At 37.1% G+C, this 72,089-nt stretch overlaps 3 protein-coding genes across 9 annotated transcripts in view; 1 reads left to right on the top strand and 2 right to left on the bottom strand.

The window, feature by feature from the left end:
* Positions 1-13,923: 13,923 nt before the first annotated feature.
* LOC104234371 (uncharacterized) lies at positions 13,924-22,535 on the bottom strand. 2 transcript variants are annotated; one of them, XM_009787928.2, is made up of 7 exons: positions 22,220-22,535; positions 21,114-21,181; positions 20,839-21,014; positions 16,424-16,490; positions 15,360-15,454; positions 14,529-14,637; positions 13,924-14,422 (listed from the first exon to the last, which is right to left on the bottom strand). In XM_009787928.2, the coding sequence occupies exons 1-7, from the start codon at positions 22,470-22,472 to the stop codon at positions 14,120-14,122; spliced, it is 1,071 nt and encodes a 356-aa protein (XP_009786230.1). In that variant the 5' UTR covers positions 22,473-22,535; the 3' UTR covers positions 13,924-14,119. The 2 variants fall into 2 exon arrangements, with proteins under 2 accessions (XP_009786230.1, XP_009786231.1); XM_009787929.2 differs by lacking the exons at positions 15,360-15,454; positions 16,424-16,490 and having other exon boundaries at positions 22,220-22,531.
* Positions 22,536-23,245: 710 nt separating this feature from the next.
* LOC104234372 (serine/threonine-protein kinase 1) lies at positions 23,246-44,441 on the bottom strand. The gene is made up of 18 exons (XM_009787930.2): positions 43,594-44,441; positions 42,150-42,238; positions 41,945-42,052; positions 41,672-41,779; positions 39,406-39,496; positions 38,908-38,960; positions 38,428-38,490; positions 38,242-38,286; positions 37,912-37,947; positions 36,235-36,290; positions 32,769-32,850; positions 32,527-32,661; positions 32,299-32,401; positions 26,202-26,346; positions 25,488-25,686; positions 24,222-24,422; positions 23,895-23,980; positions 23,246-23,654 (listed from the first exon to the last, which is right to left on the bottom strand). Exons 1-18 carry the CDS (start codon positions 44,327-44,329, stop codon positions 23,555-23,557), a joined length of 2,436 nt encoding a protein of 811 aa, XP_009786232.1. The 5' UTR covers positions 44,330-44,441; the 3' UTR covers positions 23,246-23,554.
* An 18,400-nt stretch (positions 44,442-62,841) lies between these two features.
* LOC104245491 (putative late blight resistance protein homolog R1B-16) overlaps positions 62,842-72,089 on the top strand; it is a 12,030-nt gene continuing 2,782 nt past the window's right edge. For 4 of the 6 annotated variants that reach the window (XR_715747.2, XR_011403088.1, XM_009801106.2 and 1 more), the window contains exons 1-3: positions 62,842-63,050; positions 68,250-71,000; positions 71,146-71,249. Coding sequence is in view for 4 of the 6 variants with exons in the window: in XM_009801106.2 (XP_009799408.1) it covers positions 70,010-71,000; positions 71,146-71,249 (1,095 nt within the window). In the remaining 2 variants the exon portion in view is untranslated. Of the gene's footprint in view, positions 63,051-68,249; positions 71,038-71,145 lie in introns of all 6 variants that reach the window. The other 2 variants (XM_009801104.2, XM_009801102.2) reach the window with 2 other exon arrangements.

Below are 72,089 nucleotides of genomic sequence, written 5' to 3'. Positions count from 1 at the left end.
AAGATGCAATGCCATGGAAGTTACCAAAAACCGGGGCAGAAAATTTTCTGCCGATTGTCGAAAATTTTCTCGGAAGAACGGGGAAACAATTGGAATACTTTTAAGTTCTAGGTCGCCCACCAGTATAATGCGGGAATACTTTTAAGTTCTAGGTCGCCCACCAGTATAATGCGGGAATACATTTAAGTTCTAGGTCGCCCACCAGTATAATGCGGGAATACTTTTAAGTTCTAGGTCGCCCACCAGTATAATGCGGGAATACATTTAAGTTCTAGGTCGCCCACCAGTATAATGCGGGAATACTTTTAAGTTCTAGGTCGCCCACCAGTATAATGCGGGAATACTTTTAAGTTCTAGGTCGCCCACCAGTATAATGCGGGAATACATTTAAGTTCTAGGTCGCCCACCAGTATAATGCGGGAATACATTTAAGTTCTAGGTCGCCCACCAGTATAATGCGGGAATACTTTTAAGTTCTAGGTCGCCCACCAGTATAATGCGGGAATACATTTAAGTTCTAGGTCGCCCACCAGTATAATGCGGGAATACTTTTAAGTTCTAGGTCGCCCACCAGTATAATGCGGGAATACTTTTAAGTTCTAGGTCGCCCACCAGTATAATGCGGGAATACATTTAAGTTCTAGGTCGCCCACCAGTATAATGCGGGAATACTTTTAAGTTCTAGGTCGCCCACCAGTATAATGCGGGAATACATTTAAGTTCTAGGTCGCCCACCAGTATAATGCGGGAATACTTTTTCTAGGTCGCCCACCAGTATAATGCGGGAATACATTTAAGTTCTAGGTCGCCCACCAGTATAATGCGGGAATACTTTTAAGTTCTAGGTCGCCCACCAGTATAATGCGGGAATACATTTAAGTTCTAGGTCGCCCACCAGTATAATGCGGGAATACTTTTTCTAGGTCGCCCACCAGTATAACGCGGGAATACATTTAAGTTCTAGGTCGCCCACCAGTATAATGCGGGAATACATTCAGCTCTAGATTTTGGAATCAGTCACCCCACCTGAAGACGGAAGGTTACGACAGAGATCCCCAAACGGGAAACAATAAAATCCTCAGCACCAAGAAGCAGACAACTGCAAAAGCAAGCGCACATTCAAAGGGAAGAAGGAACGCGTCTCAAAAGAGCAGTTTGGGAACGCTATGGCATGCCCAACATAACAATTCTGATGAAAAGCCATACCACTGAGGAAACCATTGAAAGATTTAAAGAAGAAAGTCGTATCCCCAGCGGGTCAAGCAAAGTGACGAAAACTGGCATTCAAACGTCAGCGAAGGATCAGCATCATCTCCAAGTTCACAAAATACAGGCGTCAGAGGAAAGCATTAGCCGACAAGAAAGCAAGACAACAAGAACAAGTGGGAGATAGATGAGACCTCATACTCTAGCTTAACTTCTTGTTTTTCCTTTTAGAGCAATGTAATAGGGAGATCGGTTGAGCAGTAGCATCCTACAGCAGCATGCAACAGCGCACAACAACAGCAAGCAATACAGTCACATGGTAGTCCCAGCTACCAAAATTTCCCGAACTACATTGACCTGATTCCTGTTCAGCCCAGGATATGTAGGAAACCTCCGAAGCAAAGGTTCGGTCAAATCTTTTTCAAAAATGCTTCACACGGAGTATTCGGACGGGCAAAAATCGCTCGCTTTATCTTTGCGCGAAAACCCTTCGTGTCTCCGTGCAAAGAGGGGCAGCTGTAAGCACGTGATTTTTGCTTTACGGACATTCGCTCCAAAAGAAAATAAAAATAGTGACAAATGGCTTCGTTGTACAATTGTTCGAGTTTTCATGTGTTGTTAGTCACTTGTGGATCTGTCCATTCTTTTTTTGCATTTAATCATTAACAAACAAAATACAAAATATATGTATTAGGATGGTTAAACCATAATTCGGTCAGTAAAAGAAAATTCAAAAAATATATATGTGCACCGTTCGCCCTAGGCTCTTAGCTAACCTACGTAAATATTTTTGTGATAATTGTGTTAAAATGTTGCATTGTTGTTTAATTCCGTTACCTTATTATTTGTTATTTTTATTTTGTTTAAAAGAAAAGAAAAAATAATAAGAAAGAAAACAAAAGCAAAAGAGTAGGGAAAATCGGTTTGGGCCAAGAAATGAAACAAAATAGGCCCAAGACCAGGACACAGATCCAGTCCAAACACAGGCTGCCCGGACACGTCCCAAACGACGTCGTATCAGCGCCTCAATCTGAGCCGTTGATTCATGGCAATCAAACGGTCCAATACAGCCCCTGCTAAGTCGAAACGACGTCGTTTCAGGCAAGTTAATCTGGGCCGTTCATTCCCATTGATCCAACGGATCCAGGCCTTCCTCTAAACCCGTCAACATGACCCGATCCAATCCCCTACCCGGTCATAACCCACTATCATCTCCCGAACGACGTCGTCCCTCCTCAATGGTTAGATCCTGGCCCTTGATCTCAATTGATCCAATGGCCAGGATCTAAACCCTCAATACATATATAAACCTAACCCCCTTACCCCACGCCCCAAGCCACACCCCCCCCTCGGCCACTATTCACCATCTTCCCCAGGCTCCCTTTCCTCTCAAACCCTAGCAGCCTAGGTTTCCCACCATAAGCCTGGCAACCACAGTTCCGATGACCACCAAAATAACACCCCCGATGCACCCGACCATCCTGAACACGAATCCACTAACCACAAGCCTCGAATCACTTCCGTTCGTCTCGAATCTTCGTTTGAAGATTTGAGTCGAACCTGGACCTATGCCAAACCACCCCATCTTCATGCTAGACACTCTCCTGACCTTCCTCGTGACCAAACCAAGCTTGGTTTGGTCCGAATCCACCCACAACTCCCAAAAATCCAGATCTGGAAATCCAGACTTCTGAAGCACATGCACCTGGGGAACCCGGCCAGTTTTGACATAGGTTTGAGGTCTAATAGACCTTAACCAAGGTGTTCTCATGTGAGAACACCCTGATTAAGGTTTGTTCGGCCTCAAAGGTTCGAAGTCGAGTTTGATTTGGGTCTGTTGGTTTAAACATTTTGGTAAGTTTTCCGTTCTTTTGTTTTATTTCCAAATAAGTTGTCAGCATATCTCTTTGTGTTGTTTGTTATTTTGTTACTTCTTCCAGATTTCTTTCATCTCTGTTAAAGACCCTTTATTTGGTCGATTGTCTTCTGTTTGTTCTGAATACACTCTGTGATAAACATGATCGTCAGTTAGATTAATCGTCAAAGGAACTAATTCATATAGGCCCAGTAATTTAATAAAAGTTGTCTGATACCCTTTAGGTCCCCGAACGTGTTGTTTATATGAGCGACTGATTATTACCTGCTATAATTAGTATAGTCGACTCGATAAATGTCGTCGATTAGTTTTCTATAACTAATGGATCGAAGGAGCTAGGAGTTTCACATAACTAATTAAACTCGGACACTGGCTGGATGACCTAGTAATGTTTGAAATGGTCTGTTGGCATTATAAAAATGACTAAAAGGGTTCAGTCTAGGCAGTCCTGAGTTCGAGTTTTCATCAGTGCAAAAATGCCCTAATGCTGCAATAGGCAGGGGCAGTAATAATCAAGGTTAACGGGGGTATTCTGGGGTGTTTAAAAAGAACAGAAGTAATTAGTTTAAGTGAGCTGACAAAAAGGGTACTAACTTAGGATTAAACTAATACCAATGGGGGAACAAGACACAAGGGTATGGGGGCTCAAAATGAATAAACAAATGAGCCCATAATTCTGGATTAAACAAAACCAGGCGTGGGGAATAAAGGGAGCTGACACCAAGCATGCTGAGCATGGGCTTAAAAGAGTATGGGCATTCTGCCAATTGGCAGGCAGGGCAGCTCAGCTGTAATGGTGCATTTGGCCTATAAATAGGCCATTTGATAACTAAAACAGGGGCTGAAGTTTTAAGGGTCTTAGGCTGGACATTTTTGAGTCTGGAGAGAAAAAAAAAAAAACAAAAAGAAAATTTCAGAATATTGTAACAAAACACTGTCTGAAAACTGCTTAGGAGTTCAAGTTAGCCAAGCTGTCTTTGCTAATTGTTGTTGGTTATTTGCCGAGCTGTTTGTGATTGTTGAACTGCTGGTGCTGTTATATTGAATACTCTGGTTTTCTGTTGGTTCATCATTCTGTTTCTGGGACTGCTTGTTTGTTGCTCGACCACTTGTGAGCTTCATCATTGTGGCTGGTTGTTGTTGCTGTGTTGTTGGTGTTATCTGCTGTTGCTGTATTCACTGCATATTGCTTAGCTGATCATTCCTTTCTTCTTTGTCCTCCTTACCAGGTACACAATCGATACCACTAATGTAACTGAGAGTTTGAACATAAATGCAAAAGAGAGGACCTGCAGATTGTTTATATACACGTGGACTGTTGTGTTAAATGTCATGTAGTATATAGTAGTTACATTTTTGTTTGGATAATAGAAGTAGCCTACATGCTTAGTGTATCAATGCAGGTTAATGCATGCTAGTCATGTATGTGTGCTGTTAGGTGAAAAAACATTCCCAGTGTAATAAGTTGTACCTTTAGACTTAGTCTGAGGGTGTAATATATTCTCTAATGTAAGCCAAATAGGAAAACTATCCACTTTAGTTAAAATTCTTTCTCCTTTTGCCAGATTGTCCCATATAAATTGATAAACTCATTTCACAGAACAAAGAATCAGTCCTAGGCCTCAATCTCATGAAGGCCGAGCCCAAATCGAAACAAATCAGTTAGGCCCATATCGAAAAAGGGGGCCTAAGTCTGGCCATCTCGCATGAGCTAGGTTTGGGCCCATAATTTTCGGCTAGTTATCCATAATCGCAGTCACATTTTATTATTCTGTAAAAGCATTTTAAATCCTGTTATAAGTAAACTCGCAATCATGTAATTAATTAGGACTGTCTACCGTTTTCAATTGATAGAGACGAACACGACAAGAAACGTAGTTGCTATAGGATATCCTTTTAAAATAAGAACGAGATGAGCCTCGATGAAAATAAACAAAACACGCAGATGCGGGGCCCTTGTTAAATGTAAATCATTGAAGCATTTAGTTTCCCGGACGGGTTGTTTAGCAAATCTCACAACCTTCCTAAAATGACAACACGTTAGTCTCTTTAGGATACGCTTTAATAAACTTTACCTTCTTAAACTCGGGTGCACATTTATGTGACCCAAATCCAAATCTCGACGGATTCGAAATGCCTCTCTAATCACGGGTACATTGACTGTGACGTGGTTCGAGATGCATGTCCATGACGTTGCAAATTCATTAGAAATAAAGAACGAGGTGAGCCTCGCCAAATAAAAATACAAATTGCGGGGCCCTCAATAAATATTGCTTTAAAAATTGTTTAGGCTTCGGGATGGACCGTTTAGTAAAATTCCACGGTCCTACCCAAAATAAATACGCTAGTCGCTTTAGGCGCGCCTTTAATAATTTAATTTCCTTAAACTCGGGTGCACATTGATGTGACCCAAATCCAAATCTCAACGGAGTCAAAGTGTGTCGACGACCACGGGTACATTGATTGTAACGCGGTTCGAGATACATTTTCACAACGTTGCAATTCTTGATAAAAACAGTAAATGATAAAAGCGGTTAAAAGTTAAATTTTGCACATAAGTTCACACTTGTATAAAATCAGATAATCAAGCCGAATATAACAGTTGAGCGACCGTGCTAGAACCACGGAACTCGGGAATGCCTAACACCTTCTCCCGGGTTAACAGAATTCCTTATCCGGATTTCTGGTACGCAGACCATAATATAGAGTCATTCTTTTCCTCGATTCGGGATTAAAATTGGTGACTTGGGACACCCTAAATCTCCCAAGTGGCGACTCTGAATAATTAAACCAATCCCGTTTCGATTGTCCTTTAATTGGAAAAAACTCCCCTGCGCCCCCGCGGGCGCGTAAAAAGGAGGTGTGACAACAGTAGGTACCAATAGAACAAAATCCCAGTGCAAAAGACCAGTAAAGCCAATAGAGGAAGGGTAGAATGAAACAAATTCCCAGTAGTATGGAATAAGAGATCCAGGCAATCCAATTCCAGAAGAAACAAACAATACAAATCCAAACAATAGACTTAGCCAAACTTGAAAGAAGACAGAACTGATTTGGACAGTTTGAACAAAACTGAGAATCGAACAAATAGTAGGAAGAAGACAATTTCTGATCTTTGTGATATCCCTTTCCCTATCTCCTTTCTTCTCAAGTTCGAATGTCAATCCTCAGTTTTGAAATCTATTTGGGTTATCAAAAAGAATTCTTTTCCAGTTTCTGTTTTCGGAATTTGAACTCTCAGGTGTTCCCTCTCAGTGTCTCTCTCTATCTCTGTAGACTCTCTCTGTATGTATTTCAACTCTCCTTCTCTAATCTCTCCACTGTGTGTGTCTATTTTTCTATCAGCTCTCAAGGTCTAGAGTATGTATTTTCTTTCCCCTCTCTTCTCTTCTCTCTCCCAGTCTATCAGATGTCCTCTATCTCCCTCCCTGTGTGTATGTCTATCTCTCCTTTTATAAGCCTAAACCTCAGCCCTTTTAACATCCTGTTTTCAGAATATCACAGTACCCTCCCATGTGCATTCACATTTTCAGATTCCCATTAGTTATTTAAGTATTAACCTCCATCAACATTCCCTGGTAGATTTAACTTTTAAAAGGTTTAATACTTTTTAAACTTAAAGCAAGGTATGGGCAGTAGAATCTATCTGACAGCATATGCTGTCAAACCATTTTTAAAATTGAAAGCCCTTTTATGCAGGAAAAACAGGCTGTGCACAAGGCACATGAGGTGCACCAATGCACATGTTGTGCCAAGTGCACATGCCCTCCATTTCAGAACTTTAAACAAAACAATCCTTTTTACATTACTGATCAATTCAAACAAGCTATAAGTAAGCAAAAACTGGTTCTTAATTGGCTCAAGGCAAATGTTCATCAGAAGCAAATCGGTTTACTTTGTTCAGACAGTTGAAACTAATTGAACGACACATGTCGACTCGACTATATTAGCATTAACATACACAATCGTAGCCAAAAATCAGACATTTAAACAGTGTCGATACATGGTTTGAATTATACTGACTAAACAGAAATACCCTCGAGGAGTCAACTAATCAGTACAAATTTGGAATACAACCAATACATATGTCTTATCAGAATATGAGGGGTTCAAACAAACATAGTGGTTCAGGCAAGGTGGACAAACGGAAGTTGGTAAAAATTCAAAGACACAAATTGAAACAAAACATGAACAGACATTTAATCACTCACATGGACCAAAACAAATAAGGGAAGAAGGCAGACTCACCTCAAATCTTGAAAAATCGGAAACCTTGACTCGGACTTGGACAGACTTTCTTAAGGCTGAACGGACTTTAATCGAAGTGTTTCTCAGATGAGAAACACTTCGATTAAGGTCCCTTGGACCTTAATTTCTTTGGCTCGAACGGGTATGAACTAGTGACGAGGAACTACAAAGTTCCAAAACTCAGATCCGGGATTCATGTTTCCCTGGTTAGATTCGGACCAAACCAAGTATGGTTTGGTCACGAGGAGGGTCCGGGGAGTGTCTGGTATGAAGCTGGGGTTGTTTGGTGTAGATCGAGTTTTGACTCGAATCTTCAAATGAAGATTCGAGGACCTGGGGGTGATTCGAAGTGTGTGGTTGGTAGATTTAGGTTCAGGATGGCATGGGGGTTCTATGGTGTTCAGGTGGAGGTCACCGGCGTTCAGGCCGCCGGGTTTCTGGTGAAGGTGTGCAGGGGCGGCTAGGGTTTGAAGGGGATGGGTTTGGTGAAGACGAAGGCGGGGGTGTTGGCTAGGGGGCAGGGTATGGTGAATGGTTTATATAGTTAGTGGGTGGGTGAACCTCGACCGTTAGATCAATCTAGATCTACGGTCTGGATCTGAAGGCTTAAATGAAACGGTGTCGTTTTGAGGGTTGAGGGTTGGGGTCAGTCCGGGTGAGACGGGTCGGGTTTATTGGTGGGTTATGGGGAATTGATCTTGGCCGTTGATCAATTTGAGATCAACGGCCCAGATCAGGCACGATCCAAACGACGTCGTTTGGACACCCTGGGTACTAAGTGGTCTGGACCGGGCAGGCCTGGGTTTTGGGCATTGTTTGTTTGGGCCAATTTTATTAAATTGGCCCAATCCGGAAGAAGAAGGGGTCATTTCTTTCTTTTCTTTTTTTTATTTTTATTTCTTTTTTTTCTTATTTATTTTAAAACTAAACAAAAATCAAATTAAAACTAAATACACACTTAATACAATTATTTGCACACACACTAAAATATTTCAAAACAAGTAAAATTAAGCAAAATAAAATCACGGACGAAGATGCCTATTCGTGATTTTCTATTTAACGACCGGATTACGGTTCGAATTATGCAGGACACATATATTTTTGAATTTTGTTTTAATAAAGTAAATAAATAAAAATGGGCCGAAGTCACAACTAAATCAACAAGGTGCCGCACAGAAATCCAAAATTGTACAGCAGGGCCAATTATTATTTTTTATTTCATTTTGGAGCGATTGTCGTGCGAAACAAAAATCACGTGCTCACAGTGATACTAATACATTGCAAATTAAATGTGAAAAAGAATTGTGCCATTCATTACAATTGGATATTTCAGTTTTCCCTAAAATTAAATTTATGTGGCGCAAATTTAAATTAATCGAAACCCTTAATGTCAGACCTCAAAAAGGAAAAAAAAGAAGTTATGTCATTTTATTGTCTTTTGTATTCAAGAAATCTTGTCAAACATCAATTTCTTCGGTTCTTCTCAAACCTCCACCTGTCCACCATCACTAAAAAGAGAAAAAAGAAAAAAGGAAAAAAAAGTGAGAGAAATAATGAGCACATTATCAAAGAGATTTTTTGGAATCTACAAGCAATCATTTTTCTCGGGTTTCCCACCCGGTGTCCGGTATCCGTATTGGAGTCCAATAATATCCGGATTCGCGCCGCATATGACCCCATTTGGGGGGAAGCGCTCCCTACCAAAGATTTTTCCATAACTAGGACTCAAACCCGAAACCTCTGGTTAAGGGAGGAACAGTCTCATCCATCACACCACATCCTTGGTGGTTACAAGCAATCATTTTCAAACAACATGGAAGATAGAAGAGTTCAAAGTAATAGATAAATAAAGTTTCTCAACTACTCCCTCTGTGTACTTTAGTTGTACACTTTGAATTTTTTACGCCCTTAAAAAACAATAAATGAAATGTATATTTTACAATTTTACCCATAGTAATAATACTATTTCTAAAAGTCGTGAGAAATAATTCGGGGAATGAGTGATAATAGATAAATCAAGTTTCTCAACTAGTAATTAGAAACTCCACGCTATAATAAATCAACACATCCTACCCAATTTAGTTGCCCTATTTGCAAGTTTTCTACTATGACATCATTGTGAAGAAATTTTTAGGTTCATCTTTAATGTCAACTTTTTGTTCAATTGATTTTGGACCATCAATTACAATGAGTGCAACTGACTTATTTAATTTTACCTTTGAACTTCTGGTTCATATTTAAATCATTAGAACTTTATATCTCACTTGCCATTTATTTAATTAGTTAATGAAAAAAAGCAAAAACACACTACTTCTTCCGGTCCGAAATAAGTGATTTTTAGCCGTTTTCACATAGATTAAGAATTCTACCTTTTAACATTAATTAGCAACGAAATTGACCATATTAACCTTTAATATCTCTTCACATAAACACTCCTAACACATACTCCAACACCAAGGATAATGTAGGAAAAAATAATTAATTTATTTTTGAAATCTGAAAAAATTACTTATTCTGGACCACAAAGAAAAGTCAAAAAATTACTTATGTTGGACCGGAAGGAGTACTACTTCATTTTTAATGGTCATAAAGTCATATTCATTAAATTATGTTGAGATCAATTATGAAAAGGGTGAAAATCATTTCTCCTTTCTGCTTTGTCTGAAAAATAAATTCTTCCTCCAACTTTATATTTTATATATTTTCTTCATTTCTTCCTATTCCAAGAAATGTCAATTTCCCCTCCACTTCGTGCTTAATTAGCTACTTCATCCGTGTCAAATTATACGTCGTATTTTTGTTTTAGACGTCATTTAAGAAAATAATAATTATGAGCTATTTTACCCTTATTTATTTCTTATTGGTATTTGAATAATCATAATATTACTCCATAATTAACGTGTTTGTAGTCTTCAAGAACAATTACTACTAAGAATAAAATAGAAAAAAATAATTAAATTTATCTTGAACTTCTAAAATAAAAAATAATTTGAGACAACTGTTTTTAAAAATTACGATAGATAATTTGATATAGAGGGAGTATTATTAGAGTGGTAGTTAGACATAATGGAATATAGTGCCAAGAGAGTGAATATTGTATTATAAAAGATTACTACATTTAGAAAGAATTAGTGAAATGCCAAATCAAGAAGTTAAAAGACTCCAAAATTATAAAAGATTTCAATCCTAATTGGAAAACCCCACAAAATACCAATTAAAATCCCTGCTATTTTTAGGTTGAACATTTTGCAGAGATAAGTATTAATCAAAGTTTCCTTTTTTGATTTTACAGAGATAAACATTATTTTTCCTTTGTTACAACTAATGAAGAATAAGGTATTGCGTATATTGTTTTTTCACTTGGATTTGGGAACTCAAATCAATTGTAGGGGTCCATAAATGGCCCCTTCTAATAGTTGTTTTTTTCTTTAACTTAGGCAAGCATGCTTCTCCTCTTTTAGATTTTTCCTATCTAATCCATAATTGTCCTTTCATTTCATTTTTTAAATTGTCCGGTATTTAAAATTTACTGGCCCGACTAATTTGAATCCACACTAGATAAGTTGTAGTAGGTAAAACGCTTTCTGCCAAAAGATTTTTCATTCCCAAAGTTCGAATTCAAACCCGAAATCTCTAATTGAAGGCTGGAGGATCCGAATAGTTCCCTAATAAAAGAATTTCTAGGTCTTGTATCAATCAGTGATTTGGCAACTATAATCCTTACATTAAAGATACCTAAATTTGATTTATTTTTCTATTTTTATAATCCTGATATTATTTTTATGGTTTCTATTGTTGTTATGGATTGAATTGTCTTTTTTTTAGCGAAGGGTCTTCCGAAAACAGCCTCTCTATCCCTCCACGATAGAGATAAGGTCTGCGTACACTCTACCCTTTCCAGATCCCACGAATGGGATTCTACTGGGTTATTGTTGTTGTTGTTTCCTATTTTCATCATTAACCTGCGGCTAGAGGCTTATTTATGCTTGAAGAAAAGGGTTATCGAGCCCCATTAACTTCGGTAATAATTCTAAATATATAAGTGTAGATATGTTGAAGACGGTCAAATATTTTGCTTGGAACCATTAAGATCAAAAGTTCGATTGGACTACTGGTTGAGCAGTTCGCTCATGTGCCCGCCCCACCTACCTTGAAATTTTGGGTCCGCCTCTGCCGACAACTAACATAATCGATGAAACTTCACGTTTTATTTCAGTTAGGATTAACAAAAGTCTTTTCGTCCACATATTTTTTTTCATACTATTCACGTTTTTGTTCTTTATGAAAGAAATTGATTGACAAAATAGAAAGATAAGTAAGAAAAGAATTGAATGAGAATGGTAGACAAGTCCAAGAAATGAAAGGTATTGGTGGTTGAGCATTTGTGAGATATTTTTGAATCAAATGCGGCTCAACAATCCAAATTATGTGGTCCTCTTTAGTTTTCGTTCTCTTCATAATCTTCTTTCCTTTTTTTTTTTTTTTAAATCTTTTTTTTTCTTCAATTTTTTGGAAAAGGCATGTGAATAGGGTGAGAAGATTCTTTTCGCGAAATATTAATACTATCGTAAAATAAAATATTAATCAATAAATTGTAACTTAAATCTCCATCAAAAGTGAGTTCGTAATCTAAAAAATAAGGCAAATTACCTACTATTATATTAGGTTAAAGTGTCCGGATAGTATAAAAAAATTTGTACATTGATTGACGTGTATATAACTTAGAACTTTTCTTTAAATTAGAGTGATAGGTTGGGTACCTAATAAAAGAAAGGTCTATTTAATTTGAAAGGATTGAGAATAAATAACTTGTTGGCTTGTGGACCAATATTCTACTGTTTTCTAGCTGCTTAGTCCTTAGCTAATATACCTACTTTCTAAATATGGACATTTCCTCTATCTTTGGTTTTGATTTTGATTTTTTGTTTTATCTGAATATTTTCTTTTTCCCCTTCATATTCCTGTTCTTCCTTTTCTAAATATTTTGGACAACTGACTGAGAGACGTTTGGTCTCCACTTATCATTCATGGGCCAAATTTAGCCTTTAAACCATTTGCCCAATACACTATTTTTAGTAGAGCTAGTACAAGTCGTAAAACTTAGGGCGAAGTACAAATTGGCCGGTCAGTCGAAACTAATTACATTTACTAGTCAAAAAGTGTACAAAAAATATGTATATTATATGTATATAATGCATATATATGCAAAAAAATATATCTTTTCGGCTATTATTTTTAAGAGCGGCTAAACTTATACAGTTCTCTAAAACTTAGTGGTATAAGTTCTACGGGAACTATGGAAAGGAGAATTGAAAAGGTCAAACATTTGAGAGTGTGAAGTTTAATTTTCTCTCTCATAATTTTTCTCGAGATCAATACAAGCATTTATAAAAGTAAGAATAATAAAGCAATAATAAGGAAATAAGAAGGGAAAAAAAGGGAAAAACTACACAGTATAGCCACTGCCAAAAATAATAGCCGGCAAAATGTATTTTTTATATATTAATATATAATATACATATTTTATACATATATTTTGTATATTTGGTTAACGAATATAAGATACGTTTCAAACGTGGATGATTATCATAAAGAGATTCCCAACATATCATATGATTCTTGTTCTTGAAAATCCCCACTTTTTCAAACCCAGAAAACATACAGAATCCTCTGTTTGTAACTCACTAGAGGCCCGAGAAGCAAAGAGAAGATGTGTACGAACGAGATATCCAACAACAAGAAGGAAAAGGACTGAATAGAGGAACTCCCGAGCATTTGGCTATCTCAGATGTGGCGATATCAATGGTGACTCATTATTTCGATGAATCATTTCTTAGGACAGAAGAAGATTATGTAAACACTTACTCGAGATCTCACTTATCAGATTCCATTATGGAAGACACAATTTTTTCTGAAGAATTCGCCATGATATACCTGATCCATGCATAATATCATGAAAAATGGATACAAATTTTTGACTGCTACTTAGTATTGACAATAGGTCTCAAAAAGTATCTAAAAATATCAAATTTAAATATTTGTACCCTATCAAAGTAAGGAACCATGGCATATATGTTTGGAATAAATTCCATTTTGAGAGAGATGAAAAAGCACTATCTTGTTGAAAGGTTCTATACATCTGCCCTTTCTCAACGCATTTCTTTAGACAAAGACTCCGTTTTTCCTCTTTTCGGATGATAAATCTTTCTCAGAACATGAAATGTGAATCAAACCCATGTTTTCTTGATCTCTCTCAATATCTCTCAATTCGAAAATCCAGGATTTGAATTGATGTCCTCTCATTGATTCCTCCTAAACTGCATTGATTTATCCTAAATATTTCATTTCAATTGGAATTTGGTTATTCACCATGTACGAGGATCTAGCATCTATGGCTGAATGGTTAAAGCGCCCAACTCATAATCTGCGAATTCGTAGGTTCAATTCCTAATGGATGCACGCATTTTTGGCTTGGCGTCCAAATATGTAACTTGCCCAAAAAAATAGAGAAGGAAAACAGCCATAGCATAATGTAGACAGACGACTCTATTAAGTAATGTAGAAGGAAAAACTCAAAAAAGAAAAACAAAAACTCCAGCAGAAGTTGAGTTATTCTTCACATTGATCAGATTCTGGGTGGTATCTTAACCCAAAGGAATTGTGATAAGAACTTAGGAGCCTCCTCAGGGACACAGACAATATCATCAAAATTTTATGTCAAAATCTTTAGTGTGTATAAAGCAACAACATATACATCAACATCTTGAGTTCTACGCAATTAGACAGAATTCAATAATCAAGGTACAAAGTTACTCTCTTAACCATTGCATAAGGCAGTTTTAACCTCCAATCTTTCTGTTTACGGCTTAGAGGCCTTCCTTTGGCCGCTGGATCTCTATTCTCCTTCACATCTGCCAACTTCCACATACAGCTTCCTAATTCTGCATCAACAGATTCTAAGAAGAATATTCCGTCCTTTTCAAGGTTTCTCGAGTTCATTTCTTCGATATAGCTAACTCTCATAGGCATGTCCTTGAAGCGGGATAAGTCATCTGGTACTTTTAGTAGCCTCTCAGCACCAGGAGATGATACCTTAGGATCACAGGAAAGAGCTAATGTTTATTTCAAAGATCAATACTCCCATGGCCATTGTCAATTTTTTACAGAAAGAGAAGACAGCTACAGTTTTAACAGTTACCTCAAGGGCGAGATCATCAGGAATTTTCCCTAGTGCACCAGCTTCGTCTAACATTTTCTTGTATTGGCGGCTAAATTCTTCCATCTCATCCATACTCGGACAGCCATATCTGATGCAAAGAGTATGTTACAATCTACACTACCACCAGCAACAGCATATCAAAAGAACTTGCGTAGAATAACCAAGTGAAACTACAAGTATGCACTCAGATTTCAGTTCATTAGAGATTGTTTAACTTGAACAGCACACATCCCCGTTTGGCCATACATTTTGACAACGTTTTTTCAAATCTTTTTTGAAAACATTGTTTGTTCATAGATTAATGATCTATTTTTGAAATTACTTTTCAAGATCCCAAAATCTAGTTTAAGGTAGATTTTGGGTGAAACTTGTTCTCCCACTCACAAAACTTCAAATTTTTTTCAAATAAAATGCATGTCCAAACATAATTTCAACTTCCAAAAATTATTTTTCAAAACTACTTCAAAAATTATTTTTTCAAGTTTCAACTAAATTTATGTCCAAACGCTAGCTTTATTTTGGAACATCCAAAATGTTGGACATGTTTGCACAGATTATAATACAACAATAACAAACCCAGTGTATTCCCATAAATGGGGTCTGGGGAGGGTAGGCAAACCTTACCCATACCTTATAAAGATAGAGAGGTGGTTTCCGATAGACCCTCGGCTCAAGGAACATCGAAGATAAAGCAACAAGTAGCAAATAATAGTAATAACAATATATTATACTCCAGGACCTTACCAAATCTCTCTATATGTTTTAAAATTTTAAAATAAGTCATGAAACTTTTAATAGAACTTCTTGTACCTATTGAAAGCTGCTTCTGTGACATTAATGCTCATTTCGGCCATCTGATTTTCTTCTTTTTTCCTTTTTCTGGTTTTCACCTCTTCAATTCTAACCTGATTTCCATTTCTTAAAGTGTTAACAGAAAATAATAGAATTCCACCTACTCAACTTTAAGATCAATAACCTATGCGTGAATCTACACTAGAGTAATGAAACACACCCCTACATCAATATTTCACAGTATTCGCACTTTTACCAAAAAACAAATTGTTGAAACAATTCAACTTCTAATAACATGGGGAAATTACACGGAAAAATAACAATAATACTGCAATAACATTATTTATAAGCGGATACACGGATTGGCTTGAGTCGTGCTAGGCACTGTCCTAAGAAACTATTTCAGCAATGTGAAATCTCTCTCCAGAATTAAACAAGCCTACCTCTATTTTTGAGGATACAGAAATCAGCAAAATATTAAATTACAAACCCAACTAGTAGGAAAAGGAAATAAGAAAGGAAACAACTAATATTTAATAGTAGATAACAAAGAAAGAAGAGAGGCGTAAAAGTAAATGAAAGAATGGATGTTTATTCTATGTTGGGATTTGCTGAAGGAAGTCCTTTTTATAGGCAACAAGCTAAAAGCTTTTCTTGCCATTTGTCAAGCTTAGTTGTCAAAAATATTGCATACATCTTGCCAGAACATGATATCAAATGTCACTCTTTGTTGTTTGTAGAACACATGGACAAAATAAGTCATTTGTCCATATTAGCTTTGAAATACTGTCACACTTTTGCCTGAACCTAAAAAGAAAAAAAAATAGGTTCTAAAACCATTGATTGTATGCTTATTGGATATGCTGAACATAGTGTTGCATATAGATTTTTTGTTTTAAAAAGTGATGTGTTTGATTGCAATATTATAATTGATACAAAGAATGCTGAGTTTTTTGAATATATTTATCCACTGTCTGATAAAATTACTCATACACCTGTTGAAACAAAAAATATTATTGCAGTATTATTGTTATTTTTCCGTGTTATTTTCCTACAATCTAAGAAACTACGGCAAGTAATACCACTACGGAAATCGTTGATGGTGCTACCAATTTTGGTGTTGTACACGCTGCTACTGTTCCAGTTGACCTGCCATATATCCATGATGTTGCAACTACGTTATTGCATCCACAACTTTGACAGACACTAATGTCAAAATATAGGTATGTAAATAGACGTGGTTACATATCCAATGCTAATATTAAAACCTTCAAGAAAAATGCACCTCAATGCAAGAGAAAAGTTGAGATAAATGACAATCTCGCTAAGTCAAAATTAAATTTGACTAAAGCAGATAATATAGCTGCGGTCATATTCCAAATAAATGATGTGACCAATGTGAGAGATTGGGTGATAGACTCTGGTGCTACTAGGCACATTTGTGCAAGCAAACATGAATTTTTTCTTACATCCAAGTTGAAGAGGAGAAGAAACTATTTATTTTGGTGACTCAAGAACAAACCGCGTTTTTGGGAAAGGAAAAATTAATGTGGTAATATTTTAAAGCCTTTGTTGACAAATGTCATAATCAAAAACATGTGGCATCCCTTCTAGAAGTCACTAGAAAGATGGCAAAATGCCCTTGTAAAGTGGCAAATTCCATCTGCCATGTTTTTGTCGTGCAAAACAAAGCTTCATGCAAATGAGGCTATAAATAGTCATTGTCAACCTCTCCTTTTCATTATTAGCAAGACAAAAGATATACTTTTATTTCTTTCCCTCTTATACATCCTTCTCCTTCTAATATCTAATTCTATATATTTTAATTGGCATAAGATATTAGTTGCTCTTTCTCTTCCAACTAGTTGGGTTTGTAATTTAATATTTTGTTGATTCTTGTATCCTCTAAATAAAATAGAGGCAGGCTTATTTAATCCTGGGAAAACATTTCACACTAATGAAATAGTTTCATAGGACAATGCCCAACACGACTCAAGCCAATTCGTGTATCTGCTTACAAATAATATTATAGCAGTGTTATTGTTATTTTGCCCGTGTTATTTCCATCTCTATTGACAACATGTCGGCCTTAACCCCATCTCTTTTGAGATTAGAAGAATAAATTTTCTTCCCACTGGTTTAGTCAGAGGATTGGCCAAATTTTTCTCTGACTTCACATAGTCAATGGAAATTATTCCATCTCTCAACAATTGTTTTATGACATCGTGTCTCAATTTCATGTGTCTACTTGTACAATTATAAGATTATTCTTTGCAATAGCTATTGCCGCTTGACAACCACAATGCATAGGCACAAGAGGCAATAAAATTGAAATTGATTCTATTATGAAAAATAATACACGAATTTTAACTGATTTACCTCCTGGTGCAAAGCCTATTGGTTGTAAATAGATTTTCAAAAGGAAATTTAATCCTGATGGATTTTTAAATAAATATAAAGCTCTTGTTGACGTACTGCATGTTCCTACTATGAGGGCAAACTTGATCTATGTTGCCTTGTTGGGAAAAGTCGGAGTGAAAGTGTCATTTGAATCTAATAAGATTATAATGACCAAAAATAATGTGTTTGTCGGAAAGGGCTATTGTAACCAGGGACTCTTTGTACTTAATATTTCTGATGTTATCAATAGAAATGCATCTGCTTTTGCTTATATAGTTGAGTCTATTTCTTTATGGCATGCTAGATTAGGACATGTTAATATCGCATATATAAGAAAAATGCAATCATTAGGTTTAATATATAGTTTAGACTCAAACCATATACACAAGTGTGAAATATGTGTTGAAGCTAAAAGTACTAAAAAGACTTGTTTTTCTATAAATAGAGAAACTGAATTATTATTCTTGATTCACACTGATTTAGGCGATTTAAAGCAGACTATGACTAGAGGTGGTAAAAAATATTATGTGACTTTTATTGATGATCATTCTAGATTTACTAAGTTGTAGTTGCTTAGAAATAAAGATGATGCATTTAATGCTCTAGGTTATTTCCCTACAATCTAAGAAACTATTTCAACAATGTGAAATGTTTCCCCAGGATTAAACAAGCTTACCTCTATTTTATTTAGAGGATACAGAAATCAGCAAAATATTAAAATTACAAACTCAGCTAGTTGGAAGAGAAAGAGCAACTAATATCTTATGCCAATTAAAATATATAGAAGAAGATATTAGAAGGGGAAGGATGTATAAGAGGGAAAGAAGATAGAAGAATTTTTTTTGTCTTGCTAATTGCTAATAACGAAAAGGAAATGTTGACAGTGGCTATTTATAGCCTCATTTGCATGAAGCTTTGTTTTGCATGGCAAAAACGTGGCAGATGAAATTTGCCACTTTACCAAGGCATTTTGCCATTTTTCTAATGGCTTCTCGAAGAGATGTCACATGGTTTTGATTATGACATTTGTCAACAAAAGCTTTAAATTATTACCATAGAAACATCCATTCTTTCATTTACTTCTACGCCTCTCTTCTTTCTTTGTTGTTTACTATTGAATATTAGTTGTTTCCATTCTTATTTCCTTTTCCTACTAGCTGGGTTTGTAATTTAATATTTTACTGATTTCTGTATCCTCAAAAATAGAGGTAGGCTTGTTTAATCCTGGGGAGACATTTCACACTGCTGAAATAGTTTCTTATGACAGTGCAGCACGACTCAAACCAATCCGTGTATCCGCTTACAAATAATATTATTTCAGTATTATTGTTATTTTCCCGTGTTATTTCCCTACAATCGAATTGCTGGTGAAATATAATATTTCTATGAACCAATAATTCTTATTGTAAGCCAGAGATTTTATCAATCACATTTTGACCCTCGCAATTTTGCTGTTCAACGCGATTTTGCGCCATTAGGCCATGCGCGTGCCTGGTTATTTATGAGAGGTCTAGAGACTAGGCCAAAATCTCAAAGGAGCGGCCCCACTTCACTCTCATATAGGTGAATTCATCAAGTGTATACTGCTTTTAAATACATCATCCATAAGGAATATGAATTCATTAAGAGTTATAACTCAATCTCTCAATTATTAGCAGTCAAGCACTCTATTTTAGTGCTTCAGTGTCAATATCGACTTGTTATTACCCATATGAACCTACTTCATGGGATCTCCAATCACATAGGTTGGGTTACCATCTCTATTGACAACGTGTCGGCCTTAACCCATCTCTTTTGAGGTTTGAAGAATAAATTTTCTTCCCACTGGTTTAGTCAGAGGATCAGCCAAATTTATCTCTGACTTCACAAAGTCAATGGAAATTATTCCATCTCTCAATAGTTGTTTTATGACATCATGTCTCAATTTCATGTGTCTACTTTTACAGTTATAAGATTTATTCTTTGCAATAGCTATTGCCACTTGACAATCACAATGCATAGACACATGATGCAATACGTCCTTTATTAAAAGAATATTAGCTAAGAAGTTCCATAGCCACTCAGCCTCAGAACCAACTAACTCTAGAGCCACAAACTCTTCTTTCTTTGTTGTCTACTATTAAATATTAGTTGTTTCCTTTCTTATTTCATTTTCCTACTAGTTGGGTTTGTAATTTAATATTTTGCTAATTCTTGTATCCTCAAAAATAGAGGTAAGCTTGTTTAATCTTGAGGAGACATTTCACACTGCTGAAATAGTTTCTTAGTACAGTGCTTAGCACGACTCAAGCGAATTCGTGTATCCGCTTACAAATAATATTATTGCAGTATTATTGTTATTTTCCCGTGTTATTTCCCTACAATTTTGGCCCCAACCTTTTGTTATAAACTTTTGAAATAGTGGGGAAGTGTGGTAGCATTTCAAAGCTAATATGGACAAATAGCTTATTCTATCCATGTGTCCTATAAACAAAAAAGAGTGGCAATTGATATCATATTCTAGCAAGATGCATGCAACATTTTTGACAACTAAGCTTGACAAATGGCAAGAAAAGCTTTCAGCTTGTTGCCTATAAAAGGTACTTCCTTCAGCACATCTCTAACACAGAAGAAACATTCATTCTACGCCTCTCTTCTTTCTTTGTTGTCTACTATTAAATATTAGTTGTTTCCTTTCTTATTTCTTTTTTTTACTAGCTGGGTTTGTAATTTAATATTTTGCTGATTCCTATATCCTCAAAAATAGTGGTAGGCTTGTTTAATCCTGGGGAGACATTTCATATTGCTGAAATAGTTTCTTAGGACAGTGTCTAGCACGACTCAAGCCAATCCGTGTATACGCTTACAAATAATATTATTGCAGTATTATTATTATTTTTTCGTGTTATTTCCCTACATTATGTACCCATCCAAACTTCATCAAGTGGGACAGAGGGTTGTACTTAATAGTGACATCAATCTGGAGGACAGATTGTATCATTGTTCTTTTTTTAGAATCTGAAGTTTAAAGATCAAACACAAGAAAAACATGCTCTACTTCATTTCTGGAAGAGATACAGATATAGACAAGAAGCCTGTGTTGCAATCAGCAACTTACTCGTTTGGAAGTTTGTCAATTCTCACATAGATGTATCCGCGAGGACTAGTTTTGAATGCATAGAGCTTCATCTCATCACCAAACTGTAGTAGCACATCATGGGCAAGGGATAATGCTTGCTCACCCCAAGGGCAACTTTGCAAGACAATTCCTCCACCATCACCTCCATCACCGATCTAAACATTTGAACTGCTAAAATCAACATAAACATACATGCCAAAAAAGATGAACGAAAAGAATAAAATTGATTTGTATAACTCGAAAAGATCACGTACCTCAGGCTTAGCGTCCTCGTCTTCTTCTTCCCATAAATCTATTGGTTCTACGTCCTCAATCGTTTCATCTTCAAACATAAACACACAAAATGTGACTGTGTGAGAGAACAGAAATTGACGAATTTGATAAAATTTCACTAAATTTAATTGAATGAGAATGTGGAAAAAGTAAAGAGCGAACACCCTTATATTTCTCAAAGTCGATGAACATTTCCAATTCATTTACCTCCCGATAGGGAGGATAAATAATGTTTACAAATTAATTTCCACACAAATCAAACCTCCAATCTACCAATTGGGGATGGAGGTACTCTACCACTTCAGCAGCCTCAATGGAAGAACTAGGTGGAGGGAAGCGGGTTCAATTCTCCCCTTTGTTGAAAAACTATACCACGTAAACAAGGTAAAAACATTTTGTTCCCGATATATTTAAGTTGTTGAATCCCCTTGACCTAAGTAAAAATTCTACTTTAGTATTTAAGGGGGTTAAAATTGCTTTAGGTCACAAGATCAAATCTTAAATGTCACATTCTAGTATTTCCTTGAATCTCCTTGTATAAATTCCTAGCTTCGCCACTTCTCGTCAACATATTCATTTGTTGCTTCACTAAAATAACAATATATGTGGCCTAGGGGTGGGAGGAGAACCACCTTTCCGGTTCAAATCTCAGTGGAGGCAAAAAAATACTAAGTGATTACTTCCCATCTGCCTAGGACTTAGTGGATAGAGTTATCCGGTACCTGTGCCGGTGGGAAGTAGCAAGTACTTGGTGGAATAGTCGAGGTGCGCACAAGCTGGCCAAGACACCACCGTCATAAATAAAAAAAACCATCTTTCTAATCCCTAACAAAAAAGGTATTAACATTCATATGGGTAAGTCATAACTTAGTTTTCTTGAAAACAAAATTCAAGCACAACTAGGGCACGCTTGGCATATATATCCGATATCTTCATCATTGTTTCTACATTGAAATAACAAGCAAGTATCACCACAACATCAAGAATAAGCAACTAGAATTTAAAGCACTACATAAACAAGATATCAAACACCTAAGGAGCAACTAAATAGAGAAACACCAAAAAAAAATGAAACAAGAGAGCATACAGTGAAGTGAGTCGTTTCCATTTCTATCTGGCGTTATTTCTTCTAAAGAATTAGTGCTCAAGTACCGAAGAGCTGAAACCGAGATGTGTTTATTAAAAGGAACACCATTTTGCAAAACATTACAAAGATTGTGAAGGCTTTGTTTTGGTTGCAGTATTGTTGGAAAACGATGGTGATGGTGACGGAGAGGTGTAGAGAATAAAGGGTTTCGCAAGAAATGGCTGATTTTGCTACTCAGTTTACTTCTCACCATCCTTTGAGCAGCCGAAAGTCGCAAACTGAGAGTGGAGCTCTGGTTTTGTTCTGCTGCGGCACTCTTTACATAAGTCGCTTATTGAGAATGCGACTTATAAATTCTTAAATGTCTTTTATCTTTTTTCCCACTAAATGCGACTTATGCAATTTCCCTTAAATTGCATTCTACAAGTTTCCGCCCGCGGCTAAATTCACTTGTTAAACTCTGAAATTGCTTGAAATAGGGAGAAAGAGAATTGGGTAAGGTATTCTCGTTCAAATATGCACAAACTTGTAATTATTTTTTAAATAATGAACCAACACATTCACCATATCGAAATTTTAAAAAGAATTTACATTTATATTTTTGAAATAAATATTCATAGTATAAGTTATGAGTTCAGTTAAACTCAATAATTTTTGCTTTGTCCTTGTACATGTGTAAAAAAATTTACTAAACATTATATAAATATCAAATTTCGAAGTCATGAACTCAAATGAACATTGGGTTCAATGTTATCCCTAACTCGCAAGGTGCAAATTCTGAATCCGCTGGTTTAAATTCCATGACAATGTCATGAAATTTCACACGTAGAATATAAAACTCCACGACACGTCTATGTTTCAATCATAGAGGCTGCAAAGTGGCTATTTGTAAATTTTACCCAATTACTCGGGCCAAAAGGAGGAAGATTGAAATAACAACGTACTTGAACTTTGTCGAAATTCTACAGAATGCTAATCAAGTTGAAGTGAATTATTCAATTTTTAGTTTCATTTCTGGAAGTAAAATAAGAGCTCAAACAGTGGTATGAAATATAAGACAAATTCGCTCATATAAACAAGGTAAGTACAAAACATCATAGGATCCATTTTGTGCTCGCTGCAAAATAATCTGAAAAAGAACACCCCCCCCCCCCCCCACAAGAAAAAGAAGAAGAAAAAACAAAACAGAAATGAAAGGAAAGCAGCATTTATGCATGCTTGGTCTGGAGCTGAAGAGAGAAAACTACCCCAAGATTTAGGAGATAAGAAATGCACATATGACTACATTTACACGGTGAAGAAAATCTTACGGTTTCAACTAAGAACAAGAATTATTTACAATCGTAAAATAGTTCTGAGTGTATCACAGAGGTTCTGAATCGTTTGTTGTTCCTGAGATGCTTGCATTTCCTGAAGAGGCATCTCTTCATAGCACCTACATTCAAAAAATGATATTATCGATTCATTTGGGCATCACCAAGGAGAGAAAATGATGAAACACAACATGTCTTGAGATTTTTTCCTATTAAATTAATAAATTACTAATATTCAAGTTATAATAAAACCAAGGACACAGACATAGTAGTGAGTCAAATGGACTTCATCAAAAAAATAGTGAGTTGCATGAAAAGATAATATTTGAATAAATTACTGTCCAAGGATAATATGATCATACATCTTATGATATGCTAAGGCCTGAGCAAGATTCATTAGTGTAGGACTCGAGGTTAGTCTCTGGTACACACTTGGAGGAAGGGGAACCTGCAATCCATCAACTAATAATAATGAGTATAAAAGGAGAGAAGCTAAAAAGAAAGGAGCCGTGGAAGCAGCCACTAATGCTTGCATTAGGGTAGGTTGTCTACATCACACCCCTAGGTTGCGGCACTTCCCCGAACACTGCGACAACGCGGGATACTTTGTGCACCGGGCTATCCTTTTTTTAGAAGGTAAAAAGAAAGGCCCAGAATAAAGGTCTTTGTAAGGAGGAGGTAAAGAGGACCTCATTTTGTCTGCTTCGGCCCTTCTTGGATTGAGAATCACCGGAGAATAGTTCCTGCATTGCTTCTACAGCAATCTTTCCACTATTATCCCTTTGCCAGTCCCCAAGCACATCGTCAGACAAGAGTGCTATTGGTGATATGTCGGTTGCTCTCAGAAATGGGATTGGCACCGTGTTACCAGCCGAGTATATGGACCAAAGCTGGTATATGCACAAATTAGCAGGAGTCAGAATCATACTTGCACCCGTTGAACAAAGAAAAATAAAGTAATGCAGTGACAGCCAAAAGCAAGATCTTATAACAAGGAAAAGTAGTGGTTAGTGTCGATGGAAAGGCAGTTTCACCTCATGAAAACACTTTGCAAGAGATGCATATAAATAAACACAAAGCTAGAAATATAGCCAGTGGCGGAGCCACATTGAACCAAGGGGTGTCAGCGACACCCCTTTGCCGGAAATTACAATATATCGCTAGATAGATTTTTTTATTTTATGTAGATTTACTGTATGTCGACTCCCCTTGACTTTTCGATGTATCTAATTATTAATATTTTGACACCCCTTGGTGAAAATTTTGGATCCGCCTCTGAATATAGCTATTGGGAGGATGTCTTTCTACATTGAAAGAAAATCTTGAAAACTCACAGTGACTTACAGTACCGACAAGCCTAACCTCAGAAGTAAGCCCAGCATAACAGAGCTATGATTAATTTACTACTTGGACAGAGCTCGAAGAGGTAAAGAATGTGTTTCAGATGCAACATGTTACTTTAAGGAGATATGGCTCAACGAATAATGGAAATGGCCTAATACTACAGTGCAAACTAAAACTTAAAGTGTGAAACCTCAAACTCGTAGCTATAAGTTCATCCTGTGTCTTTCTCTCTGCTTATGTAATTAAGAATCTACAGATGTTAATATTGTTGCCACTTTCAAATAAAAGGAAAAAAAAAAAGAATCTACAGATGTAGGATCACTTGTGATGAAACGTCTGAATATATATGTCGATCAAAATTTTCCGTAGTGCTTTGGGAGAATTAGTCCGATTACTGCCCACTCGTGGGAACTCACTGGTTTGTTGTTGTTGTCCGATTACTGGTGGTTTAGATAGTTTTTCCATGAAATTGAACCACTTCCTGAGTTGACAATTCGGTAACTTAAGGGTATAGCACAGAACACATTCCTCGCATTATGGGATAGGGTAGAAATTGAAAGAGATTTCACACTTTCATCATTGCAGATTTCATGACAGAGCAATTAGAGTACCTTGTCCAATGCTTTCCGACTGACAGTTTCGCTTTTTAAGGTTCCAGTATTATAGCCACCACTACTAACAGTTGCTTGAGATGTAGTACTTCCCTTTAGGCCCGGGTCAGGAGAAGGGAAGGTTCCAGGAGAAGACACTTGCATGTTCTGTAGTTGGGACATTCCAACGGGTGAACTGACATCAACGTCATTGAGCAACCTGACAAGAAGTGTACATTTTTTAAGAAATGGGCTACTCGAATGCATTACCACTAAAAAGATACTCTCTTTTCTCTCTCTGTCTGCAAGTTTACTTTTACTTTACTGTTGATCCGTTGATCGTAGTTTGGAGTTAGGAGTAAGACCATGGAGGCAATCTGGTTTATAAACAGTTGAAACGACATAGCCACCTAGAGACCAAGCTAGTTACTCTAAGAGGTGGGGCTTTATTAGTAGTATAGGTGAAAGAAAGAAGACAGCCATAACCAAGAGAACCAAGATCCACGGTTCAAACTTCAAAGTAATGCCAAGATCAAACTGTACATAAAGTTGATACTTAATAGAACTTATCAGTCTGCTATTTAGTACCAAGATCACCTATGAGAGAAGACATGACCAGCAAAAAAGTTTCTAAGAGTGAATTTAAGTGACAAGGATGAATTACTTTTCCGATTTAATAGGTTTCACCTTCGCAATAAACAAGTCAATAATCAGATTAACAGGGGGAAAAAATACCAGGGAACATTTGATTTGCCAGCAACAGTGGGGATGGAAGGACTTCCAGCACGCTGGAGAGTAGATGATACTTCTGCATTTCTGATGTGACTAGCTGTCTTATCCACATCAGTTCCATCTCGGACTATCATAGTCCCAAAATCACCTGGTAAAACACATCCAACATATTTGTTCAGACTACTTAATCTTCAAATAAACTTTCATCGTTCAGGACGAATTGGCATATTTTAGTTAATATTTTCAGAAATAGAGTTCAATAGTTTCACCAATGTTACATAGCAAGCCCTAAGAAAAAACTACAGGATTTGCCAGTCACCATGTTCAAACTAACTCCCAATTGTCTGAATTAAGATGACTCCCTTGACAAGCATAGAGATATGATACTCCAATAGTGTACTATACTAGAGTTAAGTAGAGATATGTCAGAATTAACGCCTGAAAATACAAAGTAGGTAGTTTGGATTGTTGGAAGGTGTTAGAATAGTTATGTAAATAGGAGTAAATAACCCTAATCTCATATGTATTAGGAGTAGGACATGTTATGTATATATATATATATATATATATATATATATATATATAGGGCTCATTGTATCATGTTTAACATATGAGAATAATATCAATAATATTTTCTCCCGTGCTTTCTCACATGGTATCAGAGCATCGGTGAGAAGAGATCGTTGTGCGTCATTCCAGCGACATTCGGGAAGAAAGAACTCAGTCACCGTGCAATTTTCCGGTGACCTAAGTGACTTGATTGCGTCAAAGTCACTAATTATAAGTATTGTGCAAAATCCGACACTACCAAAAGGTTCCCAAGAGAGATCCGACCAAACTCCTGAAAAATTCACCGGAAAATACTCACCCACGCGCCCCCACGCGCCTGTTGGAGATCTGCTTCCGGCGGCGCGTGTGACCTCTTCCGGTCAGATTTTGAAAAAGTTTCTTCAAGACAGCTTGCTCTCCTCATAATTCCGAGCCTACCCATCTAGTTCAAACCAAATTCTGACCACTTTGAGTTTTTCCGGTGACTACATTGATTTTTTCCGGCAGCTACAGTAATTTTCCGGCAAAAACAATGTCTCTTTCATCTATTTCAGCGAGTTTTCAATTGATTCTTTCTGTTATTTGGTGATAATTTTATAGACCTCACTTCAATCCAACGATGTCTTTGGGAGTCGATGCTTTCAGGTCTAAAAACCCGGGTTCTGGCAGTTCCGGTGTTATGATTACCTCAGAACCTTTAATGGGAAGTTCAAACTACTTAGCTTGGGCTTCGCATGTCGAGTTGTGGTGTAAAGGTCAAGGAGTTCAAGATCATTTAACAAAAAAGGCTAGCGAAGGTGATGAAAAGGCCAAAACACTTTGGGAGAAGGTCGATGCTCAGTTATGTAGTATCCTGTGGCGATCCATTGATTCCAAGTTGATGCCCTTGTTCCGTCCATCCCAAACATGTTATTTAGTTTGGGAAAAGGCTCGTAATTTATACACTAATAACATATCTCGTTTCTATGATGTAATATCACGAATGACAAGCTTGAAGAAACAGGAATTGGATATGTCTACTTACTTGGGACAAGTACAGGCAGTCATGGAAGAATTTGAAACGTTGATGCCAGTTTCTGCTAGTATTGAAAAGCAACAAAGAGCAACGACAGAAGATGTTTCTAGTTCTTACACTCGCTGGACTCCCTAATGATCTTGATTCAGTACGTGACCAGATTTTGGCTAGTCCAACTGTCCCCACGGTTGATGAATTATTCCCTTAATTACTTCGCCTTGCTGCAGCACCAAGTCACCCAGTGAGCTCATCACAGACACTTGACTCATCTGTCCTCGTATCCCAGTCAGTCGACAATCGGGTATCTCAAACTATGGAGAATAGATGAGGAGGTCGTTTTGGAAGATCTAGACCCAAGTGCTCTTATTGTCATAAACTTGGACACACTCTGACGTGTGCTATTCTTTACATGGTCCTCCACCCAAAAATGCTTATGTTGCTCAGACCGAGACTACATGTAACCAGGGTTTTTCTTTATCTGAAGGGGAGTATAATGAGGTCCTTCAGTATCGAGCAAGTAAGCAGACATCTCCACAAGTAGCCTCTGTTACTCAGACTGATACTTCTGTTGCTGGTAATTCTTTTGCTTGTGTTTCCCAGTCTAGTACTCTTGGACAATGGGTTGTGGACTCAGCCGCTTCTGATCATATCTCTGGTAATAAATCACTTTTGTTAAATATTACGTATTCACAGTCTCTTCCCACTGTTACTTTAGCCAATGGATCTCAAACTAAAGCAAAAGGAGTTGGACAAGCGAATCCCCTACCCTCTGTCACTCTAGATTCCGCTCTTTATGTCCCTGGTTGTCCTTTTAATCTTGCATCTGTTAGTCGTTTGACTCGTGCCCTCCATTGTGGTATATATTTTATTGATAATTCTTTTATTATGCAGGACCGCAGTACGGGACAGACGATTGGAACTTGACTTGAATCAGAAGGCCTTTACTACCTTAACTCACTCAATTCCTCCGAGGCATGTCTAGTTACAGATCCTCCGAACCTAATTCACAAATGTTTAGGACATCCAAGTTTATCCAAGCTTCAGAAGATGGTGCCTAGTTTGTCTAGTTTGTCTAGTTTATCTACATTAGAGTGTGAGTCATGTCAGCTCGGGAAACATACCCGAGCCTCTTTTCCTCGTAGTATTGAGAGTCATGCAGAGTCTGTTTTTTCTTTAGTTCATTCTGATATATGGGGTCCTAGCAGAGTCAGTTCAACCTTGGGATTTCGTTATTTTGTTAGTTTCATTGATGATCATTTTAGATGTACTTGGATTTAATGAAAGATCGTTCTGAGTTGTTTTCTATATTCCAGAATTTTTGTGCTGAAATTAAAAATCAATTTGGTGTTTCTATACGCACTTTTCGCAGTGATAATGCCTTAGAATATTTATCCTCTCAATTTCAGTAGTTTATGACTTCTCAAGGAATTATTCATCAGACCTCTTGTCCTTATACCCCTCAGCAAAATGGGGTTGCAGAGAGAAATTGAGACTGCTCGCATACTTCTCATTGAATCTCATGTTCCGTTGCGTTTTTGGGGCGATGCAGTTCTCACAACTTGTTATTTGGTTAATCGGATGCTTTCCTCTCTCATCCAGAATCAGATTCCATATGCAGTATTGTTTCCCAGTCACCCTTATACTATGTTCCCCCTCGTGTGTTTGGGAGCACTTGTTTCGTTCATAACTTAGCCCCTGGGAAAGATAAGTTAGCTCCTCATGCTCTCAAGTGTGTCTTCCTTGGTTATTCTCGTGTTCAAAAGGGATATCGTTGTTACTCACTTGATCTTCGTAGGTACTTTATGTCATCTGACGTCTCATTTTTTTAGTCTAAACCTTTCTTTACCTCTTCTGACCATTCTGACCACCTTGATATATTTGAGGTCTTACCTATACCAACCTTTAAGGAGTTTACTATAGCTCCTCCTTCACCTTCCGCCACAGAAGTCTTACCCATTCCAACCATTGGGGAGTCTAGTGTGGCTCCTTCTAGACTCCCCGCCACAGGAACACCACTCTTAACGTATCATCGTCGTCCGCACCCAGCATCAGGCCCAGCTGATTCACGTCCTGCACCTGACCCTGCTCCTACTGCGGACTTGTCTCTTCCTAGTACATCGATTGCACTACGAAAAAGTATACGGACCACCCTTAATCCTAATCCCAATTATGTCGGTTTAAGTTATCATCGTTTGTCATCACCCTATTATGCTTTTATATCTTCTTTGTCCTCTGTTTCCCTCCCTATGTCTACAGGTGAAGCATTGTCTCATCCAGGATGGCGACAGGCTATGATTGACGAGATGTCGGCTTTACATACGAGTGGTACTTGGGAGCTCGTTCCTCTTCCTTCAGGTAAATTTACTGTTGGTTGTCGCTGGGTATATGCAGTCAAGGTTGGTCCGGATGGCAAGATTGATCGCTTTAAGGCCCCGTCTTGTTGCCAAGGGATATACTCAGATATTTGGGCTCGATTACAGTGATACCTTCTCTCCCGTGGATAAGGTAGCATCAGTCCGCCTTTTTCTATCCATGGTTGTTGTTCGCTATTGGCCTCTCTATCAGCCGGACATTAAGAATGCCTTTTTACACGGTGACCTTGAGGATGAAGTTTATTATGGAGCAACCACCTGAGTTTGTTGCTCAGGGGGAGTCTCGTGGCCTTGTATGTCGCTTGCGCCGGTCACTTTTATGGTCTAAAGCAGTCTCCTCGAGCCTGGTTTGGTAAGTTCAGCACAGTTATCCAGGAGTTTAGCATGACTCGGAGTGAAGCTGATCACTCTGTGTTTTATCGGCACTCTGCTTCGAGTCTCTGTATTTATCTGGTGGTCTATGTTGATGATATTGTTATTACCGGCAATTATCGGGATGGTATTACTAAATTGAAGCAACATCTCTCTCAACACTTTCAGACTAAGGACCTGGGCAAACTAAAGTATTTTTTGGGTATTGAGGTCGCTCAGTCTAACTCAGGTATTGTGATCTCACAACGGAAGTATGCCTTAGATATTCTTGAGAAGACAGGAATGACACGTTGTAGACCTGTTGACACTCCGATGGATCCGAATTCTAAACTTCTGCCAGGACAGGGGGAGCCTCTTAGCGATCCTGCAAGATATAGGCGGTTGGTTGGTAAATTAAATTACCTTACAGTGACAAGACCTGACATTTCCTTTCCTGTGAGTGTTGTGAATCAGTTTATGGATTCTCCGTGTGATAGTCATTGGGATGCAGTTGTTCGCATTCTTCGGTATATAAAATCAGCTCCAGGCAAAGGTTTATTGTTTGAGGATTCAGGCCATGAGCAGATCGTTGGATACTCAGATGCTGATTGGGTAGGATTACCTTCTGATAGACGTTCTACGTCTGGATATTGTGTCTTAGTAGGAGGAAATTTGGTGTCTTGGAAGAGCAAGAAACAGAATGTGGTTGCTCGGTCTAGTGCCGAAACAGAATATCGAGCAATGGCTATGGTGACATGTGAGCTAATTTGGATCAAACAGTTGCTAAGGAGTTGAAATTTGGTGAGATTAGTCAGATGGGACTTGTGTGTGATAATCAAGCTGCTCTTCATATTGCGTCAAATCCAGTGTTCCATGAGAGAACTAAACACATTGAGATTGACTGTCACTTTGTCAGAGAAAAGATACTCTCGGGAGATATTGCTACAAAGTTTGTAAAGTCGAATGATCAGCTTGCAGATATTTTCACCAAGTCCCTCACTGGTCCTCGTATTAACTACATATGTAACAAGCTCAGTACATATGATTTATATGCACCAGCTTGAGGGGGAGCGTTAGAATAGTTATGTAAATAGGAGTAAATAATCCTAATCCCATATGTATTAGGAGTAGGACATGTTATGTATATATATATCGGGCTCATTGTATCATGTTTAACATATGAGAATAATATCAATAATATTTTCTCCCGTGCTTTCTCACAGAAGGAAAGAAAGCTACCATTTAAGAAACTGAGTAAAGTCTTTTAGTACGAGCCAAAAAATAAATCATGTCTTTCGGGATGACGTCAGTAGTAATAATATTGGTTAAATATTCGCGAAAGACCTTCTTCAATTGGGAGAAAGGGGTTAAGTAACTGTGGAGGGTCTCAAAACACAGTGGATGGGGGTAATTTTGAGCTGAGCGTGAAGGTAAGATGGCACTGAGAAAAATGCAACAGCTTTTAGATTCGATTAAACTAGACAACAATCTGTCAGACTTAGTTATAAAATCACATGTTTTATAATGAGTTATCTGATAAAATATCAAAAAATAGTCTTGCATTTTTATGTTTGGCAGACAACAAAATCAGAGATCGAAATAATAGTTTGGCGGTGAGAACCAAAGAATGAGATGTATAATATGTTTGATTTATTCTTCTTCAAATTCTCCATAAAAATAAGATAATTGAACTTCCAGGATATGTTCAGATACAACTCGTTATCAATTGTATCTTGCTTTCTCTCTCGCAACGAACAGAATCTCCTAGAGAACCTCAGTCAAATACACAATGCAAGATGAAACTGTAGGTTACCTTCTCCAACAGGCTCCAAGCTTGTAGAAGGTGCATCATCATTTTTAGGCTTAGAGGGAACAGTATCCCCAAATTCATCATTCACTTTTGGACCTCCCATGGCCTGAAGTTGGAGAAAAAGGCTTTGAGAAACAGAATCTCACTTTCTTGGTGGGGGGTTCACTCCATGCTCAATAAGGAAACACCAAAGGAAGTTCATAAAAAGGGATGTAAATTAATCAGGCGTACCTCGTCTCGTTGTGAAGGAGTCTCTGAAGCAATCTTTTCCGCTTCCAAGGCTATTGATGCCCGAACTTGCTTTGCTTTCTCAATCTTCGGCATCATTACAGAAGCTCCAGCTTTGGATTTTTCGATGAATTTATGCTTTTCAATGTAAATGGAAGAAAAATTAGTATATGGCAAAGACCACAGGGCTCACGAGCTAAACAAACAAAACAATTTGCCAAGTGACAGTACACTTATACAAATACCTTTAGCATCTCTGAGGCAGTTGGACGAAGTCGTGGGTCTTTTGTAAGGCACTTGGCAACAAAATCATGGAATACAAGAGACCTGAAATAATCAACAATCCATTTCCAATTCCTAAATAGATAACTAAATGAGTATGAAGAGGAAGGAACAGAAGGATGGCAACTAGAATCTTGGCCATGATTTTACGATACTGAAAAAGAAATTTCATTCAAGAAGGAGAGGTTACATGGGTGGCAAAATATTCTTCAGCAGGAAAACAAAAAAAAATATGATTTAGCAAACAAAAAGAAAAGAAATTTCATCTATCAGCACCCACAATCTGAGTTGCAGGTCTACAGGAACCATATTCCCAAAAAACCATTAGTTTTTTACCGCAAAGAAGAAAGGAAAACTACAAATGAAACTTAGATTTCTGAAGCAGTAGCCACGAGGGCACATGGACCAGAGGTACAAGGATCTACCGTCCTTTTCCAATCCAGAGGGCATTTCCATGTGGTCATACTTTCCGATGCTTTCCTTAAAATTAAACAACGATAAACTGATTTTCTGAACCTATTATAAGGCACTTTAGAAGAGGATTAAACGGAGACCTGTGCTTCACTTCTTCTATCGAAGTCGAGACATTACAACATATCATGCATGTAAGCTTTAAATGCTCACAGTAAACGAGATACAACATATTATGCATGTAAGCTTTAAATGCTCACAGTAAAGCAGAAAAAGCATAGCATGGATACTCGGTTAAGAGCTCAAAGTTCTATATTCGTCTCCTTTTGACAGAAACTTAAGAGCTTTTTAATTTCCTAATCACTATGCATAATTGAACTCTAATGGAATGAGAAGAGCTACACAGTGACAAGTACAGCCAGTCAAATTTGCTCCCAAGGCCGGTTCAGTCGTAAGAGCAAAGCACTTGACGCATGGTTAGGTGAACGTCACGAGTTCGAACGCTGCCTAAAGCTTAGTCTTCAAGTGGAGAAGGGTAGAGGGGCGCATCCATTATCTATCGATTTAGAATAGTGTGGCATCTGACCCTAGGGAATTTCTCGGTTATCAACAGTAGTATAGCCAGTCAAAGCAATTCCAGAATTTTTACTGATGCAAATAATAAGCCAATACATAGAAGAGCATCTCAGCTGCAAAAGAAACATGAACTTAATAATATGTTTTTGTTTAGATAGGTTGAGAAGTTTGAAGTTATTTCCTGAATATCAGCCTGTCAGTGTTTGGTGCGTAAATTTAAAGACGGCATGATTGAGACTTTTTTTGATTAAGTAAGAGATATTATAAATGGCATCAAGAAGATGCAGAAATATAGATACAAAAGATTTGTTAGCTCCAGTACAAAGAGTCCTATACTAATGTTAAAGAGCTAACAAAGTCCAAAAAATTGTCAGGGGAGTTTACAGGTGTTAAGGTACTCCAACTGTACAAAAGTAAAAGACATTTAGCCTTAAGGAAGTGGTTTGGAGTTGCTATTCCATCAAAACATCTCCTATTCCTCTCATTCCAAATACACCAAAAAATACAGAAAGGGATTAGTTTCCAGATTTTCTTGATGGTTGTACCAACTTTTCTTGATGGCATGATTGAGACTTGATAACTATTAAGATAACGAGCTATTGACTTAAAATGTACGAAATTGTTATCCAAAAGGCAATCCAAAGCAAAAAAAATTTAATGAGTAATATTTGCATCCACTAGTTTCTATTCTGAATATTAGTATAAACCATAAGATAAGTGGGTCTGTGCATAATTGCTAAAGTTTAACTTGACTAGCTGGACACAAGTAATTATTATGCATGTCATGTGGCACAACCTCATTATTTTACAAAAATGTGCAACTAGCACATCTTCAAGACTTTAAAGGCTTGATTTACACTAATCGGCAGCAAAGTGATATTTTGATTCCAAAAAGGGTAGTTATGGTTAATTTTTGCTTGAACATATTTCACCACATTCCAGAATCACAACTACAACATGTATTAGAAGGGAAGTAATTGACAAGGATATAAAACACAAAACAAAGTGAAACTGAAGCAGACCAATCACTTTTGCTCAAAATTTCAGGTCAGCAATTAATCTACAAAGATGCAGCCCATGCCCAAGTTACATGTCTATAAGCATTACATGGGCTAGCAATGCTGAATATGGTATTTGGAAACTAGGAACAGGAAGAGGGAATTATCAATGCAAAGTTTTATTTAGTGAAGAGAAGTCATTACACATTTTTGGACATATATACAAATGCACATTGGCTGTTAACCTACCCAAACCATCCTATTTTATCAGTTTGGAATCAGATATGCTTCACAAAACTCAAATAGGCAGAGCTAGACCCACAAGGAGAATGCCACTGATGCGAGACAAGACACACTCTTCAAGAGAATGGCATGATGACAGACAGAAGATATAACTCGTAAATTAGAATAAGATTGTTGAAATGGAGTACGACAGGTGTGTTTTCTTTTCTTTTTCTTTTTTGGTAGAAGTACAACGGAAACGTTACGTGAAAGAAAGATATCTAACTAAGTGCAAATGCAAGTTATAAAGCTCAACAATGTTATATAGAAGTGGATGTTAGATCTCTAACATTCTAACACCCAACATATCCATAAAACAAATGTCGAAGAAGTACAGATATTAAGATGGATTCGTGGTCAAACAAGATTTTAGTTTGACAAGATTAAAAACTACGTTGCGCGAACTCTCCAAAATATTGTCTCCCACGTGTCGGATCTTCCAAAAATGCACTGCTTTTGGAGAATCCGACACACACCCGGCGACATTTTCGAAGAGTCCAAGCAACATAGATTAAAAATGACCATATTAATATATAAAAGTGCAAGCAGCACATATAATTGATAAAAAGAGAGAAGGTCACCTGAGATGGTTTGACCATGTCCTAGGAAGACCTCCATATGCACCTATCTATAGCTATACCATAATAGTACTATGACAAATGGTGACAAAAAGACGAAGTAGACAGTAAAATCATAGAAAGGGAAGTTGTCTTGAAAAACTTACACTCTTTGAAACAACGCAAACTTAGCTACGAACATAACACAATGGAAGCAAAGCATCCATATAGACTATATCATAAGTTGGGATCCGGCTTAGTTGTAGTTATTACACTTACTTATATATTAGAAATTTTTTCAAAACGGGTTTTAGAAATTTGTATATCCATGTAAGGAAAATTGTGAGATGTTAAAGAACCTTAGTCTTAAAGTATTCCTAACTTCCAATAAAAACGAAAATTATTTAAAATGAGAATGAAATGGACCTAAATAGAGCGGGATGGATACATTGATGCATAGTTGATTGATCCATCAATAAAACAAGTTGCTCTAAGTCTTGCAACTGATAGGAATAGAGTTTTACATGAATTGTTGCTCAAAAGGAGAGTGGATATAAACCAAAAAACAGCTGAATAGAAACCAACATAAAGAATAGAGGTCAAACCATTTCTCTTTGTCCTCAAGCATTGGAGCTGGTTCAATGGATATCATAAATAGCACCTATCAAAAGTTACAGATATATCAACTTTCTGAAGATGTAGTTTCACTTAAGGAGTCCAGAGGAGATTCCAAATTATAAAGCATGCCAAAGCTTTAGCAACTCAATCTATAAGCATTCATCCTTGGTAGATGGATTATATTCCCATTGTCAATATACTCAAGCAGATATAATGTTTGATTAAACTTTTTTTTATTGTTATAATGTTTGATCAACTTCTGCTCTTGAAGCAGCATTCTTGAAATGTTTTGATATTGATTACCAATACATAATTTCTTTTGATGATGTTACTAGTTTATTGATCTAACAAGGGAATTCCTGCATAACAGATATGTAAACTTATATTAAAAACACACAAAAATTCACAAAGAGCAGCCAGTCATCATATCTGTTCCAAAAATGTGCAGAAAAAGAATAAGGTTTCATTAATCAATACAAAAACTACGAAATGAATTATATAAATGTATTTCATCTTTCTTGTCAAATGTCCAGTTATTTACTCTTCACCTACACCACCCTTTAGGAACCACCGCCATAGTGGAAAGGGAAACAAATAAGAGAAAAATAAACTATATCTCAAAATAAAGGAGGCACAGGATGAAAATTATCCCCACAAAAAGAGAATTGAGGAAGCAAAAAAAGAAATAATTATTCGAAAGCAAAAGAAGGAAGCACACCAGGTGGAAGAAAAATGATGTGCGTCCTTAGGCTACCTATGTCACTGACGTCAGATGTCAGCACAAAGCAAACAGTTCAAAGCTACCACCAGCACCCCATCATGATACCTAGCGGTAGTTAAAATATCATCTCCGGAAGCACTCTTCAAAAGATCATATACTCTAAATACGGCCCAAATAGCAATCACATAAGTGGCTATACTCTCAGATTTGAAAGACGCGTGATATGTGATAACCTTTTTTTTCTCTTGATGGGAAATGTTAATAACTCATAAGTGAACAAAGAGCTATACTCTAGGTAAGACACTGACCAAACAGAGGAGGAGACTCACTGGGAAAGGTGGACAGACCAAGCCTCAGCCTACTTGATCAAATAAAAGGTCTCAGTCTATTGGAAACTTATTTCTTTGACATCTCACGGCCTTGAATCATTTATGATGTTAAACATTTGCATTTTATTCAGTATGTTTAGTGGCAGGATAATCCACAAAAGGAAGACACGTAATTGTGTTGCCAGGCTCAGTTTCATCCAAAAACCATGCTGCATAACATTAGAAAACATCAATGCACTGGCAGAATCAGCAATATAGATCAACTTTCATCGTCATGTCAGATAGTTGTTTATGAAGTAAGATGATATCATTAAAAAGCATCACGTAGATGCAAAGGTTACAAAAGAAAGATTAAGTCATCCCAAGTACAAAAGAGAGATCAGAGTATGTCTAGGGAGCTGACAAAATCCAAAAAATGATCAGAGCTATTACACGGGAAAAATAAATCCAGCTAAAAGGATTTAGCAAACATCTAGCGTCAGGGAGCAATTTGAAGTTGAGTTATCAGATACCATCAATCATCATGTCAATATTTTACGAAGTCAAGTCCATCAACATGAGACAACATGCAATGCATGTCACCTAATGTAAATTAGTTAAATTAAAGGACTAACCCTCATTGGATGCACTGTTGCCCTCGGAGGAAGACCCTGAAAAAAGGAAAAAGAAAGAAAGTTCAGCTCCAGCAATATCATAACAATAGGCAAAACTGCCTCATTAGGAAGTATCTTAGATACAAATAATTTAGCAGCAAACAAAAGTTCATTCTTCACATTGTTTAAATTTAAAAATAAATATTAAATTTAACACAGGGGGCATTAATGATACAAACAAAAGTTCAACATGAACACATAGAACATAGTGCTATGTCTCGGATGCAATTGCAGACAAATAAGAAAATTTATCAAAAAGAAAAGGCAGTTCAGAGATTCAACTAGATGTACCTCGGCCATTTCAATAGCAGACACTCCAAGAGCCCATACATCTACCTGGTGAATATCAGATAATAATCAGAAAACTAAAAAGAATGAGTTTGCACAAAGCCAGGATAGTTCACACAATTATTGGGATTCAGATAAACTCCAGTAAGCACCACCTTGAAAAGATGGAAAACGGAGTAGACGTGATACCTTTCCATCATAACGACTTTCTTGAATAACTTCTGGTGCCATCCAATGGGGAGTGCCAATAAACTAAAAATAAATGTACTAACATCAGGAACTTTAGCAGATAAAGAAACAGGTCAGAAACTACTTGGCAGGTTGAGCAGCATACAACAACAACAACAACAACAACAACAACAATCCAAGTGGAATCCCACAAGTAGGGTCTGGGGAGGGTAGTGCCATACAGCTAAGTCAGAAGGTATTAGCGAGTGATGTCAAGCCAAATCAATAAAAGCAGAAAAGGAATATACATGATGGATTCTTTAAAATTAGTGGAGGACATGGAACATCAATTAGCCATCATCTGTAGAGCAACAGCTTCTTGTTTTCTTGTTTATATTTTTGTTTTTCTGCTTCACCAAAAAGCACACTCTGACAATAAATGATTGCAAAATTTTCAATGCAGCCCTGCGTATAAAATGAGGGTAAAGGCATAATACATACCGTGTTACGTTTCGACATGGTTCTAGTCAGCTGTGCAGCAACACCAAAATCACCTGCTCATTTAGAGAAAAGTTAGTCCAGCTTTCCAGATTGTGTAAAATCCAAAAAGATTTCCCTTCAAAACTAGCTAACAAGATTCTAATTCCTTTATTGGGGGGGGGGGTAAACAAGATTCTGATCAGTTGTAATTTGATTTAGCAATGATGAAGTAAATTTAAATTGTAGGCAATAAGAATTTAAAACAGTACACGGTATGTAATGTATCTAACAGAAGTGTTCTAATGTATGGCTATCTGCAAAGAGCATAATTTGCATGGAAACATGACATCCAACCTAAAGCAACATCTAATTAGTTGAAATTCTTATATAAGAAAATTTTGCATTCAATTTTCTGATACACCAAACAAGAAAATAACCACACTTTGAAGATGTGATATAATAAATAATTAATATAAAATCAAAATTAATAGATGTTAAAGAGATAAAGAAAGCACTCACCTAACTTAACCTCTCCTTGATCAGTCAGCAAGATATTACCACCTTTAATATCTCTGTGCACTTTAAAAATAGAGTGCAGATAGGAGAGGCCCTACATCACATCTAACATTAGTTCAGATGCAAATATTGAAAGAGGGCAATTTAAGTAGTTTTGACATTATATAATATAACAACAACACACCCAGTATAATCTCACAACTGGGGTCTGAGGAGGGCAATGTGTACGCAGACTTTTACACCAAAAAAAAGAAAAGGTAGAGATATTTTTTCCGATAAACCCTTGGCTCAAGGAAAGATGAAAAGAAAGCAGTAGCAACAAGCAGTAACAATAACAAGATAATAAGAAAACGAGGAGAAAGAAACGTGTAATACTAGAAATCTAACAATAATAGAATACAACACTAACACTAATATCTAATACTATTGGTATGGAAAAGAAACAGGCTCAACTACCTACTAACATTCTACCTTAATTCTCGACCTCCACACATTCATATAATAGAATATAATATATTCTTCTCAAATAATTCATAATTCCACATTGACAGAGACACGAGTTCAAAAGGATTCAATATGGGAACAAATATCTTGTCTATGAAGCAAAGCATAGCAAAGGGTTATCGATTCATGGGTGAATATATGCACCATAGAGGAGTGTGTGCTTCAAACAATGACACATAAGATGATCCAATGGAAAGCGCTTGGTTCTTTGAAGCTCGACTTTGAGGAGTTGTATTAATATCATAATTATTGTATATTGAACTCTGAAAATTTAAACGGCATCTCTATCCTCATAAGGTAGGGGGTAAGATCTGCATACACACTACCCTCCCAGACCCCACGGTGTGGGATAATACTAGGTATGTTGTTGTTGTTGGACTCTGAAAATTTGAAATAAGTTACTTTGATTGGAATTTGATTATGATAGTACTAAAATCATATATTTTTGGCATATTTAAGTTTCCCTTAGTAGTGCACTTCAACATCACATTTTTCCCTTTTAAAAGCACTGGAAATGAGGCTGACTCAGAGGTAGAATATTGCTTCGATGGTAGCACCAAACTCTAAATGTGTAGTACGACAATATAGGGTCTCCCAGAATTGTTTGCTTCCAAGGAATTGATTATTTGGGGTAGCATATGCAAAAGAAAGGGAGAAGCCGTATTCTAGCTATGTTTTATAAGTATTTAAGGCAATGTTTGTATACACAATTAGGCATTTAGGCTAAACTTGAAAAGGTAATATATTTTCGAAGAAGAGCAGCTTTTATTTCCACCACAAAGGTAGAGGAAAGTCTCAAAGAAAGCCCCCGTCTTACAACATCCTCTAGTAGTATCATAGGTTATGAGTCACAAATGTAGGAGGAACGTAACAAGTCTAAGGGGGGAGTCACGAATCATGGCCTAAGGACTTTATGGATAAGCACAAAGTTTGTACGCTTGTAAACTTCACCGTTTTCAAAAAAACAAAAAAAGAGTTATTTTGCTTTAACTATATTTTAGATGGGAGCTAAATCGAAACAACTAAGGAGAAGCAAAATAGAATGGAAAGGGAGCATTTATACTATTACTTCGTAAAAAGAAGGGATCATTCACAGTATTATCTCTAGTAGCAATCATAAAGAAGAAGAAGTTAAGTGGAGGATTCCATAAACCAACTACGCTAACTTCTGCAACCCTCTAAATTTGAATAGAATGAAGGGGAAAAGAACCCCTCGAGAAAAGGTCAAGTGCACGACCTTGTATTCTAAGTATCATATAATAACATTCTAGAAAGCTTTACATGCCAACAAAATATAAGGCTACATATTTCTCAACAAAAAAAAATTATATATATATATATATATTTACCTTTACTTTGTCTTTTATCTTTGATCGCTTTTTGGTGTACTCATATAGCTCCTATTTGTATAGAAGATTGGGCGTCTTTTGTAGAGAATCATTTTCTGATGTAAATTCTCTACTTTTTGGTATACTTCCTGTATACGGGAGTTCTCTCCCTTTAGATTAATACAATTTACCTTATCAAAAAAATATATATAAACAATTTACCTTATCAAAAAAAAAATTAAATATATATATATATATAAATAATTATATATATGCACTTACGTTCAAACCCTAAAACAATATTTTAAAACAAGCACAACTTTTGGTATACTACTTGTATACGGGCGCTTTTGGTTTTGGTTCAACCATTATCGATTTTTTTTTTGAGGACACTAATGAAATTTATTTACCTTTTCAAAAAGGAAAATAAAGCATACCTTCAATGCCTCTCGACAAATAAATGCTATTTGATACTCCTCTAAAGCTTCATCTGTGACATTCATTAAGTCAGCAACACTTCCACCTCCACAATACTCCATTACTATCTGCCAACAAATTAATATTCCTCATAAATTCAATCAACTGGAAAGCTAATAGTATAGGTTGCAGAGATTATAAAGGGAAGAAAAGGATATGGAAACATTTATCCAATAAATCAGACGGAGCATGATTTAATTTAGAAGTCCAGAAAAATGATGACCCTTCCATACCCAAAGGTACTCTTCTCCTTGGTAGCTACCAAGATAGCGGACAACATTTGGATGACTGCACTGTTGCAACATCTCAATTTCACCTCGAATTTCCTCATAGCCTTCCTCCTAAAGAAAGCAAATATATCTATAATTATACAGAGAGGCACAAAAGAACCAGTCGGGATAAGCTAATATTAGAGTCTAGAGCACAAAGTAAGCATACCCCTTCAGATAATGATATGACTTTGATGGCAACCATCTCTGATGTCCTCAAGTCTCGAGCTTTATAGACAGCCCCATATGAACCTTTCCCTGCGAGTATCAAAGCCCTCCACTTTCAGCCACTTCTTATCACATGTCAATAAACATTATGGTAAGATATAAGAAAAAAGTAAAATGCACCATCATTGTTATCCAATCGCACAGATTAGCACCAAAATCCAATTTCTTCTAATATTTATAGTCAATGTTGGGCCTTATACAGCAAAACCATTATCATACTCATTCATAAGATAAGACAAAATCGCGCTCACAATTTGTAGGACTTCTTTTAGGAGTATGTTCAAAGTCTAGATTATTAAAAGTGCTCAAAACAAGTCAACATTATACAATTTTCTGACCTTTCTTAATAAAGAGAAAACGTTGCATCAAGTGCAAAACTACTACAAAGCTCTGCACAATAACCTGATCTCATAAGAATGCTCAATACATAAATACTCGTTATCAACATGTGCCAACTATGAACAATAACAACTACTACTACATCTATGCATCAGTACCAAACTAGTTAGTCTCAGCTATATGAACAATTGGCATCCATTCTACTCTATTTGCACCTGTTTCATTCCAATGCTCAATACTATAACTACGGCAGAGCTAAAGGGAGGCAAGGAGGTTCAATTAAATCTTCTACGTCGAAAAATTATACTGCAGAAATTGGGGGGGGGGGGGAGGAGATTAGGTTATATATGAGCTCTTGAATCACTATTCTAGTGTAGTGGCAAGGGGGTTCAAAAATTGCTAAAGATAACAGGTTCAAATCCTAGGTGTGACACTCTTTAAGTGTTTTTTCAAAATCCCCTTGCATGAATTTTTCTTTTTAAAGAGTGGTGTCTGGGCCAACTTGCGTGCACCTTGATTATTCCACTGGATACTTGCTACTTCTTACCAGCACGGGTACCAGTAACTCTGCCCACCAAGGCTAAGGTGGATGGGCAAAGATCAAAATTTTTTCGCTGGGGTTCTCCACCTAACTTCACTGGCCAATAGGCCCCACAGGGGTGCATTCAGGGGCGGATTTAGGGGGCGCAGGGGGTTCACCCGAACCCCCTTCGCCGAAAAAATACATTGTATATATAAGGCAAAATCTGTTTTTTACCTCTATATATTAAGTTTTGAACCCCTTAACACAATCCAAAAGTGTAGTTTAGTGGTCAAGGGGGTTCAAAATCTACATAAGGTCATGAGTTCAATTCCCACTAGATAAAAAAAAAAAAAAAAAATTGAACCCCCTTCGTGGAGATCCTGCCTCCGCCACTGGGTGCATTCCCTTGTATGAATTTATGGCTCCTCCTTTAGCTATAACTAGTGATTGAGTAAAACATAACAGAATAAATTCCACTATTGAAATCATCTAAAGCAAATAAACAAGGAAACTAAAACTTTACCAAGCTCGTGGAGCAATTCATACTTAGTTGAAGGATCTTCCTTAGTCACACTATCCGGTATTGAACTCGAGGACACCTTACTCCCCTGAGGCCTCAATGTAGTACCACCGCCACTCCCTTCCTCCTCAGACGCAGCACGATTCCTTTGTCTCCCAATCCCTCCAATCTCACCTACTGCTTGCATACTAGCCACTGCTCTACTCATAGTTGCTCCCACACCTTCACTTTTAATTGTTCTCCTCACCATCGTCCCCGAATCGAACTCATCATTATCCTTCACTACAAACGTCGAAAATTTACCTTCCTCATCCTCATCTTCATCATCATCATCCTCATATCTCGCTCTCCTAGGACTTTTTTCATCTCGATCCCAATACGACATATAACGAGCAGTGTGCTGCTGCGGTTGATGTTGTTTAGGAGTGGTGAATTTTGAACTTCGATCGGTTTTCACAATCATCGTGCCGGAGATTGATGCCACGTCATCGTCGGATCCGCCTCCGAAGTCCTTAGGGAGGCGTTTGAGTAAAGGAGGAAGTGATTCGTCATCGTTTAGGTCATCTATTACAACGTCGTCGTCTTTGCAAACCATAGTGGCGTAGAGGTCTGATGAATTGTCTACTTTTTCCTCGGCTTTCCGGTCATTGTCGTGGATGACGACGGTGGAGTAAATGTCTGATTGTTTCGCCGGCGGGGGCGGTTTCCGAGATCGCCACGACGACGGTCGAAATTCCATTTCTGACCTCAGTCTCTATGTGAAGTGCTGGACGAGCTGGAAGATGATAGTGGTAAGAGACAACTTTTTATTTACTGACCCAAATTTCTCGCGAATACTCCACTCCCTCCTTTACCAGCTCAACGCAATCTTTGAAGTTTATACAAAAAAAAAAAAAAAAAAAATGGAAACAGTCCAAAATTGGAGTCCGGAACTTTTTGTCATCTAAAAAAAGTTACATTTATATATAACGCCAAAACATACCACGTTATACCTTATGGTAATTTTTGTCAAGTACGGTGTGTTTTTGCATTATATGTACTGATATTTACTGCACAGGTATAGCGTTTTATATTTTCACGCTATATATAGCATACAAATATAGCGCGTTATACCCCTAATTAAATAATCCCCTTCGTCTTCTTCCTCGATCAGAAACGATCCCTCCCCCATTTTTTTACTTTGAAGCAATTTCTGGTCTACCCTCCCAGCGTCTTCTTTAAAAAAAATTGTGGGCCTTATCCGTCACAGAAAACGTTAACAACGTAGGTCCCACATCATAGTACAGCATCGTATTGTTGTGGTTTGACTCTTTCGGACTCAAATTTTCACATAAAATACTACATTGAGGTATTTCAATTTATTTTATGTCGAAACTTATATAATAATGCATATTTATTAGTTGATTGAATGTGTTTCCATGTTGTTTTGTATTTTATTTGCGAAACTAGTATGTTATATTTATCCGGACTTAGATATTAGTGTTCTAAAAAAATGAAAAATTGAGAAATATTTTTTTTGTTAATATCAGGATTTAGATATTATTGTTTCCAAGCCGGTTTGTGTTTTATTTTTGCGAAACTAGTATGTTATATGTATTTTGTGAATGTTATGTGATTAAAATGTATTTGTTGTTTATATTTAGTTTAGATTATTTATTAACGTAGTAAATTGTAGAACCTGTTAGCGTAGTAAACTGTAGAGTATTTTAGCGTAGAATCCCTGTAGTTTAAGTATTGCTTATATTGGTAGATGAAAACATATGCTTTGTACAATTAAATAATTAAAAATTAAGAATTTAAATTTTTAAAACAAACACACACAAAATTATTAAAATATTGAATTTGACACACATAATTATTCATGATAATTTGGTGCTACTGGGCCTCAAATATCGAGTCTGGAACCCAATAGGTATATATATACTTTGTACAATTAAATAATTAAAAATTAAGAATTTAAATTTTTAAAACAAACACACATAAAATTATCAAAATATTGAATTTGACACACATACTTATTAATGATAGTTTGGTGCTACTAGGCCTCAAATATCGAGCCTGGAACTCAATAGGTATATATACTTTGTACAATTAAATAATTTAAAATTAAGAATTTAAATTATAAAACAAACACACACAAAATTATCAAAATCTTGAATTTGACACACATAATTATTAATGATAGTTTAGTGCTACTGGGCCTCAAATATCGAGCCTGAAACCCAATAGGTATATATACTTTGTACAATTAAATAACTAAAAATTAAAATTTTCAATTTTTAAAACAAACACACAAAATTATCAAAATATTGAATTTGACAAACATAATTGTTAGTGATAGTTTGGTGCTACTGAGCCTCAAATATTGAGTCTGGAACCCAATAGGTATATATACTCTGTATAATTAAATAATTAAACATACAATTAATGTTGTTTAATTTACAGTTGACGACATGGACGCGTCGCCTATACATCCTGGTCATTACTCTCGTGAGATATTAGTGCTACAGGGCGATCATAGGTCCGCCCATATATGGGACGGGGAGTTACTATCCCAGACTCTCTGCGCTAGGAGAGTGGACGATCTGTGGGATTTTTTGAGGCGCAGAGAACCAAGCTTTGCCTTCTGGAAATTGCAGATCCTTGTTGGGATATGCCTTCTGGAAATTGGCTTTAAAGTGCCTCATACAGTAACGGTGGTAGGCATAAGGTTCTTGCCATGCAAACAAGTTTTCCACAGAACTTAAGTCAATATCCAAGTTGAAGTGATTCCCGTTTAATGTGTCCATTTCGCATGCGTGGGTGGGAATGTATTTACCCACTTTCCACAGACCCGTCTTCTTCTTGCTCGCACGCAACATCCAATGACATGGCCAAAACCACCTGCAACAAACAACCTTGTATACAACCGGACTTGACTCACATACCGTCATCTCACGACACTCTTTTACGTTGTGCATTTTACAAGCCATGCTTACGCGCGCTTTATCAGGAAAAAACATGCCCTTTGCCAGCACCGTTGATCTAGACTCATCTCACATTGTTGTCCGAATTTCATCAAAATCTCTTATGAGAGCTTTCACATCTGGTATGCTTGGCAAGTTATCAAGGTAAGGAATCTCACTTGAATGAAACGGCACTTGGGACTCGTACACACTTCGTCTAAAGGAGGTGGAGCATACTCTCTGGTCGAATCAGGTCCTTCATTCTCATCCTCCTCATCACCATCCTCACGAGCAAAGGGTGTCTCGTTTCCAGATTCATCAACATTGTCATCGTAATCACTGTTCTCTTCCTCACTCTGTGCATCTGCCAGATCCCGATTTAATACGTCGTATTCGGGCAATTGAGTGAGTACATGTGGTTCAACTTGCTCGTTTTTACTGCACAACCAATAAAATAATAAGCTACAGAAATTAATAAATAATTTCCATATAGTTGTATCACTTCACTTACAAGTCGTAATGTGATAAAATTCCATGATGGACATTTTTATTTAGGTGATGACTACCGAATGGACAACCATGATCCAACACACCAAAACTATGCTTGGGTTCATAATTTGTAAAATTCATATCCGGTCGGCACCCCTTGTTAAATGTATGAGCGTTAATACAAGTTCAATACAACAAAAATGTAGAATCGTAACACAAAGAAAAATTAAAGTTTACCACTCGTCTTGTGAATTAGGAAAAGCAGGCGGTGATAAGTTTAAATCAAAGAAAACTCTTTCATCTGGAACCTGTCCGGCAAAAACTATTCCAGAATAACCACCCGATGACTGGGGGTTATCCGGAACCTGTCCGGCAACCTCATTGTTGGGAACGTCCTCGACCTTGACGTACATCCAACATTTTGATTACAAAAAAATCTCAGTATTCATTTGGAGTCCTCAGAAAATTCCTCAAAGTTTCATCATCGTATATGTTTAACTCCAAGTAAAAAGCAGCCCTTTTGCGGAGTGACGGAATACGAATATCTTCCGATTACTTTAAGTATCACTCGGTGTTTCCTCACACTTATTTTTTTGCATAACAACGATATCAATTTATTGTACTCCATTGTAAGTGGTAATTTAACATGACCCTGTTGAGATATACTATACCTCACTGAGTTATTATCCATCACAACTTCACCCCCTCCCCAATATAATGAAACTCTTATTCTACGCTCTTCAGACATTATGGAAAAATGCTTGAAAATTTAACAAGAAGAAAAGATTGAATGGGAGTTAGAATTTTTTGTGAATGGATTTTCCGAAAATCCTAACTCGTTTATATAGGAAATATGTGAGCCCGAGGGTTGATACATTCACTTATTGGTGGGCCCATAAAAAGGGGTATAGCGCGTTGTATTTGTACGCTATATAGAGCGTGAAAAATATAGCACGCTATACCTGTGTATGTAAATGTCAGTACATATAACGCGAAAACACGCCACGCTATACCTTAACGGCAAAAGTTACCGTTAAGGTATAATGTGGTGTGTTTTGGCGTTATATATATAAATATAACTTTTTTTACACTTATTTACGTATCTTTTGTCCAAAAGACAACAAAAAGGTTCTAGACTTTCCAAAATTGCCCCTCTACTATGTATATTATTTACTTCTGCCACCCGTTATACTTTTCGTCCAAATCTATCGCTATCGTTCACAAAGTTTGCAAAATTGCCCCTATCCCTAACGTCCCTCCACTGTGGCATCCAACCCTCTAATATTTTGTTCATGTCAGCATAAGTGAGCAGATCCCACTAATTAACCCACTCATTTTCTTATTAAAATATTATCATCTTGTTCTCCCTCTCTCTCTATCTCAGCTAAGACATCGAAGAACAATATGGAAGAACAACATCGAAGCAGAAGAATTCTCATATCTTTTTGTCTTGTTCTTTTTCCAATAATGTACACTTTTTGACGCTGCTACCTACGACGACAAACGCCGAAGTAACTTCCGGCAAGATACTGGTGGTGGAGTTGCTTCTATCCCTTTTTCTTATTTTTGTACAGATCTATGTATGTGTGTTTTTTCCGATTGCCATTTTTAGGCAGTGCTCACCGACATTTAATTTTTTTTCAATTAGGATATAAATTTGGGTAGGCAAGAAAGGTGAATCATGTTCTTCGAAGAGTTTTTGGGTCTGGAGGCTTTCGATGGTGTTCGAACAAATCTAGTTTATGGTGGTGGTAGGTGTTTTCCGGTACGTTGCAGGCGGATACAATAGGAGAAAGATGAGGGTGGAGAAAGAGGGAGAGAGTTATATACACATATCTGATCTAGAGGTTATCTTGTCGGTTGATCTTGCCATCACTGACAACTGCTAAAGGAGACACGAAGTACGTGAGTTAAAAACCAAAACTAGGTTATATGTGAGAAATTTCTTTTAAATTTTCTAATTTAATAAATGCAATAACCAAGATATTATTAAAAGTGGTGATACGGACTCCACCTTGGCATTTTATTTGGTGGGGTCGAGTGACTTGGCAACTGACATGGAGAAAATTGAGGGGGTCAGCTGCCATAGTAGAAGGACGTTAGGTTTAGGGGCAATTTTGCAAACTTTATTAACGGCAGGGATAAATTTGGACGAAAAGTATAACGAGTGGCAGAAGTAAACAATATATCATAGTAGATGAGCAATTTTGGGCCTTTTCCCCCAAAAAAATGGTGACAAATTATTTGTAAATGATTTAAGTTAATTGTTTAATGAAAATGTCCATGAAAATGATTTAAGTTACACGTAGTATTTTTATGTAATTACATGTTACTCCTTTATTTTTGTGTATGTTATTTAGATTGTATATTTGCACAAAATATTATGAATTATATTCATTTTTTTCCTAGGGGTTGTTAATTTGGGAGTGTTCATGGTTTGGTTTGGACTTACTTTTTTCCAACAAAGAAATCAAACCAAGTAAGTCAGTTTTTCAAATATTGGAACTAAACCAAACCAATTAAGTTGGTTTTTTATTGATTCGGTTTATGTCGATTTTTCGGTTATTTATCGGGTTTCTTAAAAATATGAGACATACATTATCCAAACACATATTCCGGCGGCTAAATTTTCAACTAACACTGTCAAACCAATTATTCTTTGAGAAATCTATCATTTACAAAGATGTATTGATGATAATTGAATCAAGTAGTGATGAATAATTTAAGGATTCAATTAAAAATAATAAAAATAGATTCTTGTACTTAACAAAAGAAAACCACCAATCAAACTAGAATGTAAAGGCAAAGAATTAGATTATTATAATAGTAAAGAACTAGACAAAAAGTGCAAACGATTAACATGTACCATAAAATTTTAGAAACTTTGTATGTATATATATATATGTGTGTGTGTGCGCGCGCGCAATAATAAATTTTAAGTAGCTACTTCTATAATCGGTTTGGTTCAATGTTTTTTGGTTATTTTTTATTAAAACCAAAACTAAAATCGGTATCTAAAATTCAATACCAAAACCAAACCAAACCTAAAAAGTTTCGGGTTTTTTGATCGATTTGGTTTAATTTTTCGAACTTTTATGAACACCCCTAGTTGTTATACAGTATCAAGTATAATTTTTCACTAAAAGAATTAGTATTCATTAGTGAATATTCTTAAAGCTCATTTCTTTGAAGTGTTATATGAGACTTGAGAGTTATATGCAGTAATAAATAGAAAGCTGCAAATGCTTTCTTAAGAAATTGCAACAATAATTAAGAGTTTAATGAAATTTCTTTTGTTTTATAATAAAGGGCTTTATTTAAACAAAACTACTAGTTAAAAATCATTACAAAGAGGAGACTAGTGCGGGCAAGAAAGTACCCAATCCATCTAGTTCAAAAACAGAAATAACAAAAGTGGAAGAATAGGGGTAATATCAAAAACGTTCAAGATGCATTCATTTTTAGCTAACTAGTTCGCTACTATAGCTTCTCTATGCTCCAAGGGTGGATTGCATAGTAAGGACCTGCAATTGTCAATCAATTTTTAAGCAATAATTAAGGGAAAAGATTTTTCTATCCAATACTTAGTGACATGGTTAACTCCCATACATGAGCCATGATATTTAGCTTGTAGGAATTTTCGTCCTGGGGAGGGGGGGGGTGTCCATTTAAAATATACTAAGGATTCTGAGGCCACGTTCTTACCTGCATTTGTCATAATCTTGTATTCCACCGCCCTGCTAATAGGTTCAGTAATTTGAGACAAAAAATTATTTTTTACGAAAGTTATTGTTATTGCGAACTTTCCAAATATACCAGAGTAAGCCTAGTATTTGACAATCGATATTGAATCGAAAATATTTTTTTGAGGATCTGGGTGTAATAATGGGAAACCCTAGATATTTTATTTTCTTGCATGTTTTATGGATAAATAACTAGTCAGTAATAATATCTTTTTTTCCCGCACGAGATATTATCCAAGAGAAGACATTGGATTTATTAAAGTGTATAGTCTGATCCGAAACTGTACAAAACTTGTCGTTGTATCAATAAGATAATTATAACTTTTTTATTTGCTTCCATAAATAAGATAAGGTTATCGGCAAATAAAATGTGCGATTGTGAAAGTCCATCGTCTGAGATCTTATTTAGGTTTCACCCATAAGAGTCTATTTCATGATGTATGATCCTAAAGAGCATTTCCATACAGTTAATGAAATGAGCAGGGAGATAATGGGTTACCCTGTCTAATGCCTCTCGTGGGTTTAAAAAACTCAGTATTTGAACCATTTGTAATGGTGATTGAGATGCACGACATAATAAGGCCGATAAAGTCCGGATAAATTTAAGGGAGATTAAGGAAACCTAGCAAAGAAACATTTTTTTTTTCAAAAGCTTTCTCCAAACCAAAATTTTAACCATTTTTGGCATTTTTGTATGGGTCAAAATGAAATCAGAGAAATTCGACATGCGGAGACAATTGTCATGAGTAACCTGCAAATCGAAGTGATCAATAGGGCCGAGGCCCAGTAGTGATCAATAAGGCCGAGGCCGAGCAATGATCAATAAGGCCGAGGCCGAGCAGTGATCAATAAGGCCGAGGTCGAGCAGTGCAGATAGAAGTAACGACTAGTTTTACTTTGGAATCTTCAAAGGGAATATTCTACTGAATATTCCCTCTAAGTGTACTCTTTTTTTTTTAGGATTTTCTAGGAAAATCCCTTATAAATAGGAAGAGAGGTAAAGAGAGGTGGACTTCTGAAGGGGGCATGCTCTCTCTCAAGAAAATATGTAAACACATATCTCTAAAGAGATTAGATTATCTGTTATCTCATACCTTCCATCAGTTCCGAAAATGGTCCTAAGATTCTTGTTTTTTGTCTATAATTCATCTTTATCAAATGAAAGAGGATCCGCCTCACTCAATATTGGGTGGACCTTTTCCTTTATTTACATATTATTGCCATCTAATGTTACTTAATGCATCTTTTTCATACTATTAAATCTGGCCATAATCACTGCCAGCATTTATACTCAACTATATTTTTCTATTCATGTTATTCATCTCAGATCTAGAATTAATTATCCTTAACTAGGATTTACCCTCTATCTTCTTATTTAATTAGTTTAACAAAAAGGTCCCATACTTTTTTGGTCAAACAATTTGGCGCCATATGTGGAGATTTTCTAGTTAAAGTTATAGTTTATTCTAGATCTAATATTCAATTCTAGTTCCACTTTCTGTTCATTGTAGCGTCACCCTTGTTAAGCTTGTTGTTCCCTCTATACTTGTAAATAATGATTCTGGAAATTAGAACGTTAGCTTATAAACGTAAATATAAATAAAACAGAAATTAATTCGAGCCCACTGAATTCACAGTGTTTCCTTAATGAATTTAATCCCCTCCTAGTACCCAAGGTTATAGATTATTTCCTCCCAGGATAGAACGAATTATACACTGGTGTAGCGGTACTTCAAACCCCAGTGTTTCAGCGAACACAAAGTTCGGCAGAAAAACTATATCACGGAAGTATGCATATCACGGAAGTATGCATGAAAAACTTGTGTGATTTGCAAGCAAGAATTAATTGCATCTGGATAAGTAGGTTTTCCTTTGAACTTTCCGTAGTGAACTTATGTCGGATATACTCGATCAATCGGTAGATTTGATATCTTTGAACCGTCGAACTTTAGTGTATACCTAGACAACCATAGGTCACACAATCAATCCCTTAACCGTCTTTGGTTCTCATTGTTGTGTTCGTTTCAGTCATGAACACTGCCTGGTTTCATAAGTGCGTAGAGAATTGGCCTTGCAAAATTCTCCTTGAAGCGGCTAACACTTCACACTTACATAGGTGATTTCTAAACGTGTCATCCCGTAGATACACTATTTGATATACCCCGTATCAAATTTAGAAATCATTAAAAAGCCTTAATGTTTTATCCTTGGTACTGAACATTGTCTCATCACGAGAATGGACTAATTTTTTTTTTGTTGACAATGTTGAACCGTCATTAATGACTTTGTTTGATCTCCTTGAACCTAGATCTTGGGATCTCTAGTCTTCTAGGTAGAGTTACCGCCACAATGACTTGTTCTCGGCCATAGTCCCATTCCCTCGATGATTTCTCAACTACCTCTCTAGTTAGGCCTTTTGTAAGTGGATCCGACACATTATCACTTGACTTTACATAGTTAATCGTGATAATTCCTCTAGAGAGAAGTTGTCTAACGGTTTTATGTCTTCGTCGTATATGACGAGATTTAACGTTATACATAACACTCCCAGCCCTTCCAATTGTCGCTTGGCTATCACAGTGTATGCATATTGGTGCCAATGGTTTGGGCCAAAATGGAATGTCTTCCAAGAAATTCCGGAGCCATTCAGCTTCTTCACCGGCTTTATCTAAGGCTATGAACTCAGCCTCCATTGTAGAGCGGGCAATACATGTTTGTTTGGACGACTTCCAAGATACCGCTCCTCCACCAATAGTGAATACATATCCACTTGTGGACTTCGAATCAGTTGAACCGGTGATCCAATTTGCATCACAATATCCTTCAATCACCGCAGGATATTTACTGTAGTGCAAATCAAAGTTTTGGGTATGTTCTAAGTATCCCAAAACTCGTTTCATTGCCATCCAGTGAGATTGACCTGGATTGCTCGTGTATCGACTTAGTTTACTTATAGCACAAGCTATATCTGGTCGTGTACAATTCATGATGTACATTAAGCATCCCAACACACGAGCATAATCCAATTGTGATATGCTTTGGCCTTTGTTCTTTGCTAGTGCAAGATTCACGTCAATTGGAGTCTTTGCAACTTTAAAGCCCAAGTGCTTGAATTTTTCAAGTACTGTCTTAATATAATGAGATTGTGACAATGCCAGGCCTTGAGGAGTCTTTTGGATCTTAATCCCCAGAATTAAATCTGCAATTCCCAAGTCCTTCATATCAAACTTGCTAGTTAGCATACGCTTAGTAGCATTTATGTTGGCAATGTTATTACTCATTATCAGCATATCATCCACATATAGGCAAACAATGACTATGTGATTTGGAACATTTTTAATGTACACACATTTATCACATTCATTTATCTTAAAACCATTTGACAACATTGTTTGGTCAAATTTCGCATGCCATTGTTTGGGTGCTTGTTTTAGTCCGTAAAGGGACTTAACAAGTCTACATACCTTATTTTCTTTACCTGGAACCACAAACCCTTCAGGTTGTTCCATGTAAATTTCTTCCTCCAACTCTCCATTTAAGAAGGTCGTTTTAACATCCATTTGATGAATTTCAAGACCATACACTGCAGCTAATGCTACTAACATTCGTATGGACGTAATCCTTGTAACTGGGGAGTATGTATCAAAGTAGTCAAGACCTTCTCGTTGTCTATACCCTTTAACAACAAGTCTTGCTTTAAATTTATCAATAGTGCCATCATCTTTCATTTTTCTCTTAAAAATCCATTTAGAACCCAAAGGTTTATTTCCAGGAGGAAGATCAACCAATTCTCATGTATGGTTGTTCAATATGGATTCTATTTCACTATTGACTGCCTCTTTCCAGAACAATGATTCCGAAGAAGACATAGCTTCTTTAAATGTTCGAGGCTCATTTTCCAATAAGAAAGTCACAAAATCTGGTCCAAACGAAGTAGACGTTCTTTGACGTTTACTACGTCTTGGATCCCCCTGATTAAATGTACTTTCTTTTGTTTCTTCCTGAGGTCGTTTAGATCCTTCACCAATCGACTCGCATTCCTTTTTATACGGATATATATTTTCAAAGAACTCAACATTATCTGATTCTATAACCGTATTATTATGAATGTCGGGATTTTCTGATTTATGAACCAGAAATCGATATGCTTTACTATTAGTCGCATATCCTATGAAAACACAATCAACTGTTTTCGGTCATATTTTTACCCTTTTGAGTTTAGGAACTTGCACCTCTGCCAAACACCCCCACACTTTAAAATAATTCAAGTTGGGCTTCCTTCCTTTCCATTTTTCATATGCAATGGATTGTGTTTTACTATGGGGTACTCGATTTAGTATTCGGTTGGCCGTAAAAATGGCTTCCCCCCACAAGTTCTGTGGCAAACCATAACTTATCAACAATGCGTTCATCATCTCCTTTAATGAACGATTCTTTCTTTCCGCAATCCCATTGGATTGGGGAGTGTAAGGGGCTGTTGTTTGATGAATAATTCCATATTCTAAACATATTTGTTCAAAAGGAGATTCATATTCACCACCCCTATCACTTCTTATCATTTTGATTTTCTTGTTAAGTTGCGTTTCAACTTCATTTTTGTATTGCTTGAATGCGTCTATTGCTTCATCTTTACTATTAAGTAAGTAAACATAGCAATATCGAGTACTATCGTCAATAAAAGTTATGAAATACTTCTTTCCACCGCGAGATGGTATTGACTTCATGTCACAAATATCTGTGTGAATTAAGTCTAAAGGATTTGAATTCCTTTCAACCGACTTATAAGGATGTTTAACATACTTAGATTCCACACATATTTGACATTTTGATTTTTCGCATTCAAACTTAGGCAATACTTCCAAGTTTATCATTTTTCGCAAGGTTTTATAATTGACATGACCTAAACGTACATGCCATAAATCATTTGACTCAAGTAAGTAAGAAGAAGCTGAAGTTTTATTATTAGTTTCAACAACTATTACATTCAGCTTGAAAAGGCCCTCAGTAAGGTAACATTTTCCTACAAACATTTCATTCTTACTAATCACTACCTTGTCAGATACAAAAACGCACTTGAAACCGTGCTTTACAAGAAGTCCAGTAGAGACTAAGTTCTTCCTAATCTCGGGAACATGAAGGACGTTGTTCAAAGTCATGACCTTGCCAGAAGTCATCTTGAGAAATATCTTACCGTATCCTTCAATTTTTGCAGTAGCAGCATTTCCCATAGAGAGCGTCTCTTCGGGTCCAGCAGAAGCATATGTAGAAAATGCTTCCCTCACAGCACAAACATGGTGAGTGGCTCCAGAATCAATCCACCACTCCTTTGGATTTCCTACCTGGTTGCATTCAGAAAGCATGGCGCACAAGTCATCAACATCATCATGCTTTTCTACCATGTTTGCTTGACCCATTTGCTTGTCTTTCTTCCGAGCAGGACACTCCGTAGATTTGTGTCCGGTTTTCCCACAGTTGTAGCAGTTTCCACTGAACCGCTTCTTGCTTGGGTTGTATTTCGAACTAGAAGCCTTCTTTCTCTTTTTGTTATCTTCAACAATATTTGCTCCCATTATTGTTGAATTTCCACGACCTCTTCTCTCAACAACTTTATTGTCCTCTTCGATTCTCAATCGAACAATGAGATCTTCAAGGGACATCTCCTTTTGTTTGTGTTTCAAATAATTTTTGAAGTCCTTCCATAATGGAGACAACTTCTCAATTATCACTGCTACTTAGAATGCTTCATTGATGACAAGACCTTCAATGAAAATTCCGTTAGTAAAATTACTAAATTTTTTACTTTTCAATATCAGTATTTATTTGAAACATACCTTCAACAAGTAGATCATGAATAATCACTTGCAATTCCTGGACTTGGGTAATAACAAACTTGCTATCTACCATTTTGTAGTCCAAAAATTTTGCGGCGACGAATTTCTTCATCCCGACATCTTCAGTTTTGTATTTCTTTTCAAGTGCATTCCACAATTCTTTTGACGTATCCACGCCACTGTATACATTATACAGATTATCCTCCAGTACGCTAAGAATATAATTCATGCACAAGAAGTCAGAATGTTTCCACGCTTCAATCACGAGAAAGCTATCATTCTCTGGAGTTTCATCTGGAAGATCAGGAACATCTTCCTTGATGAACTTCTGTAAACATAACGTAGTCAAGTAGAAGAACATTGTTTGCTGCCAGCACTTGAAATCCATCCCGGAAAATTTTCCAGGTTTCTCTGCCGGTGTCAACACCGGAGTTCGACTTGTCGATGCATTGGCAGTCATCATCGGAACAGCTTGATTTCCGTCATTCGCCATTTTTACTGTAAAAATGACACAATCAAACGTTTAATAAACGTTTAAAACTGGAGTGAAAAATCACATAAATTTTAATCTCCAACAAAATGCCACGAAGGCTTTAAAACTGGAGAAAAAATCACGTAGATTTTAATCTCCAACAAACCGCCACGAAGGCTTTACTCTCCAAACGGGAGTACACAAAAACCACAAAGGTTATAGTTTCCAGAATAATAAAAGTAGCACAAATACAGAAATTAAAATTATTAAATTCCTTAAGCTTGTTAAGCTTGTTGTTCCCTCTGTACTTGTAAATAATGATTCTGGAAATTAGAACGTTAGCTTATAAACGTAAATATAAATAAAACAGAAATTAATTCGAGCCCACTGAATTCACAGTGTTTCCTTAAGGAATTTAATCCCCTCCTAGTACCAAAGGTTATAGATTATTTTCTCCCAGGATAGAACGAATTACACACTGGTGTAGCGGTACTTCAAACCCCAGTGTTTCAGCGAACACAAAGTTCGGCAGCAAATCACACTTATAGATGTTTGTTTGTAGTTAAAAACAATGCAGAATAAGGAGGACAACTCAGAAGTCGAATGGAAATTCTGAGAGGAAGGAATGCAAAGTATAGCTAATGTTGAATTCTTACTAAAGAGAATGTCAGATTGCAATTCGTTTTTTCAGTGTATACGCAGTGTATACAGAGTGTATATCCAGTATATGCAGAGTGTATATCCAGTATATGATATACAGTGTATAGAGAGTGTATATTAAGTGTATACAGAGTGTTTCGAGTGTTTTTTCCGATGTGTTCTTCTTTCTCTCCAACTTATGCTCTATTTATAGCAGTTATTTGAGAGAAATTCGTCCCCTCCATGGTGCAACAAGCACTAGGCTATCATGGAGGAAACACTTACATGGTGGAATGTACACTTACTTGGTGGGAGGAGCACTTGCACCATTGTGGGAAGTGCACTAGGTTGCTTATTGCTTAGTGTTGCAACACAATACACGGATTGGAAAACATCCGTTATAAACACAGATTATATCACGTTAATATTCACTATTAACAAATAGATTTGGTCCAAAAAATTAATCAATCGATCGATCATTTGACCAAATCCGAATCGAAATCCAAATTCAAATCCCATTTCCCATTCACTCTAATTTTAAGACTATTTCATCTTAAACAAAAACTCAACAACCCTATCGCCACAAATGCAAACTTGAAAAACTATAGGGAAAATCTTAAAAGTATGCTTTTGTGATATTTGTGGCCTAACTTCGTCCCTCTGCTTTGATCCTTGTGGTGTTTCGTCCTTTATGATAGGCACAATTCTTTTCCAGCCATCACGTCTTGTAGCTTATTAATGAAAATATGCGGTGAGAATGTTATGACAATTGGCTATGAAATTAATATTTGTTGTTGGTTTCCATCTTAATCAATTCACAGCCACATTATACGTTAACATAAACAACTAGCTATTCATGCCAGAAACTCATGATATATGCATCTCCCAGATTTAGGCACCAAAATTTCCTTATGTTAGATAAACTTGGTGGGAGGAAACTATTTCATCTTAAACAAAAACTCAATAACCCTATCGCCACAAATGCAAACTTGAAAAACTATAGGGAAAAGCTTAAAAGTATGCCTTTGTGATATTTGTGGCCTAACTTCCTCCCTCTACTTTGATCCTTGTGGTGTTTCGTCCTTTCTGATAGGCACAATTCTTTTCCAGCCTTCACGTGTTGTAGCTTATTAATGAAAATATATGGTGAAAATGTTATGACGTCTGACTATGAAATCAATATTTGTTGTTGGTTTCAATCTTTATCAATTCACCGCCACATTATATATTAACATAGACAACTAGATATTCCTTCCAGAAACTCATGATATCTGCATCTCCTAAATTTAGGCACCAAAATTTTCCTTATGCTAGATATATGTTGTATTCAGTTTATGGTGGTATTCTTTAGGAGATGGCATGCTGCCTTCATAACTTCTTTCTGATTTAGATGTGGTGGCCTTGCTATCTATAGCAAATTGTAATTTGTTCTTGTAACTGCTTCATTGTGTGGATGTATCTTATTCTGGAAACATTATCCACTATTTTTGTTTACCTAGCATAAACATGATGTAATACATGGAGGAAGCCAAAAAAAGAAGAAAAAAGTCCACAAGCTTTGTTGACACCGTCAAATAGAGCCCAAATGGAATATGAATGCTAGATTGACACTATACCAAATTCCTAAGCTCAAAATTGGTTTGGTGCACCCAAGATTGGATTGGGTTACAAATGCGTCAGAATCGGGATTGGGATTCGAACTCGAGGTCCCAACATGCGAAGTAATTTGCCACTCTAGAAGATGGACTAACGAAGTTGAGCACGAGGCCGTGATTGCAGGTCTAAAACTATCACTAGAGTACGGAGCAGAAAGAGTTGCCCTACTGTGCGACTTAGCTCGTTGTCAATCAAGTCAGAGGGACTTTCCAAATCAAGGAACAAAGACTGCAAAAATACCATGCCGGGATCTGCAAGCCGTTACCCGAGTTCGATGAATGCCAGCTCAACCAAATCCCTCGAGCACAAAATATCAAAGTGGACAGCCTTGCCAAATTGGTAGCGGCCACTAAAAGCATAATCGGAGAAGGGAATGTGGTCACTCCCCTCCACTCGCCGACCGATCAAATCGAGGTAACGAATGATTTCATTTGGTTTTAACTGACTATTTTTCTAAGTATAATAGAAGCAGGAGCATTCTCCCAAATACGTGAATTGGGAACAATCGTCGTCAAAACAAATCCGAAGATGCCAAGAGACCATATAGACTGGGACTGGATTGCCAGCCCGGATAACATGTAAATCCCTCCGATATGTGTAAGCAAAGCATAAGTGCATGAAGCTCACCCGCAATTCATAAGTCTACACTACAACAATGAGCAAAATTTACTTCCACGTTATTTATCAACCCTTGCAATATTTCCTTTTTCGTTCCCCTCTTAACTTTTTTCCGTCAATCATGGAAATGGCCTTTTGCGACCAAAGGAATGAATGATCACTTTCGACATTATTATTTATAATAATTCAACGTTTTGACAGCATGAATCACTTGTGGATTAAGAACCACCTACTATGTTAGAAGTGCAGTCATCAAAAATATTTAGTTAGTAAGCTAAATGAACTGCTACATAATTTTTACATCCCTATAGATCTTATTTTATCCTTAAGGATAAGCGACGTTGCATCAATTACACAAGCAACATTCGGCCTCGCCCGAATCAACATTCGACCTCGCTCGAACCACATTTGACCTTGCTTGGATTAATATTCGGTATCCTCGCCCGAATTAACCTTTGACCTCACTCAAATTAGTTGAGTGACATTCGGCCTCGCTCGAATTCAACTCGCATTCGACTAGCTTGAACTTGATTCACAACTAGACCTCGTTCGAGTTAAATATCGTAATGTTTGACTTCACTAGGACTAATCAAAGACACTCGAGTTATTGGCCCTGATGGAACTCTGCTCAAGTTCAGCCCGCGGGGATACCACTTTGACTTGAAGATCGACACCCTTAGTCGCGATTCTCACTAGTCGACCTCCCCATCCGAATTTCTCGAACTACGATTAATGAAGTCCGCTTACCGAGCTCGACCAAAAGATGACCTCGATAAGCGGAGGGACTAACTGTATGGGTTAAAATCAAATTAGAGAATTTTGACATGCGGAGGCAATTGTCATGAGTAACATGCGAATCGAAGTGATCAATAGTGCTAAGGTCGAGCAGTGATCAATAGGTCCGAGGTCGAGCAGTGATCAATAAGGCCGAGTCCTAGCAGTGATCAATAAGGCCGAGGCCGAGCAGTGATCAATAAGGCCGAGGCCGAGCTGTGCAGATAAAAGTAACGACTAGTTTTACTTTGGAATCTTCAAAGGGGATATTCTACTGAATATTCCCTCTAAGTGTACTCTTTTTTTTTAGGGTTTTCTAGGGATATACCTTATAAATAGGAAGAGAGGCGAAGAGAGGTGGACTTTTGAAGGGGGCAGGCTCTCTCTCAAGAAAATATGTAAACACATATCTCTAAAGAGATTAGATTATCTGTTATCCCATACCTTCCATCAGTTCCGAAAAGGGTCCTAAGATTCTTGTATTTGTCTATCATTCATCTTTATCAAATGAAAGAGGATCCGCCTCACTCAATATTGGGTGAACCTTTTCCTTTATTTACATTTTATTGCCATCTAATGTTACTTAATGCATCTTTTTTCATACTATTAAATCTGACCATAATCACTGGCAACATTTATACTCAACTATATTTTTCTATTCATGTTATTCATCTGAGATCTAGAATTAATTATCCTTAACTAGGATTTACCCTCTATCTTCTTATTTAATTAGTTTAACAAAAAGGTCCCATACTTTTTTGGTCAAACAATTTGGCGACATTTGTGGAGATTTTCTAATTAAAATTATAGTTTCTTCTAGATCTAATATTTAATTCTAGTTCCACGTTCTGTTCATTGTAGCGTCACCCTATCACCACAAATGCAAACTTGAAAAACTGTAGGCAAAAGCTTAAAAACATGCCTTTGTGATATTTGTGGCTTAAAAACATCACGTGTTGTAGCTTATTAATGAAAATATGCGGTGAAAATGTTATGACAATTGGCTATGAAATTAATATTTGCTGTTGGTTTCCATCTTAATCACTTCACAACCACATTATACGTTAACATAAACAACTAGATATTCCTCCAGAAACTCATGATATATGCATCTCCCAGATTTAGGCACCAAAATTTCCTTATGTTAGATATATGCTGTATTCAGTTTATGGTGATATTTTTTAGGAGATGCCATGCTGCCTTCATAACTTTTTTTCTGATTTAAATGTGGTGGCCTTGCTATCTATAGCAAATTGTAATTTGTTCTTATAACTGCTTCTTTGTATGGATGTATCTTATTCTGGAAACATTCGATCCACTATTTTTGTTTACATGGCATAAACATGATGTAACACATGGAGGAAGTCGAAAACGAATGCATATTATTGAAGCAAACGAATAACGAGGTTGTATTATCACTCCTAGCCTGCGCTAGAAGCTATTTACATCTGGTAGCCGAAAAATTATATAAAATTTATATAATTTTTTTATATTAACATATAATATATATATTTATATACAAATTTATTATTTTTTCGGCTATTATTTTTGCAGCGGTTATACAATCCCATTTTCTCATTGAAAATTGACACATAAGGGGATATTTTCCATGTCAAAATTATACAAGAAATTGCCTAAAACTGAGGAATTAAAGTGATAATTTGCGTTATCCAATAAAAGGAGAGGAAACGTTTTGCTTTAGAGTAGAAGATTTGTTTTATGAATGAGAGTTGGGTAACACCGTTAGGGGTCGTTTGGTATGAGGTATAAGAAGGTATAAGGGTGATATAAAAATTTAATACCATCGTAATACTTCGTTTGGTTAGCAAGCCAGGTATAAGTTATTCCGGTGTTAATTTTAACACTGAGATACCTTATACCTTATAGAAGGTGGGGTATTTAGCACCGGTATAACTTATTCCTTCTTCTTATAAATTATGTAATTGTCATTCTTAATACAATATACCAAACAATGAATAAACAATAATTTCACCATAACTTATCCCAATATAAATTATACTAGCAACGAGCCCTTAGGTTTTGAATATATCCTGTTAGTGAAATCAGATAGAAATATGAATTTCCCCCAATTTCCATACTATCCATCTAACAAATAGAAAATAGTAGTATACAGCAACTATTCGCAGCAACGGCGGCAATTAGAGAGGTAAACCAACAGAGAATTGATTTCCTCGGCGACTCCGTCCAACAGCCAGAAAATGAGCAACGACCGGCAGAGAATCGACCAACAAAAATCATAGTTCAGAACTGCTCAATGAAAATCATAGTTCAGGTGCAAATTTCAATATTTTTCCGGAAAAAGAAATCATGTGTTGGTACTTTGCATTATGTGAAAGTTAATTCTAGATTAACACGAACTAAAAATCTTTATTTGTGATAGTGGACTTAGGTTTATACAGACCTCCATAGTTTACCTACGAACTTCCAATATCGGGTCACGGGTCAGGTTAATCTCTCCAATTTAAATGCTAGTTTCCTATCGTTTTAAGAAATGTTTTCCTGTCTTCCGCTCCTTGCCAATGATATATCTTATACAACAAGAATAACATATCTAGTATAATACCACAAGTGGAGTTTGGGGAGGGTAGTGTGCACGGAGACCTTACCCTACCCCGTGGAGTTAGAGAGGTTGTTTTCGAGGACCCTCGGCTTAATGACAAAATGAAAGGAGCAGTAGCAACAAGCAGTAACAATATCGATATAGTAAAATAACTGAAGCGAAAGAAATAACAGGTAGAATATAACTCTACGAACAAAAATACAAGACTAATACTACAATAGCATTGGAATACATTCAACCACCCCTAACCTATATCTTAATCTTCGACCTCCACACCCTCCTATCAAGGGTCATGTTCTCGGTAAACTGAAGTTGCACCATGTCCTGGCTATCACCTCACCCCAACCTTCCTCTACCTCTCCTCATGCCTACCACAACCAATTCCTTACACCTCCTCATGGGGGTATCTGCACCTCTCCTTTTCACATGCTCGTACTATCTTAACCTCACTTTCGCATCTTGTCCTCCTCGTGAGCCACTCCCCCTTATCTCGAACAACTTTATTCCTAATCTTACCTCTCCTAGTAGGCCCACACATTCATCTCAACATCCTCATCTCTGTTACTTTCATCTTCTGGACACGGGAGTTTTTAACTGGCCAACACTCTGCCCCACATAGTCGGTCTAACCACCACTTAGTAGAATTTACTTTTAAGTCTAGGCGGTACATTCTTATCACACAAAACATCGGATGCAAGCCTCCATTTTATCCATCCTGCTCCAATACGATGTGTGACATCTTCTCAATCTCCCTATTTCCTTGATTATTGATTGGAGGTATTTGAAACTTCCTTTCATAGGGAGGACCTGGTTGTCAAGCGTCACTACTACGTCCGCATCATGGTTCTCGTCACTAAACTTGCACTTCAAGTATTCTGTTTTGGTCTTGCTCAGCTCGAAACCTTTTGACTCCAGGGTTTGTCTCCAAACCTCCAACCTCGTGTTAATACTGCCTAGCGTCTCGTCAATCAGAATAATATCGTCTGCAAATAACATACACCATGACACTTCCTCTTGAATGTGACGCGAATGTTTGTCCATCGTTAAAGCAAATATAAACGGGCTAAGAGCAGATACCTTGTGCAACACCATTAGAACTGAAAAGTGTTCTGAGTCTCCTCCCACGGTTGTCACCCGGGTCCTAGCTCCCTCAAACATCTCCTTAAACACCCTCGTATATGTAACAAGAACAATGCTAGCCTCCAAACATCTCCAAAGGACCTCCCTCGGGACTTTGTTATAAGCTCTCTCTAGGTCAAGGAACACCATATGCAAATCCCTCATTTTCTCCCTATACCGTTTCACCAATCTCCTAACGAGCTGAAGGGCTTCCGTAGTCGATCGTCTTGGAAACCAATGATATCTTTGTTATACATATCTATACCTGGTAGAAGGATGACTATACTTCTGGGAGTGAACTACGAGCGAATATGAAGTGCACAGATATTATTTATGCATTGGAATGAAAGACAATTCCGATCCGCTTTGTGTGTGAATAAGGAAGCTGCAAATAATGTAACTATGAGTCTTATGAAGAGTTCAATTGGCTCAGAATGGATGCGGACGACATGCTTAACACATGCAATTGGGACGGGAAGTGATGCTTCCGTGGCGGATAAGTAACGCATAATAACCTGACTTTGGGGGAAGGTGAACAACAACTGTACCCCGTAGGCTTGAGAGCAAAATTACAAATAAAATACTCCCTCCGTTCCAATTTATGTGAACTTGTTTGACTTGGCACGAAGTTTAAGAAAAAATGAAGATTTTTGGAATTTGTGATCCTGAACAAGTCAAAAAGGGATCCAGAGTATTTGTGTGGTTATAAAAGCTTCTCATTAATGGTAAAATTGTAAGTTTAAGCTAAATTGTTTCCATATTTAGAAAGGGGTCATTCTTTTTGGAATGGACCAAAAAGGAAATAGGTTCACATAAATTGGAACAGATGGAGTATATGTTTTTGGTTGAATTCTTTTAAAAAAAATAGTAATCGTTACTCTACACTTAAAATAGTTGGGGCATAAACTCTAAAATAGAAAGAGCTCGAAAATGATAATATTGTCGGTACCTAACTATTGTGATGGGCTCATCCTGACAAGTGATACCCACATTATTTTGTTTATTGATACTTTTTGGGGTCGTTTGGTTCATAGACAGTTATGTAGGATGGATAATCAACAACAATAACATACCCAATAAAATCTCACTATTGGGGTCTGGGGAGAGTAGAGTGTACGCTGACCTTGCCCCTACCCTGAAAAGGGTAGAGAGACTGTTTTCGAGAGACTCTCGGCTCAACAGGAGAGACAATAATATCAGAAAAGAAACAAGAGAAAAGGCATGTAACAACAAAAATATGTCAGAAAGAAAATAACAACAACGAATAAGTGAAAAGACAATAACACAAAACTATGCAAAACAACAATGTGAACACAACATAGACCGCTAACAAACCTAAACAAAACTCTATCAGACTACCCGGTACAAAGAGGAAAGAATTCTCGTCTACCCCCTAGCCTACGACCCTAATGCTCGACCTCCACATGTTCCTATCAAGAGCCATGTCCTCGGAAATCTGAAGCCGCGCCATGTCCTGCCTGACCACCTCGCCCTAATACTTCTTAGGCCGCCCTCTGCCTCTTCTCGTACCTGCCAAGTCAACCGCTCACACCTCCTAACCGGTGCATCTAGGCTTCTCCCCCGCACGTGTCCGAACCATCTAAGCCGCGCTTCCTACATCTTGTCTTCCACGGGAGCCACGCCCACCCTCTCCCGAATATTTTCATTCCGAATCTTATCCAGCCTAGTGTTCCCACACATCCATCTCAACATCCTCATTTTTACTACTTTCATCTTCTGGATATGTGAATTCTTGACTGGCCAACACTCAGCTCCATACAACATGGTCGGTCTAACCACCGCTCTATAGAACTTACCTTTGAGTTTCAGTGGTACATTCTTGTCACACAGGGCTCCAGACGCTAACCTCCATTTCATCCACCCCACCCCAATACGGTGCGTAACATCCCCGTCGATCTCCCTGGATAATTGACCCTAAGTACTTAAAACTTTCTCTCCTGAGGATGTCCTGTGAGTCAAGCCTAACTTCCACATCCGCTTCCCCCGTCACGTCGCTGAACTTCCGTCTTAGTCTTACTCAACTTGAAACCTTTAGACTCCAGGGCCTGCCTCCAAACCTCCAGTCTCCATTAACGCCACCTCGCGTCTCATCAATCAGAACTATATCATCAACGAACAACATACACCATGGCACCTCTCCCTGGATATGGTGTGTTAGTGCGTCCATCGCCAGAGCAAATAAGAACGGACTGAGCGCAGATCCTTGGTGTAACCCCATAACCACCGGAAAAGGCTCTGAGTCACCTCCCACAGTCCTAACTCTAGTCATAGCTCCATCATACATATCCTTTATCTCTCTAATGTAAGCCACCGACACACCTTTCACCGCCAGACACCTCCAAAGGATGTCCCTAGGGACCTTGTCATATGCCTTCTCTAGGTCAATAAACACCATATGCAAATCCTTCTTCCTATTCCTGTATAGTTCCACCAACCTCCCTAATAAAGTGGATAGCTTCCGTAGTAGAACGAACCCGAACTGGTTTTCCAATATAGACACCGCCCTCTTTATCCTCCCTTCCACCACCCTCTCCCAAATTTTCATGGTATGACTTAGTAACTTGACGCCCCTATAGTTGTTACAATTCTGGATATCCCCTTTGTTGTTGTACACCGGAACCATTGTACTCCACCGCCACTCATTAGGCATCCTCTTTGTCCTGAAGATAACATTAAACAACCCAGTCAGCCACTCCAAGCCTGATCGACCCGCATATCTCCAAAACTCTACTGGAATCTTGTCTGGTCCTGTCGCTTTGCCCCGACTCATCTTACCCATCGCACCCACGACCTCCTCAACCTTAATGCGCCTACAATACCTGAAGTCTCGGTGACTCTCGGAGTGCCCAATTGCCCTAACACGATGTTTTCATCCCCCTCTTTATTCAGAAGTTTATGAAAGTACGATTGCCATCTTTGCCTAATCTGGGCCTCTTCCATCAATAGTCGACCGTGCTCGTTTTTGATGCACCTCACTGGATCCAGGTCGCGAGCCTTCCTCTCTCTCGCTTTGGCCAACCGAAATAACTTCTTGTCCCCACCTTTGCCCCCAAGTTCCTCATAAAGCTGACCAAAAGCAGCAGTCTTAGCCTCTGTGACCGTTAATTTCGCCTCCTCCTAGCCTCCTTGTATCTTTCTCTGGTCGCTCTCCTCTGATCCTCGTCGGTGCTCTCTACTAACTTAATGTAAGCCGCTTTCTTGGCTTCCACTTTGCCTTGGACCACGTCATTGAATTAATATTGGCATTAATAATCCATAGTTTTGTACTAGTGCTTTATTTGGTTCATTGAATTAAAAATAGGATAATACGATGTATAATCCAAACCATTTGGTTTGGTATGAAGATAGATAAATTTGGATACAATTTTGTTTCCAATTTGAACGTTGAATATTTCAGTTATGAAACTGATAGGGCCCTTGGGGGGGGGGGGTAACATTGTCATGTTGATAACTATATCTAGGTTAATTGATCATGCTATTATTAACAAATAATACCAAGATATTATTATAAAATTTATAATGGTATTAGGTAATATTGTAAACAAACACTGGATAGACATAATCCAGTATTTCATACCAGAATTAGAATCCTAATCCTTTTAACCAGAAGTCCTTTTAGAAAACTCAGTTGTTTTCTTAGCAGAATACTTTTATGTTATGGCAAAAAATGCTTTGTACTCGTAAAGCTTTTTTTTTTTAATGTCTATCTTTCAAAATAAATGGCAAGAAAAAAAGGAGTATTGACTTCAAATGGTTAATATGTTATAATAGGTTTAAACTTTACACCCAAGGGTGTAGTCTACTGGTCATGAAGTGGATTGAAAACCATGAGCTTCAGGTTCAAATCCTAGGGGAGGCAAAAATACTACTTTACTAGGTGATTTCTTTCCATATGTCCAAGCCTTGGTGGACAGGGTTACTTGATACATGTTGTTGGTAAGAGGTAGCAGTATCCCGTGCAATTAGTCGAGTTGCGTGCAAGCCGACTCAGACACCACTATTATCCATTTTTTTAAACTTTGAAATATAATATTATAAGTATGATTTTAAGAAACTAAAATGTTTTGTATTGTTTCCTAGAACATATCGATTTCCATATCCCTTTAATGTGCCATGTGAATATTTAGTCAATGTGGACTAGTCGTGGCAAGTAGGAATTTTATTAAAGCTTGTTTTGTAACAACAGAGGCTGGATTTTAATTTTGTGAGTTCCAAACCGCAATCCTTTTTGCTTACTAGGTTCTGAGTAGGTTATTTATATATATATCTGATGAATTTCTTAACAAAAAATACAAAGGTGTAGGCCAAAGCTATTGGATTTTGTTGAACTCATAACTTTAACGGTATATCCGTCCCTGAACATCAACGCGCTATAAAACTTCAATTTATGGTTGGTAATTATTTTCTTCTTCAAAGAATGAACACTATGGGACTTCAAAGTTGGTAGGTTTACTTACCAAAACGAGTTCACATCTCATTTTCAGAGGCATGTACATATGAGAAAATAACAGCCAATTGGACTTATTGTTGTTCTTGGTAGTTGATGACATTCCAGAACAAGTCAATCCTTTTGTGAGGAAATTGAAAAGAAGTGTATAGATCTAAAGTGGGAACGCATCTAATACTTACCTAATTCTTTTTTTTTTTTAAAAAAAAGCTTACCTAATTCTTTGTCCCCTTTCAATAATTTACTTCTTCTTTCCTAACCTTTACTATTATTTTTCTTCCACTTGTGTCATAGTAACTACAGAGAAAGAGATACATACTGACAACAATCTCAAATTTGTCTCCCCATTTTGTTGTCCAACTTAATGTACATGATTTTTTGTAAACTAATCATATTTTATTGTTTGTGATAGAACAGATCTATATCAATAATTAGCTATGTTACGCTGTTAATCAACATAGTTATTCCACGCTACTAATGTCAACAAAAATAATAAATTGGGATGTAGGACCACGCATAGCATGTGTTTCTTAACTAGTACTCCTATAAAAGGAGTTGTCTTCTATGAATATACGTTCTTCTTATTCGGGTGTGAACTCTCTCCTTATTAATAATTTTATCTATTGCGTGTGTAGTAAAAGTTTCACCAAACCCTATTTCCAAGTGTGTGTTCACGATGGAATGCATCATCCATAACATAGTTATTCCACGCTACTAATGTCAACAAAAATAATAAATTGGTATGTAGGACCACGCATAGCGTGTGTTTCTTAACTGGTACTCCTATAAAGGAGTTGTCTTCTATGAATACACATACCTCCATAGCAAAAGCAATTCAAAGATATCTCAATCATTTGATTCCCCACAAAATAACTCTAGGTTAGGTACAGATTGAGCCTTTTGTGGGAATAATTTGCTCACTTCATATCTTACATTTTTCTCTCCAACTTTATTATATACCCTCGTTTAACAACCATATATATCGAGCACCACCTGTGCAAGAAGTCTGCAACATTAGCTTCCACACAATCAAGTCAACGTCCAGTTAATTGTGCCAAGAAGAAGCACAGTTTCTGAATCAAGTATGACCACAACTTCAGAAGCAGTTATGGGATTTGAGGATGAGACAGCAGAGCTGATACAACGACTTGTTCGGGGCCCGAAACATTTAGATGTGGTCTCCCTTGTCGGTATGCCTGGAATAGGTAAGACAACTTTGGCGAAGAGATTGTATACTCATAATGATATAATCGATCGCTTTGATGTTTGTTCGTGGTGCACTATTTCTCAAGTATATAATAAGAGAAAGACATTGCTTGAATTATTGGGTAATTTGGTTCCTCCGAATGATAACACAAGGAGCAATAATGAACTAGCAGTTGAGCTGCGAAGACATTTGCTAAGAAAGAAATACTTCATTGTCATTGACGATTTATGGAGCGCTGAAGTATGGGATGACTTAAAAAGTTGTTTTCCAGATGATTACAGCTGCAGTAGAATTATTTTGACAACTAGACAAGACAAAGTGGCTTCTTATACTGAAGTTTTTAGTGCTCCTCATCACGTTCGTTTATTCACAGGTGAAGAAAGTTGGTGCTTATTGCAAAAGAAGGTGTTTGGAGAAGAAAGTTGCGCTCCACAACTTGAGAAGATAGGAGTGAAAATAGCACAAAGCTGCGGAGGGCTTCCACTTGCAATTATTTTGGTAGCTGGTGTTCTTGCAAAACTGAACAAGGAAGAAATTCGTTGGGAAGAAGTTGCCAATGGTTTAAGTTCATGTGCTGCTGGTGATACACAAATGTACATGGACATAATTGAGTTGAGTTTCAGATTTTTACCTTCTCAATTGAAGCGTTGTTTTCTTTACTTTGGAGGATTTTGTGAAGATGAACTCTTGGTCCGAAAGTTGATACAACTTTGGGTTGCTGAAGAATATGCAGTAGGTAATGAATTAAAGAGCGCAGAGGATGAAGCAAAGGGCTACGTGATGGAGTTAATAGATAATAACCTTGTAATGGTTGTCCAAAGGAGCTTCTTTGGTGAGGTGAGAGCAATTCGCATGCATGATCTATTACGTGAGTTTTGCTTCTCTAAAATTGATTTTCCAAGGAGGTGAGATTTAAATCGAACCAACACAGACTTTATCACCTAAGACTATTAACTTTGCTGGTTCTTACTATTTTCTCCCTTCTCCCTTTTGGTACTTTGTTTTCTTACCAGGTCAGATGATTCAAGTTCCTGTGACCAACACTGTTGCTTTCAGATGCATTATCTCCTTCATCCTGAAAGAGGATCAGATTCCTTACGCTCTGGTAGCCCGCCAGGTCCCCATTCTGCTCATTTACTCCCTTCTGATAATATACTTAACCAGAATATTATTCTCGTCTATGACTGCAACCACCTTTCTCATGATGACTATTATAAATCATTGAGAATATTGGATTTATCATGCATCACATTAAGAAGTACGTCCCCTATTCAAGCTTTGATTAATTTAAGATACCTGGCCCTAAAGGGGAACTTTGAGGCGGATCCTTCATGGTTATCTGAGCTCAAGAGCTTAGAAACAGTGATACTTAATGAATCACGCAGATTAAATCTATCACATGCAATATGGGGTATGGTAAGCTTAAAACATTTGGAAGTGACTGGTAAACCAGCTGTCATTAGGTGCAATGTTGCAGAGTTTGAGACATACCCCCCTTTAGAGAAATTACAATGGCTTTCCTTTGCACTCTTACCTGGAGGTGAAGAGTTCCAACAGTTTGTGTCAAAAGTACCCAATTTAGTAAAGCTGAGGTGTTTGGTTGAGGAGCCACAAGGTGATCGGACATGCATTTGGCTTCCAGGTTTAGAATCTCTGAATAAACTTGAATCTCTAAAAGTCTATTTTCTTAAACGTAGTGTAAGGCGATTTGAGGTCAACTTCCCCATGAATCTCAAGAAGTTGACCTTGTCATCATGTCAATTACCATGGAGTGAAATTTCAATCATAGGAAATTTGGAAAATTTGGAGGTGCTCAAGTTGGAGTCTAATGCTTTTGAGGGAGAGCAATGGGATGTTAAAGACGAGGAGTTTCAGAATCTCAAGCTCTTGACATTCTACAACATGAATGTTCCTTCTTGGAACTTTTCTGATATGTCCTTTCCTAATCTCCAGCGTG

This window comes from Nicotiana sylvestris, chromosome 10, assembly GCF_000393655.2.
Source record: "Nicotiana sylvestris chromosome 10, ASM39365v2, whole genome shotgun sequence".
In the NCBI taxonomy this organism is placed as follows: Eukaryota; Viridiplantae; Streptophyta; class Magnoliopsida; order Solanales; family Solanaceae; genus Nicotiana; species Nicotiana sylvestris.
Note: the sequence above shows the minus strand (reverse complement) of the source record. Positions and strands in the feature narration are given on the sequence as shown.

Bases quoted from the DNA above. Each gene is read 5' to 3' on its own strand.
- LOC104234371 (XM_009787928.2), bottom strand. From the start codon at position 22,472: ATGGTGAGAAGTAAACTGAGTAGCAAAATCAGCCATTTCTTGCGAAAC. The intron at 14,638-15,359 runs GTACAAGAAGTT...TCTTTGCATCAG, and splicing joins ACAGAAGCAGCTTTCAATAG to ATATGGCTGTCCGAGTATGG. The intron at 14,423-14,528 runs GTAACTGTTAAA...TGTGATCCTAAG, and splicing joins CTGATGATCTCGCCCTTGAG to GTATCATCTCCTGGTGCTGA.
- LOC104234372 (XM_009787930.2), bottom strand. From the start codon at position 44,329: ATGGAATTTCGACCGTCGTCGTGGCGATCTCGGAAACCGCCCCCGCCG. The intron at 41,780-41,944 runs GTATGGAAGGGT...ATTTGTTGGCAG, and splicing joins AAGGAGAAGAGTACCTTTGG to ATAGTAATGGAGTATTGTGG. The intron at 24,423-25,487 runs GTACTCTAATTG...TGCATATACCAG, and splicing joins GTCGGAAAGCATTGGACAAG to CTTTGGTCCATATACTCGGC.